General features: G+C 37.6%; 3 protein-coding genes, 2 non-coding genes and 1 pseudogene across 11 annotated transcripts; 1 reads left to right on the forward strand and 5 right to left on the reverse strand.

Moving 5' to 3' along the window:
- Positions 1-8,036: 8,036 nt before the first annotated feature.
- On the reverse strand, positions 8,037-12,184 carry LOC113352837. The gene is made up of 3 exons (XM_026596604.1): positions 11,849-12,184; positions 8,745-8,924; positions 8,037-8,639 (listed from the first exon to the last, which is right to left on the reverse strand). Exons 1-3 carry the CDS (start codon positions 12,182-12,184, stop codon positions 8,037-8,039), a joined length of 1,119 nt encoding a protein of 372 aa, XP_026452389.1.
- Positions 12,185-14,315: 2,131 nt separating this feature from the next.
- On the forward strand, positions 14,316-15,366 carry LOC113350488. The gene is made up of 2 exons (XM_026594632.1): positions 14,316-14,769; positions 15,054-15,366. The coding sequence occupies exons 1-2, from the start codon at positions 14,328-14,330 to the stop codon at positions 15,089-15,091; spliced, it is 480 nt and encodes a 159-aa protein (XP_026450417.1). The 5' UTR covers positions 14,316-14,327; the 3' UTR covers positions 15,092-15,366.
- Positions 15,367-17,918: 2,552 nt separating this feature from the next.
- LOC113350487 (alkylated DNA repair protein ALKBH8 homolog) lies at positions 17,919-52,359 on the reverse strand. Of its 7 annotated transcripts, XR_003360877.1 has the most exons (7): positions 51,855-52,359; positions 50,502-50,846; positions 50,241-50,320; positions 44,975-45,073; positions 42,222-43,101; positions 40,552-40,680; positions 39,203-40,368 (listed from the first exon to the last, which is right to left on the reverse strand). XR_003360877.1 is itself a non-coding variant. In XM_026594630.1 (3 exons), exons 1-2 carry the CDS (start codon positions 52,311-52,313, stop codon positions 50,508-50,510), a joined length of 798 nt encoding a protein of 265 aa, XP_026450415.1. In that variant the 5' UTR covers positions 52,314-52,359; the 3' UTR covers positions 50,126-50,320; positions 50,502-50,507. The 7 variants fall into 7 exon arrangements, 2 of the variants coding, with proteins under 2 accessions (XP_026450415.1, XP_026450416.1); XR_003360876.1 differs by having other exon boundaries at positions 50,241-50,846; XR_003360879.1 differs by lacking the exons at positions 39,203-40,368; positions 40,552-40,680; positions 42,222-43,101 and adding exons at positions 17,919-18,492; positions 20,536-20,646 and having other exon boundaries at positions 44,975-45,089; positions 50,241-50,846.
- On the reverse strand, positions 25,757-25,847 carry LOC113354793. Its single transcript, XR_003362009.1, has one exon. It is a non-coding gene; the product is annotated as a small nucleolar RNA Z221/R21b (small nucleolar RNA).
- Positions 26,615-26,783, reverse strand: LOC113354905. The gene has a single exon (XR_003362100.1). It is a non-coding gene; the product is annotated as a small nucleolar RNA snoR143 (small nucleolar RNA).
- LOC113354902 lies at positions 48,439-48,582 on the reverse strand (annotated as a pseudogene).
- Positions 52,360-72,089: the final 19,730 nt, after the last annotated feature.

Here is a 72,089-nt window from a genome sequence, read left to right on the forward strand (position 1 = left end):
ACAGTGATGATATGATGAGGTTGAGATAATTGGACAAAGGCCATTGTTGAAACTAGAGAAGGAGAAGATGAATCAATGACTGCAAAGGTTGTAAAAGCTTCAATAGACATGGTTTTCGGGGAAGAAAACTAATAAAAAATAGGGTTAAAAGCACCTAAACCTATCTGATACCAAGATAGAACTAACTAGGGTTTGGGTTTTAGGTTAAACTAGAATATAACAGACGAGGAAGAGATAGACTGAAAGACTGAATATTATTAACTTCTTGAGTTATTACAATTGAGTTGCGTACAGTTTATATACATGAGTTTGCTTGAATTGTAAGATACAATATTTCCTAAACTGAACTGATTTCCTATTATACAACTAAACAAGGTAACGTGTGTTATGGTACACACGTTCCTGATGATGTGTCAACATAAAGCTAGTAAGGGTTTTGATTTAATAATTTAACAAAGAAAAAAATAAGGAAAAGAAAAAACTAATTTATTGTATCCAATCAAGGAAAAAATATGTCCCTAACCTGGATGATAGCAGATGAAGTAGTGGACACGGACTGTGATGTTACCAAAATCATAGACTGCATCTTCTATATGGATGCCTTTGTCTTGTCCAATTTAACTTCTCCACTTCCCCTGTATTCCGAAGATTGAAACGTCTCATGCTCAGTATTTTCCCCTTGGAAAGCCCAAAAATCAAGCAACCTCTAAAACTAAAACCATTGACTCTAGCTTACACAAACCCTGAATTATACGAAATAAAATTAAGAAGTTCCAATGAATTCAATGTTCAATATCTTAGTGGTTCTCAATTTCGTGTCACAAACAAACAGTACAATCATACATACCTTAACTTCCTGGTATAGCTTCTTCTCCCAAGCCAAGAGTTGCTCCAATGTTGAGAAGTGACTCTTCGGACCTTTTTCCACGAGAGCATCGGTATCCAATCTATACTTAATCTCCAATGGAGGTTTCGACGTCCACTGTTAATTTTTGTTCAGCAAAATGTGAAACGTCCATCAATTCTAAAGCAAAAAAAACTTAATTTCAGTCACAGACAAACCCCATCTTTATATTCTTCTTCCCTGTAGCATTCAGAACCAAACATCTCCAACTGTATTTGCACCTGCAACTTCAGTGCCACCAATTCAGCTGAAACATTATCATCTTGGGTCGTAGATACACTGAAGAAGCAACCACTTCAATCACCATTCTAGCACATTCCTTGTAGCTTCCAACCATCACCTGAAAGTCACGTTCAATACCAGACTCAACTGCAGCTGCATAATTCCACCAGAACCCATGACCTGCAACTGCTACCAACACAAGCCTGCAGCACTGTCACAGAACCATCTAATCTGAAGCACCAGCTTTCCTTCACCTTATCCTCCAACCACAGCATAAGTCTCAACTGATTCTTCTTGCTAGCATCACCAGAATCACCACCAACTCAGTTCAAAACCACAAGCTCATTCATTTTGTGCATCTGTTCTACTGCCTTAGTTTTGTAAAAAAAACATGGCTCCTTCATCTAAATGAACAATCAATTATGGAAGAAAACAAATTTAACAGTTAACCCCAAAATGAACAATCTAAAACGAAGAATCGAATCAAATTAAGGGTTGATGAAACAGATTAAGGGTTTCATCAACACATACCCATAATTAACTCTTCAACCCATAGTTTGATAAAAATTGAAAGAAGATGTACATATTGTATGTCTTTTTTTACTAGTGACAACAATATTGTTCCTCCTGTAGTTGCAGGAAATTCTACAACCACACCCCAATGTATTAAGACAAGATTCTAAGTAATCATAATTAAATTATTTTATTATTCATCAAGATCTATAATTGGTTACAAGATAATACAACACAATGACTTTACTTGCTCTCCAAATAAACTTTCTCTCTCCTAGTTTCTTGTCTAATCACCTACTAAAGATTCCTCTCTCTATGTGATGACCTCTTCCCTTTATATAGGATTCTACATAGTGGATGACAGCTAAGAGATCCACTATTTTCGGAATCGCTGTGCGTTACATTCGCTCATGTACATTCACTCATTCTCGCTTAGTTTAAACTTCGCATAGATCTTCACACTTTACTCGTGACTTTGCTGACATCATCAAATACGTCATCTCAACTCTGTTATGTGCGATAGTTCTCGCTTACATAAGATAATCTTCACACTTCGCATGCTTATTGATATATGCGATATTCCACTCCTACATTTTGCCTCTTCTCATATCGTTCATTCTTTTAGAGTGTGCGATGTGAGAAATCTCCATCCTATAATATCGCATATACGTATTTTTTCGTATTCTATTCTGCCGACATACTTCCAGAATTCCTGATTTCCTTATTTACGCGTGTCTTTTGACCACTCATTTTCTGACACGTCTTCATAGCGACATATTTCTATCCATTCATTCTTCGCATTAATGAGGTAAAATCTCGAAAAACGAGGCTGACTTCTCCCTATATATCTCCTTCGTCTTCTACTTTCTTCTTTTTACTTCTTACTTTCTTATTTCCTCTTCTCTGCTACTGATTGAATTGCTCGAAATTGATCTAATCATAATATTTTTTTAATTTAATCTTGATTAAAGCTAATAACTTTCATTTTTTCTTCATTCCCATTCTACAATGGCTCCAGCTGGAAAAAAAATGTAAGCAGAATTCACTAAACTGTAGGAAGAATTCAATGTAAGAGGCTATTCACTTTCTCTTCCTTCATCATCTAATTATTCATCCAAACTCAATCTTAGTTTGATCAATTCTGAACAATGGAGCAATCAAAGAGTTATTGTTTCATTGGAACAACTTCTGAATGATCTTTCTATTCCCTTGCATAACCCAGAAATTCCTTTATTTTATGCAATTCTTGCTGATGATAGATTCGCACGGGGAATATTCCAACTAAGTGCTGATGCGATTAGGAAAGCATTGGAATATTCACGTCGCACAGCTGGATTAGAGACCTCTTACTCTTATGAGGTGCGAAACGAGTTGTATCGTGATAAGGTCATCGACTATTCCGAATATACTCTTGATAATTTCTTCAGTAACTACTATGTTGGAATTATGAAAAGTAACTCGACTAAATGGGCCGTTCCCTTGAGAAGAAAAGACGGTATTACTGAAGATAAGAATATCATGCGAGATGTCGATTGGAATGACAAATCCAATAGCACTGCTCGCAGATCTAATGACTCAAGTTGGATTAATTGCCCTGCCATTTTAGAAGGTCCTTATATTTTTGGTAAAGATGAGGATGGTTTTGATCCTCCTCTTCCTGCGGGATTTTCTTCTTATCAACCTTGGAAGTTTGTACTGTCCGAAACTGAGAAAAAGAAAGTGGTATGTGATCTTCGCATAAATATTCATAATCTCGCATAATTTTATCCTTTTTATTTCTTACTCCCTACTCCTTTCTTTTCAGGATGTTAAGAAAGCCAAAACCTCACATAATGCATCTTCTTCACAGAATAAGGAAGTAACAAAAACACTCTCATTTTAATTTTAACAACATTGTTGCCTCTGTTTCTTATCTTGATTATTCGTGTAGGTTAAATCGTTGGGGGCTAAGACTTCGGGTAAAGGTAAGAATCTTCCAAAGAAACCCGTGTATAAATCCTCGTCCAAAACGACTTCTTCAATGGATGACCTCTCTAAGAAGCGTAAAAGATATGATTCTTCTTCAAGTTCGGAGTCTAGTGATGACAACATTCTTTCTCCTGAAGATTCATCAGTTTCTTTTTCTCTGGAAGAGTTATCCAATCTTTTTGTTGGGGATCTTTTTGACTGTTGTTAATAATGAAGAATTAAATCGTGCTTTTGGAATGGTCTCAAAAGTCTGCGATGCTCCCACTTTGGATGATCCATCTCTTCGCGTAGCTCTTATGCGATTGATCCAAATCTCCAATATACAATTAGCTCCTTGGTAATATTTGCAACTTTGTTCTCTGTCTTTTCTTTAGTATTTCCTTACTCTTATCCATAATATTTCCCTTATGTTCTTGCAGGGTGCCCGCTTGTCTTATGTAATCTCTTCAGATTATCAAAGGAAAATTCTCAAGCTGGAAAAAAAAAATGCCAAACTTAAAGCCGAGAACTCGACCCGTTGTGGACTAATTCGCAAGGATCGAGAAAGCAATAATGAACTCATTGGTATGTAGTTTTTACTTGTTCTTCTATTTTAATGCGATAATTCGCACCTCTTATTCTATTATATTCGTAGACCTTTATAACCTTTCGAATGAGGCAGTTAATCTTCCTGATGATGAAATCCTTTTAGAACACCTTAACTCTTCTTTAAATAATTATCCTACCCAATGATTTGAGAATTTTATTTTGGAAGAGTTACAACTGAAATATGCTGCTCTTAGAAAAAGCCATAGAACCTCATTGTCTACACTTAATAACTTCAAACATCTTCTTCATGAGAGTAAAGAAATAATTCAGATTTTGGAGATGAAGAAGAATAAACTTATTGATGAGAAAGATGAGATTTCTCTTAAGGGTGCGAAAGCACTAGAAACATTCCAAGAATCTATTATTGAAGTTCAGAAAGAACATGATTCATCTTTGAGCGAAAAGAATGTACTTGTTGAAGAAAGAAATTTAATCCGCTCTCAACTTCTCATAGAAAGTGAAGCTGAATTTAGTTGGGTTGTTAGGGTTCTGAATGATGCTAGGAAAGGTTTAGCCGTAAACGTGATCCTTGAAGCTGAACATTCTGCACTAGTTAAAGATATTGTTTTCAATTATGAAGGTCATTTGTTAATCTTTAATACTTGTTCTTTCTTTGAGAATAACATTTTCTTTCATCCTAACCTGCTTGTTCATGTTTCGCGGAGAAGGAGAAGGATTATCTTCAAAAGATTGAAGAATTAGAAACTCGCTTAGCTTCTGAAGGAAAAGAGTTATCTGCCCGTAACTCCAAGTATCAGCATTTGAAGAAGAAATTCATCATTACGGTTTCAAATAATAGTAATGATGCTAATCGTGCTCGTGAAGCTGTTGTTAAGAAAGTCTGCCTTGAGAATAATATTCCTCTTTCAAAGTATAGATTTCTATAAGTTCCTGATAATGAACCTATTTCTGACATCTCGGACAGTGAGGGAGAAGATGAAGAATCTTAAGAAGAAATAAGCGGTTCTGAGGCTGAACGAGATGATGAAAATGAAGATTAATCACTTTCGCTTGCTGTAAATAATTTTTTGTCTCTTGTATATCTTCATGTAATCTTGAAATTTTCTTCTTTAATATACACCTTTTAAGTATTAATTTCACCCCTTTATTCAAAATATTATTCCTTCTCTCATGTATACGAGACTTATCAAATGGAGCAAATAACATTTCATTTGCATTCTCATTCTTGCCTCTGTTAATTGGCACATTTTGATAGACTGCTCGAGATCAATATATGCGAACAAATTCGCGCACATAAATTTTTATGCCTCATATTCGAAGTTTTGCTTGCGAACAAATTCGCAGTACTCTAATTTCTCTTTGAATCCCTGAAAAACAAAGTTAGCTTTTATATTTCTCGTGAGGTCTTATTTTTCCTTCATAATTAAAGGTCTTATTTTGCCTAAAATTTTCATTTCTCTTGTGCGACGAAATCGCAGGAAGTCTTTACCCTGTAATGTATTGACCCATTGATCTTGCCTTATCTTTTTTCTTGTATTATGACAAGTCTTAATACTCCCGTGAGTAAAAAGCCTCATGACATTTACGTCTTTTGACACAATTCAGCTCCCTAATGGAGGGTGCCGTCCTTATCTTCCCCCTGGTTTCCCCTTCAAGGAAGCTTACCTCTACCGGGTTAAGGTTGGATCCTCCCATCCGGTAATACAACAACCAGTTGATTTCGCGGTCTCTTATCCCACTAATGATAAGGTTTATGGTTAGGAGACCGCACCCTAAGTGGGGTATCTTCAGACCGAGTGCATCATAGTCGGGACTTGTCAAGAATGGTAAGGTAGGCTCCAATGCCCCCGCACTCTTGACTCAACCGTGTACCTCGGCACCCTGATCGAGTTTCTGCACTCCTTAGGAGAGACTTTCTCACCTTGATCTTCCAATCTAAGGTGATGAGCTTAGACTAAAAATTTAAGGCACCTATCCTGGATGGGCTTTTTCGTTTTTTCTCACCCCAAATATCCATGAATCAAGTTCTGGGGTCGGTGTAGCCTTCCCTTGAGTCATGTTTTCTAGGTTTTCTCCGAATATGACGTGCGATAGGTCTTACTTTTTGCCTCTTGCATCTGTGCGAACTAGGTTGCACGCCACATTCGGATTCCTAGTCTATCTGATTAAAATTTTCAATTATGGTGCCTTTTATTAAGGTCTTATTATAAAGATTTCTACCTTTCTTTTCTTGATATGGTATTACCATATGAAAATAGAACTTTTCATTCCATTCTGAATCTTTGAGTTTATACAACTCTAGTACATAGATTTCTTATTAATTTCTTTCTCATGAAGAAAAAACATGTTTATTCTCCATACTACTCATTTGTCCCTTTCACTTTCTGTATCTCTTTAAGCTCGCAGATGCTTTTCAGAATATTATTTCGCATAATTTCTGCAATCTCCTCTGCGCGAGAATCATTGCAACTATCACTTTTCTCTTGAGAACATAACTTCTGCCTCTGCATTCTTCCTCCTTCTGTAGAAGTGATTTTTCTGGCCCATTTAGCACTACTATTCTCAGAAGATTTTGCTTCAATATCTTGCTTATTTGTTTCTACAACTTTAAACACTACATCCACCATTAACCTTTCAGCTATTTGAATATCTGCAGCATGCGTTTTCCAATTTCTCCGTTTACCTTCTCTTTCTTCGCACTTATCAATATCTATTTCTTGACAACTTCTACTTTCAACTGTATCTCCTCTTATTATGCCAATACCTTAAGGTAAAGGAAACTTTATGCACTGGTGAAATGTCGAAGCCACACCCAAGATACTATGCAACCATGGCCTTCCAATAAGAGCATTATAAGGTGATTCGACATCCACAACACAGAATACAATTTCTGGTGGTAAATTCTGAAGAAGAATTCGCATTGTCACTTCTCCTTTTGGCTAGTTCGCAGTACCATTGAATCCATAAATTTATATGTTGAAGGAATTAATTCGTCATCTCTACCACCCATGGTCTTGTATGTATGATAAAAAATAATATCAACAGAGCTTCCAGTATCTATGAGTATTCTGTTTATAGCCCCAAGTATTTGCTTCATCCTATTCATCATCTTCTACTTTCGCTTTCGGATTAATTCCTAACTTCACTACCAATAGACATTCATGCGATTCTCCTCCTCCTGGTGTTTCTTCCTCGCTGAATGAGATAGTCTGTTTTTTCCAACCCTTTAATGGTAATATTTTCGCAAGGTTGAGGATTTCTCTTCCATCAGCATCCCTCGCAAACACCCGACTTAAGATAGTGTCATGGAAATCTTCTATGTTTTTGAATGAATGTATAATCGAATTACAATATAAGTTCTTCGGTTTCGTACCTACTTCAATTACATATGTATTATTTCCTTTCTCCGTTCCGTATGTATTCCCTCCTGGTGGTGGTGGTGGTAAATTCTTTGACTGTTGTACTAATAAATGATCCAACTTTCCTTGTTCATCATTCGCAATATGATTTTCCTCACATTTCTGCAATTACTTGTTGTGTGACCATGAAAGCGATAATATACACAAAATTCTTTACTCACATTTCTGCAATTACTTGTTGTGTGATCATGAAAGCGATTATATACACAAAATTCTTTACTCCTCCTCCCCGGTGGTGGATCATCTCCTACATTATGTGGCTCAGGGATTTCTTCCATTAGGATGGCAGCTTCCCACACTTTATCTACCGTCGTATTCAACTTTGGTAAGTTTATCTGTTCCCACACTATCCTTCCAGTTCCTTGTCTCTTATTATAATATGGTTGTTGACCTCCATAATTTTCTGGTGGATTGTCCATTCTTTGAATCTTATTATTACCTCCGCTATTTTGAAGTTGTTTTTATTTATATTCTCTTTCGAATTCTTGTTGATCTGCGCTACCCATGGCTATCAGCTTTTGTTCCATTTCTGTAACGTTCTTTCCTTGATTTCCCTGCGAGGTACTCGCAACAGAATTTGTCATTCTTGGAAGTAAACTTGCATTTTCACTCTTCGCATCAGGTACTGCAATTGGGTAGGACTCCATATGTCTTTGCTTCTCTTCGGGTGCTATATACTCCTCTTGAAATTCGCGCAACTCTGACATTGTTATTGTGTCATTTATCCTAAAGATTTGTGTATATAATAAATCTGTAGGGAAGAGAGCATTGAAAAAAGCTAGAATAAGGTATCGCTCATTCACTCGTCTTGTCATTTCACTACACATAGTCCTCCAACGTGTGGCTAAATGACGCAAACTCTCATTTATTCTTCTGCGAAGTCCAAATGCCATCTCAATTCCTGGTCTTGACATATTATTGCTGATATATTGTCCTAAAAAGACGTTATGTAAGTGGTGAAATGATCCAATGGTTTCTACCGGTATCCCTTCGAACCATTTCATAGCTTCCCCTGCCAAGCTCGCAGCAAAATAATTACACATCACTGCATCATTATTTTCCCACTGCAGTAGAGCTCGAGTGTAAGATTTTACATGTTATATTGCACATGCGCTTTCATCAAATATACTAGTGAACACTGGTGAATTGCATTTATGTGATATCATTGCCATTTGAATTTTCCTTGTAAAAGGTGTTTTCCCAGCCTCTTCCACTGCTTCTTCTAGTTGCCTCCTTCCTCCATTTCTTCGCCCAGTTATCATTTCTCTTAATTCCGCCATTTCTCTAAGAATTTCTTCACTTAAGGTTTGATCTAAATCTTCTCGTATTGGTCTTTTTAATCTTGCTTGCTGGTGTGCCCGGGAAGGCGTGAAAATTAAAGCGAAATGAAACGGGCCTACAGTAAGACCGCAAGTGCACGGTCGTCAGTTGTAGCTCGTGCAAGTACGGGTCGATCCACAGAGACTGGGTGTGTTTGGAGTTTCTAGCTATTTTGGGCTCTAAATGGCTATTGTTGGGCTTTGGGTACCAATGGACTTTGGGTACCAATGGGTTATGAGTACCAATGGGCTTTGATTAAGCTTCTGTTTTGGACTATGGGCTTGTGTGATAATGAAGTGCTTTGGGCCTTGGGCCTTTGAAGTGAACTGAGCCTTGGACTCAGTTGGTCGGGCTTTGGTTTAATGTACTGGACTGAGCCTTGGTAATGAAGTTACTGGGCTCAGTGGTCTTGAAATGAATTGAACTGGGCTTGATAATGAACTTGGGCTTGTTATTGAACTGGACCTATAGCCAAGCAATGAACTGGGCTTGTGGTCAAGCACTGAACTGGGCTCTTGATCCTTGAACAATTAATGGGCTCTTGGCCTTTTAACCTGGACTGGGCTTATGCTGTGAGCCAAGCTCAGTTGCAGCAGCAGCAGTGGAAACCAGGTTGCAGCAGCAGCAGCAAGGAAAAGAAAGCAGCAGTACTGCACAGCAGGGGAAAGAAAGCAGCAGCAGCAAGGAAAAGGCAGCAAGCCAAGGGGAAGAAAACAAGGCAGTAGCAAGTAGTAAAAGCAGTGAAGCAAAGGTAACAGTGACAGAACAATGAAACTAAACAAGAACAATGGAACCAAGGCCTAAGCCAAGGGCAGGGGTGTGAAGAAGACAGTGAAGTAAAAAAAAGGAAGGAAAAAAAAAGCAAAGCCAAGGCAATGGCTTTAGGCATTCATCTAGAGTGGGAAGACAACCAGCTTGCTCACAGTCACTAGTGAGCACTAGTTTCTCCCCACTGCTCAATCAACTCAATGCTCCAAAGGCTCTAACCTAGCATTGACACACAACAGTAAACTAATCCTAACATTTGAGAAGCTAACAGTTGACAAAACAAGAGAGCCTAGGCATACAACTAGAGTGGGAAGAGAACCAGTTTGCTCACAGTCACTAGTGAGCACTAGTTTCTCCCCACTGCTCAATCAATCCAATGCTTCAAAGCTCTAACCTAGCATTCCACTTCTTGACAGTGAATTAAACTTAACAGTTTGAGAAACTAAACATCACACACTAAACATCACACACTAAACATCACAGTATATCCAATTAACATTACATTAAACATGAAACTAGAAATTAAACTAAATATGCACAATGTATCAAAACAGGAAACAAAAATTAACAAAACAGGGAACAAAAATTAACAAAACAGGAATCATTGCTAAACAGGAAACAAAAATTGAGGCAAAAATTGAAACAATGAAACTGAAATTAAAACTAACCTAAGCATGGAACTAGAAATTACCAAACATTAAAATTAAACTAACATAAACCTAATTGCACTAACAGTTGAAAATTAAATCAAAATTAAACTTGCTAAACACAAAATTAAAACCTAAATTGAACTGTTGGAATTGAAATTGACATTAAAACAAACTTAATTGTAACTGAAATAGAAATTGGACTTGAAATTGAATTAAAATTAAACTAAAAATTGAAACCCTAATTTTGAATTTGATTTGAAATTGAAGAAACTAGAACTGAAATTAAACCTAATTGGAGACTTGGCTAGTCCAAGCACACCCTTCATCCTCTACACCATGAGCTATTTATACTTCAAAAGCCCCAATAATTTACAAACCCTAAAATTAAAATTAGGTATTTTCAATTCCGAAATTGCTCACCAAATCCACTGAATTGGTGGTGACCCATGCCTCTTCTCTTCTCTCTCGATCCTTCTCTGCCCTCAATTTCAATCTATAGCCTCATCTATTTCATCAACTCTTCACGCCTAGGGTTCCAGCGAGAAAGAGGGGTGATGGGCTGATGTAATAGATGGCTAGAGAGTAGGGGGATGTATAGGTGATTGAGACAGAGGAGTTGGTGGTAGAAATGGTGGTGACAGGAGCGATGGATGATGGAAGTAGCAGGTGGAGGTGATGGTGGCGGAATGGGTGTTTTTGCAGAGGAATGGGGGAGAAGAACGGAAGAGAAGAAGGGAATGAGAGAAAAAACTCTCGATGGTTTTTAGGGTATAGGAATTTTCACTGTGGAGCATGTACATCGGAGATGATGATCAGAAACGTTGAGCGTTGGATGCAAATATGGTTGGTAGATCTAACGGTAATATAAGAGATGAATCACTTCGACCGTCGGATTGTGAAATACAACGAAGTCAACGGTGTTAGATGATGTTAGGTACTGTAGTGTAAAGCGGGAGTATCTAATTTTGATGCACACGCATAGAAGCGATCGTTGGATTCAACTACAATCTAATCTGAAGGCTTGGAATTTATGCGCTGTGGCGTTTGGCAGAGACTTCAGATTTTGATGCTCTATGAATGAGCGACCGTAGGATGATGAGTTGGATCCAATCTGACGGATGAGAATGGAGGCGGTTTTGGTTATAGAAAATGGGTTTGGGTAAGGGTTTTGGGCCTTGGGTATGCCAAGCCCATATCTTCTTTAAGAGCAATTCTTCCTTCTTGAGCCCATTTCTAGTCTTTTGGGCTCATGCGCACCATTCTTCGCGGCTTCCTTGTGTAATTCCTCCCGGATTTTCACTACTTTTCTGCTCTTTTCGTTCCGCAATTCATCCAAACTTTATTTACAACCTAAAAATGCAAAATTAAGTAAGAAAAATATTTATTCTTGAAAACAATGAAAATACAGAATATGGGATAAAATGTAGAATTACTGCACAAAAGATGAGTTAAATGCCAACAAAAAGGGATAAATATATACAATATTTGGCACTCATCACTTGCCTCAAGCTATTCTCATGATTATTATGACATACTGCCTCTTGTATCTCACATTCTTCAGCTTCTTCCCTTCTTCTCCTACGTCTTTCTCTTTCAATGTTCACATCAATTTGTGCTCTATCATGTCTTTCCTCTTCATATGTGCGATCATGTTGATGTCTTAACATTTCTTTTTCTTGTAATGCAATCCTTCCTTGTTCTGTATCATCCACGCGATAACGTTCGCGCCGCCTTACTCGATTATCATGATTGTTTTGACGTAACGCTTCTTGTAATTCTCTCTCTTCAATTTCTTCCCTTCTTCTTTGCATGTCTCTTCCATCTCTCGCACGTGTAACTTCCCCTTCACGCTCATATTGTTCTCTCAACATTTATTTTCCATGCAATATCATCTGCCCTTGTCTTGGATCATCTTCTTCTCTTTCAAGATTGTGATTTGTGTGATGAAGAAGTTCACGCGAATGTTCATATCGATTAGTTCCCTGATCTTGAGTTACACGTCTTCTCTCACGTTGGTTTTGTAAAGTATCATCTACTTGCAGGTTCTCTTCAATGGTTTCCATGTGATGTCTTCGCCTAGTATCTCCTTGATTGGATTGACTTTGTCTTGATGAACTCCTGCTTGATCTCGACCTTGATCGTGTATCGCTTCTTGATCTATGCTCTTGCAATCTAAGATTCTCTTCTCTTAAATCATCATTATGTCGTATCAAATTCGCACGTTCTTCCTCGTCTCTCCTCCGTTTTGTTAGTAATCTTTGTCTGAGTTCTGCAATTGTCATATTCCCTTCGCTTTCTTCAATTAATCCTGCATTCCCAGTCCTTTGTTCTTCTTCTTCTTCAGCAGAATTTGTTCGTGCAGTATGGATACTTACTCTATCATAATCAATATTATTGTTCGCTCTTGTTCATGCTGAGTTTCAATTGGAAGTTCACTTCCTTGAATTTCTCGTTCTCTTTCTTCATGTTGTTCAGGGTTTGTACCTCGTCTTCTTTAGCAATTTTATATCCAATTCTTACCATCTTCAATTAAAAAATTTCCGGATTTCCAAGATTCTATAAATTCACTAACATGATTTATCACCCAAAGCTGTTTCTGGCGCCAAAAATGTAGTTGCAGGAAATCCTACAACCACACCCCAATGTATTAAGACAAGATTCTAAATAATCATAATTGAATTCTTTTATTATTCATCAAGATCTATAATTGGTTACAAGATAATACAACACAATGACTTTACTTGCTCTCCAAATAAACTTTCTCTCTCCTAGTTTCTTGTCTAATCACCTACTAAAGATTCATCTCTCTATGTGATAACCTCTTCCCTTTATATAGGATTCTACATAGTGGATGACAGCTAAGAGATCCACTATTTTCGGAATCACTGTGCGTTACATTCACTCACGTACATTCACTCATTCTCGCACAGTTTGCACTTCGCATAGATCTTCACATTTTATTTGTGACTTTGCTGACATCATCAAATACGTCATCTCAACTCTGCTATGTGCGATAGTTCTTGCTTACATAAGATAATCTTCACACTTCGCATGCTTATTGATATATGCGATATTACATTCCTACACCTCTTGTGCCCGAACTCTTTGATTTCCCTGACAAATGTTAACCCCATAGCCCATAGCATCTGAATCAACAAAGTCAGCATCCATTTTGCAACTCCAAAACATGACTGCGCTCCAAATATTATCACTGGTAGTTAATTCAGGATTCTTTGCAGATATATTGTGGCTCAAATTAGGATTATTCTTCTTTGCATGTAATTGTATATATTACTTAGAATAGTTAGCCAAATAGGATATACCATTAGTTCTATATTTTGTTGCTTGTTATAGGCTGTACAATGATCTTATTTATAGAGAATGAAATGAATAGAGAAGGCATTCAGCCATTTAGCATTTAGATTGTCATGGCATCAGAGCCAGCAATCAGTTTCTGATTTTTTTTCTTGGTTTTAGGTTGATTTTCAACAATTTTGGTTTTATTTTTTAGAGATGTCTATCGAACATTTTTCTGGCAAATCCTCGGAGACATTTGCAATCAGGCTTACAGGTAAGAACTATGTTGCCTGGGAGTTTCAGTTCAGAATGTTCTTGAAAGGGAAGACACTTTGGAATCATATCGACGGCAGTTCTTCAAAGCCTACAGACGTTGAGGAACTTGCGCAATGGGAAACCAAAGATGCTCGCATCATTTCTTGGATTTTAGCAACTATTGAGCCACGTATGGTCAATAATCTGCGTTCTTTTCATACAGCAAAACAAATGTGGGATTACCTGAGACGTATTTATCACCAAGAAAATACTGCACGGCGCTTTCAACTTGAACTTGAAATCAGTCAATTCAGTCAAGGTAATCTTTCCATTGAGCAATATTATTCTGATTTTATTAACCTCTGGAGCGAGTATTCTGGTATTATTTATTCTAAGGTCTCTCAAGAGACGTTGGAAGGTCCTCAGGCAGTGCATGAGGAAACCCAGCGGGATCAATTCTTGATGAAATTGAGACCAGAGTTTGAGACTGCGCGAGCTGGATTGTTGAACAGAAATCCGGTTCCCTCATTAGATATATGTGTTGGTGAATTATTGCGTGAGGAACAAAGGATGGCTACACAAGATGCTATAAGTGGGCAGAAAGAAACGGCTGATTTGGTCAATCTGGCCTATGCTGCTCAAGGGAGGAATCATGGGAAAGGGCAATCACAATGCTATAGTTGCAAAGAATTTGGGCATATTGCACGCAATTGCAATAAGAAATTCTGCAACTATTGCAAACAACAAGGCCACATTATCAAAGAGTGTCCTACACGTCCAGAAAATAGAAAAGCCCAAGCATTTCAAGCTGTTGCTTCATCCTCTACTGTTAGTCAGTCAACAATTACTCCAGAAATGATACAACAAATGATTCTTTCAGCTTTCTCTGCGCTTGGACTTCAAGGTAATAGTAAGTCAATTACCTTTCCTTGGATTGTTGATTCTGGAGCGTCCAATCATATGACTGGCTCATCTGATTTATTACACAATGTACGGGAATATACTGGTACACAAAATATTGAAATTGCTAATGGCAGTAAACTTCCAATTACAGCTGTTGGAGATATTACACCCTCTTTTCGTCATGTATTTATTTCCCCTGGATTATCTACTAGCCTTATTTCAGTTGGTCAAATGGTGGATAATAACTGTGATGTGCACTTTTCTCGTAATGGTTGTGTTGTACAGGATCAGGTGTCGGGGAAGGTGATCGCGAAGGGGCCTAAAGTGGGCAGAATTTTTCCGCTGCAATTTTCGATTCCTAGAACTTTGTCTTTAGCTTCTATTTTAGTTGAGAATAAGGCTTCCATTTGGCATAAACGCTTAGGTCATCCGAATAATGAGATTTTATCAACATTAATGAATCGTGGTTTTCTTGGTAACAAAGATAAAAGTTTCAATTTTGATTGTTCTACCTGTAAGTTGGGGAAGAGTAAAGTTTTACCTTTTCCTACATCTGGTAGTCATGCTACTACATGTTTTGAGATTATACATTCTGATGTTTGGGGTATTACTCATGTTATCTCACATGCTCAATATAAATATTTTGTTACGTTTATTGATGACTACAACCGTTTTACATGGATTTATTTCCTGCGCACCAAGGCTGAAGTATTCACTGTGTTTCAAGCTTTTCTAGCCTATATTGAAACACAGTTCTCTACATGTATTAAAATTTTGCGATCTGATAATGGAGGTGAATACATGTCACATGAATTTCAGGGATTCTTGCAACAGAAAGGTATTATATCTCAGAGATCTTGTCCTAATACACCTCAACAAAACGGGGTGGCTGAACGTAAGAACCGTCACTTGTTGGATATGGTTCGAACATTGCTTTTGGAGTCCTCTGTTCCAGCAAAGTTTTGGGTGGAAGCTTTATCTACGGCTGTATATTTGATCAATCGCTTACCCTCTCAACAATTGAGGTTTGACTCTCCTTATTATCGCCTCTTCAGCACATATCCTCAGTACGACAGGTTGCACACTTTTGGGTGTGTTTGTTTCGTTCATCTGCCTTCTCATGAGCGTCACAAACTTATGGCTCAATCAGTAAAATGTGCTTTTATGGGGTATCGTACTACTCAGAAAGGAAATTTGTGCTATGATAGTGTTGCTAATCGCATGCGTATTTCTAGAAATGTGATTTTCTTTGAAAATAAGTATTTTTTTCAGCAGCATGTCTCTCATCTTGATAATGTTTGTATTCCTACTTTTGAGCATATCGATGATCCGTCACCACTCATTGAGCATTTTAAACGCAATCATGTTTATCAGCGAAGACGGCCCCTTTCTTCACAAATCCTTCCCGACCCTGATCCGGTGATTGCTCCAGTGGTTCTCCGCAGGTCACATCGTACCACTCAGCCCCCCACTCGGTATGGTTTCTCTGCCACTTTAGCTAACACTGAAATTCCCACATGTAATTCTAAAGCAGCTAAACTTGCATGTTGGACGAAAGCCAGGCAAGAAGAGCTTCTTGCTCTTCAGGAGAATCATACTTGGGATATTGTCCCATGTCCTGCGGGTGTAAAACCCATTGGATGTAAATGGGTATATTCCATTAAGCTACGCTCTGATGGGTCTCTTGACAGATATAAAGCAAGGTTGGTGGCACTTGGTAATCGGCAACAGCATGGAGTTGACTACGAAGAAACATTTGCACCTGTCGCAAAAATGACTACTGTAAGACTTATTCTTGCTATTGCAGCCTCTCAAGGTTGGCCATTGAGTCAAATGGACGTTAAGAATGCTTTCTTACATGGGGATCTTAAGGAAGAAATCTATATGACTCCACCACCTGGATTCTTCTCCACTCCATCGACAGATGTTTGTAAGCTCAAACGATCACTTTATGGCTTGAAACAGGCACCACGAGCCTGGTTTGACAAGTTTCGCACTACACTTATCAACTTCTCCTTTGTCCAGAGTCAGTATGATTCTTCTCTGTTCCTTTGCAAAACTTTAAATGGCATTGTTTTACTCTTGATTTATGTTGATGATATCGTTATTACGGGTACAGACTCTACTTTGATTTCCAAACTTAAAGAGCATCTTTGTCAGTCCTTTCATATGAAGGATTTAGGTCCTTTGCAATATTTTTTGGGTCTTGAAGTTCAGTCGACAGACACTGGTCTTTTTTTACACCAACATAAATATACTCGAGATCTTATTTTTTTGGCTGGACTACAAGATGGTCGCTCAGTTGACACTCCTTTAGAGGTAAATGTCAAATATCGTCGGGATGATGGTGATTTTCTTTCTGATCCTTCTTTGTATCGTAGATTGGTGGGAAGCCTCAATTATTTGACGATTACAAGGCCAGATATTTCATTTGCTGTTCAACAAGTTAGTCAATTTATGCAAGCACCTACACACATCCATCTAGCTGCTGTTCGTCGCATTATTCGCTATTTGCAAGGCACTTCTGATAAAGGTCTCTTCTTTCCTGTGGGTACTTTCATTCGTTTAGATGCATATAGTGATGCAGACTGGGCTGGTTGTTCAGATACTCGACGTTCTATTACCGGCTGGTGTATGTTTCTTGGTGACTCTCTTGTATCATGGAAGAGCAAAAAGCAGCAACGAATATCTAAATCTTCAACTGAGTCTGAGTATCGTGCTATGTCCTCTGCATGCTCAGAAATTATTTGGCTTCGTGGTCTCTTGGGTGAACTTGGCTTCTCTCAAGCCGAGCCTACTCAACTTCATGCAGATAATACCAGTGCCATCCAAATTGTCGCAAATACAGTATTTCATGAACGTACAAAACACATTGAAGTGGATTGTCATTCTATTCGTGATGCATATGATAGTCGTGTTATTTCACTTCCTCATATCAATACTTCTCTTCAAACAGCTGATGTTTTCACGAAGGCTCTTTCAAGAAAACGTCATCAGTTCTTGGTTGACAAATTGATGCTTCACAATCATCCAGCATCAATTTGAGGGGGGATATCACTGGTAGTTAATTCAGGATTCTTTGCAGATATATTGTGGCTCAAATTAGGATTATTCTTCTTTGCATGTAATTGTATATATTACTTAGAATAGTTAGCCAAATATGATATACCATTAGTTCTATATTTTGTTGCCTGTTATAGGCTGTACAATGATCTTATTTATAGAGAATGAAATGAATAGAGAAGGCATTCAGCCATTTAGCATTTAGATTGTCAAATATATCTTCTCCCCTGCTAGTTGCAAGAAAAATACAATGCCTACTTGCACTTTGTGCATCATGGCAAAAGCGATGACTTGACCACAGAAGCTAAAAAGTTGGGAAAGTATCTGCTGTGATCCTCCAAGCATTCTTCAAAAAGGGAATTTTCTGGAGCCACTCCCGTAATACACCATAACCCGGAGCTACCTCGTCTTTGAACTGCGATAAAATGCCACTGTGCAAGGACTTGGGCTTTACATGAGCAATGATTTCAAATGATTCCTTGAATAAGAGGGACCTGTCAATGAGATAATTTACTGCAAGAGGGAGCTCTCAAAAAGCCGCCGAAAGATGTTCTTCTCCATCCCCATAAAGTTTAGATATGTTGTGCAACTCCTTGAGAACAAAGAGAAAGACCACCCTGTATTGAATTTCAACTTTACCTCCTGCATCCCAAATAACTTCCTGCAAACAAAGCAAACCACGCTCTAGGTTACTCTACAAACAAGAAAGATCACAGTGAAACATAAAGATTTCAACCAAATAACATGGATCGTCCCCCTCCTCCAAGTCGTTCGTATTCACCGGAAGCGACAGACCCTTCTCTCTTAGATGATCCTCAAATGCTCCGAGGAGACGGAGTGAAAACAATGCAAATTCTTGAAAATCCCTCTTAAGACTCCTAAAATTGTAAGTTGAGAGGAACGATGGTGACTCGTAAATGGATTCCAACGGGGGGCGCAACTTCGTATCCACTATATCACTTACAATCACTTACAAACTTGTATAGGCTTACAATTAAGAATGCGATACCAAAGTAACAAGGATACAAGAATCCGAATATGGATACAAGAATTTGATGACTAGATTCGTATAACTGTATGCTGGTGGTCATCAGTAGCATGCTGAAACAATCCGTAAAAGGTCAGCACACTGGTTTTGTATGGACCAAGGAAAGAAGAAGCCAGAACTAGTTTTAGGGTTGATCAGAAAGAATACAACACATTCCTTAGCTCTCTTTATTCTCTTGTAGTGAGGTATGGAGCAATTCGGCTAGTAACAATGTTAAACCACTGTTGTCGAGGATTTGAAGATGCTCCACAGATATCATCAAATTGTGTCCAGGAATTGTCCTCAATATTATGAATTGCACTTTTTCATGATGTGTATGAAAAACGACTATGACACCACTAGGTCACGCGGACAACGGGTCTAGCATTTTGCAAACAGAAATTTTAAACAAACCAAAGGATGATCCAAGGCTTGCCCCGCAAGAGAGACATCATGCCCCCAGTCAGTCTAGATTTTTCTTTCTGCAAACTAATAACCCAAAACTCTTTTATCCATCAAACTAAAGCAAATTGGAAGTTAAATGAGGAAACATGTAAAATTTGAAATCAGAGATTTGCTTCTTATCCTAAAGAAGAAGTAGTTTCTGAAACCCTAACTAGTGATTCCTCTCCAACTGCCAATTTCGAATTATGTTGATATAGCCTCTTCGCTGTCCTTGGGTGTTCTTGGATCATCTCCGCCAATAAATATTTGGACATGAAATTGAGAAGACGGCACCTATATTCTCAAAGAGTGATTCTAGACAAACAACACCAAAAACAACCCCTCTCACATTGGAAGGAGGCCGCCCTCACAGGATTAGCAGGGGACCGATGTGAGAGAGGTTGTTTGTAGTTTTGGTTGTTTAGAATTTTTAATTCTAAAAGTCAAGAAAACTAAGAGATTAACTATATGGTAGAACCCTCACACGCTTTTAATCACTGTGAAGACCACACATAGAAAGATGAAAGAACAACAAGGTTGGATCACTGTAATTTTCAAGGAAGAGAGAAGCCGTAGAACTACTATGTTAGGAATGGAGGGACTAGTGAAAGGCTTTATAATTATATTGGTGACAATCTCTGAATAGTCACTTAGCCATTAACTCAATGAATAGCCAATCCTTTAGCCTTTTAGGTTTCTAGGGATGACCATGAAAGGAGTAATAGAGGAACTCAATCTCTACATTATCTACGACACAAGTAATAATTGTGCAAATCATTCTCCTAGACTGATGCATGATTTCCACCTATAAAATGTCCCTCCAAGCCAATACCGAACCCCCAGAAAGTCCTACAGGAGGGACTATGGAAGAATTGGCAAAGCCACAAGCAGAGAAAGTAGCTTCTAGCTTAGCTTTCTAGCCTCTAGATTCAGAAATGGAAACAATGTCAGGTTTATGTACTAGCACAACTTGTTCAGGTGAGGTTCGGTTGGTCTAGAACCAATGCACTCACAGTTCCAAGAGAGTATAATCATGGTGCTAAATGAAGTAAGATGACAATCTTGTCCTAAAAGCAAATCAGCAAGCATTTTATCACCAACAGGGAATACTAATTTAAAATTATGAGAGTATGAGCACTCTTACAAGCTAACCAACAAGCATGTGATGAGTGTCGAGCAATTGATCACAAAGGGGAAAACAGGTTGTTTAAGCTTAAGAGAGTAAAAGCATACCTCCTACACACGCAAGCAGAGTAACGTCTGTTGTTGAATGACAGCGTCGACATGTAGAAGGTTGGAAGGAAGCTGGGAGAATGAAGTGACCATTCACCCCTGAAGCTGAGACTACAAAGTGCAAACAACCAAACAAGCATGTTATCAAATCAAGCTTCTAAATATCAAGAATAGTAAGGGTGTAAAGCGAACCCTTCCATGTTACAAGTACTACCTAAAGCATAAATTAACACCACGGATAATGCCAAACAGCGGATTCCAAGAGAACTAACTAATCAGACAACCATATAGTCATACATAAACAAATTAATCAGACAAGTAGACAACCATATAGTCATGCATGTACTAATTAATAAGACAAGTAGACAACCATATAGTCATGCTTGAAGTTCAGAGTTCAGAGAAAATATGAGATATAGCAGAGGGCTGGGATTTCTGACCGTGAGCTTGAGTCCCACCCATATCGTAATAACGAGAGATCCAACCCCTGGTCAGTCTAGCAAGATTGGCAGAATTAATAATCCAAACAACAATGCTAAACCTACTGTAGGTTGGATATTGCGAGTTGTCCTGCAACTGGGTCACCCAGACGTTGAGTCTAACATGTTGCAAACAGAGATTCTAGACTGACCATGGGCTGGTCCTGCAAGAGAAAGCCCCTGGACAGTCTAAAGTTTCTCTTTTGCATATTAGTAACCCAGAAGGACAAAACTCTCTTATATTGATGGAAAAACTAAAACAAAACATACGAAAAAAGATTAAAGGAGTAAAAGCTGATAAAAATGAGTCTAACATCATAAAATCTGAGATGGAGATAGTAGACATGTCAGGATTGAATTAAACCCGTTATGTGTGGATACCACATCCCTAAGGTTGTCTGGCCGCTACCAATTGAAACTAATCAACTTATTTTCAATTTCTACATCGTTGGTATATACAACTGCAAAGGATGTACATAGCCTTCACATACAAGAATCCCAATACATGAAACATTCTAGTAACAGAAATTAGTACAATCCCTATAGTTATATCAATAAAGGCTCATATCGAGTGTAATTTTGACTCATCACTGAAAAAACAAAATCAAACTGAAAAGACATTCAAAGGAGACCTAATACTTTGCAGAAAAGAAATGAGTACAGTCCCTATAGTTAAGCAGATGACTTCTAATGGAGTACCAAATTGCTTTTGGAGGGTTTACTACTATGATTCAAAAAATGGCACCTAATTCATATCATCTACATCTATTAATCAAGAAATCAAAGAGATCCAATTCTATGGTGTCCCACTAGAGTTCTTTCTCTTACTAATAACTGTCAAGAATCAGAAAAAAAAATAAAAAAATAAATTAGAAAAATGTAATAAAAGGTTTCACTAAATATTAATTTGGAAACAAGATTCTGGCAATTAAAATAGAGAGTGAGAGCTTGCTAGAACTACCTAATCAGGTTCTGGCAAGTGGTGATACAATCATGAAGAATTAGTGAGAATTAGTGAAACTGTACATAGTATTAACCAACGTAATTCGAAGAGCATTTAACTTATAATAAAATGATCATACCCTCACAGTTTCTAATCACTATGAAGATAACACTGAAAAATGAAAGATGCAAATTTTGAAGGTAGACATAACTAAAAAGTTAGGAATGGAGAGACTAGTGACGTAATACAATTACGCTAATTGCATGTCAAAATGTCAATTCACATGGAAATCTGACATGCAATTTCTCATGAAATTTCATATTCATGTGTATGCAAAATGATGAAGACTCATTATACTGTTGTAGTGGTAACAGTCTTTTAATGACCAAGTGAACCATGAATTCAAAATGCTAGTTGCACCTTTACCATAGAAGATAAAAAAACTATCTCAGGCATTCAGAATTGAATCTTCTATTTTCCAGTGAAACTAATCCGTTAATTCAAAATACTAGACTCAAAGTAGGTTGGTTGGGTGCCGCAAGTTGTTCCGTTGACCTAGAAATGAGATCCACAAGTCCAACATTGACTCGTACTAATCCTAGGGCGTGACTCATTGGTGGAACCACTGACCAAAAAATCCGCTCCCTGCAAATTCTAGGATGAAATTTCCCATCCTAGGTTTGTTTGGAAATTGCGGAATTTTGAGCCGGTGAATCCAACCACTTGATCAGACAGGATAACCTGCGAGTCTCGTATGGCTGTTCCCAAATATCGTATCAATTTTTGCATTTCTCATGGGAAAACCGAAAGCATAACACGATAATCCAAAATTAAAGATAGTACTGCCACACACACATAATACGATAAGAATTCTAAACTGACCACGGTCCCGCGAAAAAACTAATAAGGAGATCCAGCGGTGGTTTGGGAAGCCTTTCTAGCATTGGGATAGGTAATGGGCATTAGTAGTCCCAGAACTTTCATAGGGGATTTCTTCCGGAAAAAATCTCGGTCAATCTAGCATTTTTCAATACGAAATATGAAATCTATACCGAGATAAAATCCCAGATATTATCCAAAGTACAGGATCCACTTTAACCCATTACCAATCCCAATGTTAGAAATGCTTTCCTAACAACCATCTCAATACTAGCCAGAATTTCGCACAATATGTAATATCACCCCCACATAATATACTAACAAGGTCTAGATTTTTGGACCGTGGGTGATGAATTTACAGGTGGCTGATCTTTGGGACCATAAGTTCAACTCATTTCAATTGGAAGAACGTGAAGAGAGTAGCATTTTGGGAACAGGAATTCTAGACTCAAAACTCTTTATCCATCAAAATGCCATTACAATGGAAAAACTAAAAACAAAACATACAAAAAAGACTAGAAGTTGATAAAAATAAGTTTGATATCATAAATGTGAGACGGAGTTAGTAGACAAACAGGGACTGGATTGAACCTGTTTGTTATAATTGAATGCCAAATCTCTACGGTTGTCTGGCCGCTACCATTAGAAACTAATCTCGACTGGCTTTCAATTTCTTCATCATTGGTATACACATCTGCAAATATCCACAACTGTGAAGGATGATACATAGCCTTCAAATTCAATGAAATGAATAAATGTAATATTATTATAGTGACTCAATCAACGGACCCCAGAAGATATGAATTCAAAATGCTAGACTCACATCGGTAGGGTCCCGCTTGGCATAAAGGTGTTACCTGCAGACCCAAAAACACACCCCCTGCTAATCCTAGGAACTTACTCCCTTGGATTAGCAAGGTCCGCTTTTTTGTAGACATGGGTCCAACCTCTAGATCACGTGGGAAAACCGGTCAGTTTAACACAGCTGTTTCCAAACATCATATTGATCTGTTGCATAATTTCTAATAGGAGAAAGCTGACATTCAACTAAACAAAGGGGAAGCTAAGCTCCCAGTTTGCAGCATTTGAATTCATATGTTTTAGTTCTATTTACAAGTTAAAGCACAAGAGACAATACAGAAATACTAACTTAAAGACCAGACATGGTTCAAATCTGCAATAATTAGCATCTGGAAATACCAGTCACTAAGACACTTTCCAGAGCCGCTAGACCCACCGTGGATTGGATACAACAGAATGTACCATTGAAAAACCCAGCGGACCTTCCAGGTTTAGTAGAGAGCCAAGGTTTTGGGTGGGAAACTCCCCTGGATAGTCTCACACATGACAGCTGGTTGAGCCATCCCACAATGGTCTTAACTCTTTAATATTTTTTGTTGTTCTTAAACTTGAATATCTATAACACTGACAAAGGCCATAACAAACAGTCTTGGAACTAATTTAAACTCTTAATACCATAGAATATTACTCCAAAAGCTCAAACAGTTTATTCTATTAATTTAGTGATTTCCATGTCAAGCTTATATCAATCAATTTATCCATTCCCTTTTAATAAAATCCCACAGAAGATGTAAACAGTCTCCTTCACTGCAACACACATACCAACAGCAAAACTAACAATCAAAAAACTCAACATTGCTAATATGGGGTACCAGTTTACTAGGGGGTACCAAATTCCATATAAGACAGAGGACTTTCTTGTTTATCTTATATGAAACTCGGTACCCTCCCCAGTAAACTGGTACCCCCTATTAGCAGCCTTGAAAAACCTGTCTACCTATCAAAACACCATAACAATGGAAGCATAAAATAACACAAAAATAAGACTAATGGTCGATAAAAAGAGTTCATATGGTAGAATATGACATGGAGACTAGAGTTAGCAGACAAATCATGACTACGGTTATCTGGCAACTACCAATTGATAAAACTAATCACAACTGGTTTTAAATTTCTGCATCATTGGTATACACAACTGCAAAGAAATCATACATAGCCTTCACTCAATAAACCCAGTAAATGCAATATTATAATAGCAACACAAAATTTGTATAGTTACAGCAGCAATATAAATAGGCTCATCACAAGTGTAATTTCGCCTCGATCACTGTGGGAAGACAAACTTAATCCGAAAACAGATATTCAAATGATACCTAAGAGACTTGGAAAGTACATTCACATAAAAGTATTTTGTTTCTTTTAAGTTTCTTTTCCCTTGAACGTAAATATCCATAAAACAGAAAAGGCCAAAATAAACCGTCTTAGAATTATTTTTAAACTCATTTAATAGCAAAAATAATCCTTCAGAACCGTTTATTTTAGTCAGTTCCATGACAAATTTATATCAACGAATATCCAACAGAATAACACCCTAATCCAAAAAGCACACACAGTACACTAACAGGGAGAAATAATAATCAATGCTAGCCAAATTACTAAAAAAGAAAAGGCACCAATAGAAGGGATATAGGGTGCACATCAGAAACAAAGTTTGAGCTACACCACGACCACAACATGAATGATGAATTCAAGAGCAAAGACGCTTGGCAAAGCATTCTCATTTAGTCATCTTCCAACACCAAGTTGATACCAAGAGAACCTATTTGCTCTATGAATGACAGGGAACAAAATCAAATTATTATAACAATCAAGTTTTTTACTTCTTAAAAAACTGATGAGATGACCACCTCAATCCTGAGGGAAACAGATTGGAAGCAAAATAGCACATTAGAAGAGAATAAAGAAAGAACCATCAGAGACCAAATTGTATCCCCACCAGCGATGATATTACTGTACGGTCCGCATCATGGTTGGCCCTAAAGGACCCATCATTTGGATCTTTCTTATCTATCTCAATCAAAATCCTAATACAATTCTTTTTTCTTTCAAGTTGATTTGAAGGCTCAGAATAGTTAATGGTGAGTCGTTTATCAGCAACTGATTTAAAAAATCACTCTGAGTGGTGCATGACTTATACATCATCATAGCCTCTAAACAAATCTACTTTACCGATTCGATTTCAGAAACAAAAGTAAAAGCAAAACTAGAAAGATTCAAAAATCATCAAAAGAGATTTGATCTGAAGTCTAAGAACAAACTTCGCATACTTAAGAAGTAAACATTACTAACATACAACAGATACAAACAATGTACCACTGCACATTCGGTGGCAGTAGATGAAAAAGACACAAAAACGGTATGCAGTTTGTAAGAAGGAATGTGGCTACCCGGGGAGTTTACATACATGACATCAAGGCATCATGAGCTAAATAGCAGCTTGGAGAAGCATAATTCCATGTAGTCTTCTTCCAACACAAAGTTGGTACTCAAGTTGACCTATTTTGCTTTGTAGATGACATACAGATGGAATTGTGCTTCAATTATAAAATAAGGTAACATACAGGTAGCATGGTGCTGGGTTTATGGACCATGGGTGCCACCCATCTCACTTCGAACACTGTAAGAACCAGATCAGTCAGCTTAGCAAGAGTCTCGCAGGTTATCCCAGATGACCCAAGGGAGTGGCCTATGAATACACCCCAAGGTCAGGCGGACAGTGAGCCTAGCATTTTGCAAAAGGAGATGCTAAACTGACCGAGGGCTACCCCGCGGGTAGTCCCACAAGAGACGAGCTCTTGATAAGTCATAAAGTTTTCCATTTGCAAATTAATAACCCAAAACTCTTATCCATCAGAACACTATAATAATGGAAAAACAGAAAGAGACTAAAAAATAACGTAAACGATTATGATATTGTAAATGTGAGATGGAGTTAGTAGACAAATCGGGACTGAATTAAACCCGTTATCTGTGGATACCGCATCCCTACGGTTGTCTGGCCGCTACCAGTTGAAACAGAAATCTCAACTGGTCTTCAATTTCAGCATCATTGGTATACACAACTGCAAAGGATTCATATATAGCCTTCACAGTAAATATACCCAATAAATGCAATATTCTAGCAACAAAATTTAGCATATAGATATATAAAGACTCACTATGGGGAAATGAAATCAATCTGAAAACCATCATCACAGAGAAGAACAGATATTCAAAAGATACCTGATACTTTTGAATCATAGATTTACATACATGATTGCTAATAGGGGGTACCAATTTACATTGGAGGGTGTACTACTGTGATTCAAGAGATGGCACCTAATTCATATTATCTTCATCTCTTAATCAGGAAACCAAAGAGATTCATTTCTATGGTGCCCCGCTAGAGCCATAGAATTTGATATATCTAAATTTCTTGAAATTGAAAAAATGAAAGAAAAAAAGCAGAAAAATGTTATAAAATCAAGGTTTTCACTAAAATCAATTTGAAAAAAAAAATCTTGAAATTGGAGGCTAGAGAGTGAGAGGAAGAACTACTGAAAATTTGACATAAAATTAATATATCTATATTTCTTGAATCGATATATCATAGTAGAACGGTATAAGTCAAACACTTTCTACTCATTATGAAAAGATCACACAGAGTAAAATGACATAACCACAGTACCAATACTATTAATAGAGAGAAGCAGCAGAAATACTTCAGTTTGGATCTGAGGGACTAGTGAAGTCCGTAATGTGGTTAAGTTGGTGACATAAACCATGAAAAACTAGGGTTTGAGCAAGTTTACAATTTTACCCTTCTTTTTTTCTCACATTTAGTGGACTTTCCAGATGGGTTAAAGGACTCAGTATTTAGGAGGCCCATGATGTATTTACCAGATATTTTAGAACGATTTTTTGGGACCATGATTTTTCTCGGGAACCATGGTTTTATTTTGGATAAAGACATTATAAGTAAATCTAGGTCACCCCTTATCTAGATATTTATATTAATACCTAAATTACCCTCCTGATTAATTTTGGGTGATGATTAGCTAGTGTTAATAATAGTTAGTGTAATGATTAGTGAGATGATTAAGTTAAAGATAATTAGTGAGATTAAAAAATCAGATGAGTTTTTTTTTAAGAAATAGAATTATTGAGAGAGTAAAGTTAGAGAAGATGAAGAAGGAAAACATGAAAAACGATGGATTTTACCAACCACAACCGAAGGAAGGGTATTTGGGTACCCAGCTATGCTTCAAACTTAGATAATGTTGGTTGAATTGCTCCAAACTTTCAAAAAAATGAAATTTTTTATATAAATTTGGGCCAGTTCGGTTAACCATATGTCAACAACATGTAACCGAACACATCTGAAAGTGTAGTTCGGTTACCATATGTCAAGAACATGTAACCGAACACACCTGAAAGTGTAGTTCGGTTACGTTTTCCAAACACGCAGGTTACCGAACTCGCTCGTTAATGGAGGTTTTGGTCGTGCGGTGCAATGTTCGGTTACCTAGGATAAAATGGTAGGTAACCGAACTTTGAACTTGACAATTTATTTGAGTACATCTTGTGTGTTCGGTTAGTTGGCAAACTTCAACGCAACCAAGTTCCCAACCGAACTTCAGGTTAAAAGTAACCTAGTGTTAGAAGTTCGGTTGGTTCGCAAACTTCAACATATTTTGTTAATCAATCGAACTGGGCTTATAGGTAGAGTTGGGTTACAAAGAAAACTTAATAATTTTGCGAACGAACCGAACTTATGGACTTGTATTGTTCTAATACAAGGAGTTCGGTTAAAAGTATTTTTTTGCGAATCAACCGAATTTTGAGTTCGGTTAAGAAAAAAATAATTTGTGATAACCGAACTTTTTACTGAAAAAAAAACTCCATTAAACCTCTCTGCAACTTCCATTTTCAACTCATTTTGATGATTAGTTCTCATTTATTCAACCAAAAACGAATGACAAGTAATGGGTTTGTGAGAATATCTTTATTAATGTTTTAAATTAAGTTATATATATAGTGGTGATGGTGGTAATCGGAGGTGGTGGTAGTAATCGGTGGTTGTTGGTGGTGATAATTGGAGGTGGTGGTGGTGGTAATCGGCGGTGGTGGGCGGTGGTGGTAATCGGTGGTTGGTGGTGGTGGTGGTGGTAATCGGCGGTGGTGGGAGGTGGTGGTGAGAGGAGGCGGTGGTTATATATATATATATATATATTTATATATAGAGAGAGAGAGAGACGTGGTTATTGTGTTGGTTTTAAATTAAATTAGTTTAAGGGTAGGTTAGTCATTTCAATGTTCTAGGACACCCCTTATAACTATAGGGAAGGTGGCCTAATAAGACCATGGTCCCCCAAAAAAAACCATGGTCCCCAAAAAAATCATTCATATTTTAGCAATATGGTCTGTGACAAAATTTTCCAGGAATTTTCAAACTCAGAAAATAAGTTCAAATTCAGAGTTCTCTGAAAATAAACAAGGCTTAACTGGGGGCCCTGAAAAATAATTGGGAGCCCCTAGCTACAGGACAAAAAAAGATCATGAAATAGTAATTGGGGTTATCCCTTATCCCCATTTTTTTAAATGACTAAACTACCCCTAATCATTAGTGTTAATTAGTGATTAAGTTAAGTTAATAAATTGGTAATGATTTAGTTGGATTAAAATCAGATTTAGGGATTAAATTTTGTTATATGAAAAATTGTGTTTTTTGTGTTGGAGAGAGGAAGAAAGTGAGTTTTGGAGGAAAATTTAGGGTTATTTGAAATGAGTGATTCTAGTGGAGGAAATGATGTAGGTGAAGATTCAAACAACATACATGATTGTGTTGATGGTGAGATTGTATCAACTAATCCTATGGATTGGATGTTTGATGAAGAGATGTTAATAGAGGAAGCTTTGATAAATGATGCAAATGAAGATCCTATTGCTCAAAATGGAGGAACCAATCCTCAAAATGAAGAACCCGGAGCTCAAAACAATCAGGTAAACTTCCTATACTCTTCAAATTGCATGAATGGTGCTCCAAGTGATCGATTCATGGTCGATATGGAACTGCTCAGAGTGAGGGTCGTTAGGCCAGGAAGGTAATAAACCAACGACCCTGATGAGTCGTCAATGATTTGTCACAACAGTTAACGACTCCAACCTGCAACTTTTACAAGTTATGAAAAATCGTCAACCAAGTGTGATAGCATTGACGACTCCAACTAGTTAGGTCATCTAGAGTCGTTAACTTAATATGTTTAGAACCCGACAAAAAAAAAAAAAGTTGAAGGGTCGTTAGAAAAAAAAAATCTAAAACGACCATTAGAAATAATTGACGACTTTGATTATTCATTGACGATTCGCAAAGTAAAAATGACGATTCGATTGCTTTCTACTGACGATCCTTACACTTTTGTTGACATAGGAGTTGTATATGTAGGATACTGAGTCGTTAATTTCATAAATTGGTCGTCAACATAGGATCGTTAACACATTATTAATTAATTGACGACCCTTTCATTTTTTTCAAACAGAGAGGTGGTTTGGCATAAACACAGAGTCGTTGAGAAAAAAACTTCGTAACCAACGACTCAAAACTAGGACAAAAATTATTGGTAGGGTCGTTTTCACCTCCACCCTAATGGTTAACAATTTTTCATAAATTCCACATGTATATCAAAAATCATTAAGCAACAAAACTTCGATGTTAACGACCTTTTTTCTGAAACTGCAATTATAAATCGGATGAAAAAAAGTTTCTCCACAGTCGTTAATGGAGAAAATGGGGGCGATATGGATAGGGAGGGGAGGAGAAGAAGAAGAAGAGTTTTGGGTTGGAATGAAAATTGGGGGCCTATCTTAAGTGTTAATAGGATTTTAGGGTTAGTTTTTAGAGAAGGGTAAAATGGTATTTTCATCATCATTTTGGGAGCCCCCTAACTTTTATGGTGTGGGTATAAATTTGGTGAGACCCCCAATTATTTTCCAGGACCCCCAATTAATCTTTCAAAATAAAGTACACTTGCAATTTTCAAACGTAGAAAGTAAGTGCAAATCCTGAATTCGTTTTCTTTAAACCCATACCACTGATTTGCGATCTGCCTTAGCTTCATCCTGCTCACAGTTTATCGTCTTTGCAGGATATTCTCTACTTTTATTGCTTTCACCTGCATGATTACATACTATTAGACCCAAATCAGAAGCCTTAGAGCTTTTCCAATGGAATGTATGTGAAGATAAATGTCTAAGTCTACATAGGATATTCATTGATTTTGTCTATAATTCTTCTCCAGCCCCAACTTCTTAAATCAATGTGAAGATGACATGGCTCAATTTTTGTTAGACATTGTTAAGGTGAATGTCTGATTTTAGACATTCACCTTGACAATGTCAAGCTATCCTATAGTAAGCTTTTGCTTACCTAAATTAACCTGGCTAAATTGGGACCTACACCACTTAATTGGGGATCATAGATTACTTCATCTACCTAATACACAATGATAAGGGGTGTTTAATATTTATGTAAACTACCAAAGTTACCCTCCACAAAATATTAATATTACTAAATTACCCCCATCAATCCTTAATAAACCTAACTAACAAAAATTAGTTTTCATTTCTAACCTAAAAACTGATTCTTCATCTCCTCTACTCCCTCCTTTTTTATTTTTTTTGAAACCAAAAATCGTCGGTGATCGACGATTCAAAAATGATTAATCGTTTTCTTTCTTCTATAAAATGTTGAAACCAAGAACTAAGTATGCCACTAACAAGAATCATTCTAGTGCCGACAATCCCGGACTTGTTGAAGCGATTCGAAATAGAACGAAGGAAGTGCAAGAACAATCTGAAGCCTCTCGTATCGCACAAGAGAAAGAAATTGGTCGAACCAGGTACTTTTCTATCAACCCAATCCTCTAAACTAGGTTTTAGTAACATGCATTAGGTTAGAAATCGAGAATTTTGAAATCAAAAAATTTCAGTGTTCACAGAATCGGGTTACGTTAATGTCGAAGTAACCCGATGCTTGTTAGAAACGGATTATGTTCTTAAACTTATAAACCGATTGTTCTGCATGTGAAAAGGAATCGGGGAACGTTAATGTATAAATAGACCAATTGTTATAGCCAATATTTGTGGATCTTTATTTTGTTGGAATCGGATTACATATGTCTTCACAAAAACCGATTGTGTAGTTTAGAATCAGACTTTATATTTATATCGAGTAAACCGATTTCTGGAATTGGTTTACATTAGCACTTAACAAAATCCGATTGTTTGATTTATTATGTTAGGAATCATACTTTATATATGTACCGTGTAAACCGATTGTGTACCCTGACTTAGAAAAAATGATTCGATTTCATTGTTGTTTGTCGCTTAACTCCGTATTCTACAGGCAAAAAAATCAAGCTGAAAAGAAATATAAGAAAAAACATGACCATGCTACTCCTGAGCCTTTGGAACCTCGTCGAAAAGGCGGTCAAAATTTGAATGCTTTCCACCGAAGGGCCACAGGGAGTAAAGCCAAAGGAATCAGCATCAATGACCCACCACCTCAAGCGGAGCAACCAACACATGAAGAATCTGATTCTGATACTACTGAACAAGAAGGTGGTGAGGAGGAGATGAATATGGAAGAAACTGGTGGCAAGGAAGGTGATGAAGAAGAAAGTCGTGGCAAGAAAGGTGTTGAAGAAGAAAGTCGTGTAAAGAAAGGTGTTGAAGAAGAAAGTGATGAGAGTGAAAGTGATGAAGAATGAGGTGAGGATGATAGTGATGAAGAAGAAGGTGAAGATGAAAGTGATGAAGAAGAAAGTGAGGAGCAAGTTGATGAAGAAATAGGAGAAGTTCAAGAACAAGTGCAAGAACAAGTCTAAGGAGGAGACGCTCAAAATCAAGTCCAAGGAGGAAATGCTCAAGAAAAAGGTAAGAAAGATGGTAAGAAGAAGAAGGAGAAGGAGAACGGGGACCACATACCCGACGAGCTGAAGATGTATCCTCGCGGCCCTAATGATCGCGTTTACGGGTTACCAGGTGATAAAGGACAGATGTTATGGGGGTATAAAGACAGTTGGGCCACCGTCGTTGTCATACCACAATAAGTACCTTAACCTTATGTTATGTGACATAAAAATTATTATCCGTGTATTGTTTTGATTGTTGTCGATCGGGTTTGTTTTGTTCTATAGGATCACAAGGATGTCGTTCATCTTATGAAACCAGGAACGTCAAGGAGTATGATGAAGAAATGGGAACTACAAGGAATGGGATCAACCGCTGGAGAAGTTCAGGAAGTAATCGATCTAGTCAATTCTACGTGGTTGATAGCTGCGGTTGAGAATTTGGAGCTTGGTTACGACAAACCTCTTTGTTCCGCCTTTGCCGAGAGATATCACATGGAAACGGATACTTTGCATCTTCCGTTTGGCGAAATGACGATAACTCCAAATGATGCGAAATTGATTACCGGGCTAAGCATAGAAGGTAAAGCCGTGAAGCACAAAGGGTACTCGCAAGAGCTTGAGTGGGACAAGATTTACGCGTTCACCAAAGAAGTGTTCCAATGGGATGACGCGATGACCAAGTCACAAATGCTAATAGGAAAATCAAAGCAGAGGATATTCCATCTCTCGAAGTTGAGGGACCTCTTTAGTGGAACAAAGAAGCTTCGTGCCGAGGGAAAAGAGGTGACCATGGAATGTATCATCGCCACAGCCAATGCGTATGTCCTCTACATCCTGGGAGTTGTTATCTTCTCTGACGTTTCCGGCACCCGTGTGAACGCCAACTTTATCCAGCTATTGCAACCATTTGACAAGGTTCATGAATACTCTTGGGGCACTGCCATCCTTGCACATTCGTTGAACGAGTTGAGAAAGGCTTCTAGGGCTCAAAGGAACCAAATCGAAGGGAATATGGCTCTTCTGCAGGCGTGGATATATTTTCACTTCCCAATACTTGTTGAAAGGGCTTTTAAGAACAAGGAATGGGATGGCCAGTTTTAGAGCATAGCTCGGTCAACCTCGCATGCACTGCTATATCAAGCATGTTTGTCAATGTTAGTGATCAAAACTATAAAGTCTTGATTTCTATCCTATTAGCTAAGTCTCAGACTAGGATAACAAAAGTGTAGTTGAGCTCAAGGACTTCGTGGTGATTCAACGACAACGACGAAGTTCTACACCAAGGAACCGTTGAACTTCATCAACAAAAAGGTATGTAAAGACTTGAACTTATCTATCACTCGAAAGTCTATCTATTCTTCTCCTACTTCTTATGAGACAAAATTCGTATGCTATATATACTAGATCATATATACTTGATATTTCGAGCTGAGTATTCATTGCTTATCTTTTACTCGAAATCATGTGTTGGTAAAGCGTTTCTCTTTGATCAGGTTTATCTTCACCTAGTGACGAAAGTCATGAAAGTTTCAATCACTTTGGAAATTGCTCTGACGAGAAAGGTATGTTATTCTTCACGACTGCATATCTCCATCTGAGAATGTTTCAATGATTGAAATGAGAGTTTAGATCATATAACCATGTATTCTTTGAACCGAAGTTTTCGAACTTTGTTGATCAAGAGAAATCGGTAGGATTATGGAATTGGCTTGCCAAGTCCGCGAACCCAGTCCGCAAACTGACGGAAGTTTTCATCCCGAGAATTTCTGCTGGATTTTCCTTTAACTCGTTTGCGTGTTTAGTCTGCGAACTCAGTCCGCGAACTGGCAGAACTTCTCTTCCCGAGATTTTCTGCTGAGTTTGGAAAACTCAACCGATTAACTTAAGTCCGCGAACTTGTTTGTGAGCTTAAGAGGTTATGATCTAAAGATGTGCTCTGAACATGAAACATTAATTATTAAGGAATGCTTTATGCAAACCGTGGCTATAATGTTCATGAGCCGATTCTAATCGAATCGAATCATCTTTGTTTCAATTGTGTCTTGTGTAGTTACATAAGATCTGATAGCAATTCAACAACTTTTAACTAGTTCATTTGAGTCAATTGAACTAGTTATGGTGAAGAAGAACAAGGTTAATATGAAATGCTCATATGGTTGACCTTTTTGGGTTATCATGTTGAACCAACATACGTGTACTTGTTTGGGCATGGTTTTCTCAAACCCAGTAAACGTCTACCCAAGTGTGTGTGACGAGCTATGTCTTTCGATCTAACGGCTGAGAGATATTGGATTGAATCTAAATCAGGTTTTCATCTAACGGTGAATAGAGTTTGCTTTGTACCTAAGGCAAAACCCTGATTTGAAGGCTATATATAGGAGACATCTAGCATTGAGCAAACCTAATCCCCACACGTCCGTGTGCTACTAGTGCTCTCGCTAGAGTCGATCTCCATTAACTCTTGAGTTTCTTCTCTAAACTCGAGTTAACGACTTAAAGACTTCATTGGGATTGTGAAGCCAGACCGATACTACTTTTATCGTAGTTGTGTGATATGATCTTGCATCTTCTATCGTACGAGTACAATCGATTGATTGGCTTGAGATCGTGAGAGTTCTCCGATAGGCAAGATAAAGAAGTCACAAACATCTTCGTCTCACTGTTTGTGATTCCTCGACAATCCTCTTGTGTAGTCAGGAAGGATTGTAGAGAGGTGATTGATTAATCTAGGCTGTTCTTCGGGAATATAAGTCCGGATTATCAATTGGTTCCTATTACCTTGATTTTATATCTAAAGACGGAACAAAACCTAGGGTTTATCTGTGGGAGACAGATTTATCCTTTCGATAGACTTTTATGTGTGAGACAGATTCGTTTATTATCAAGTCTGTGATTTTGGGTTGCAGCAATTCTTTATTGTGGGTGAGATCAGCAAAGGGAATCAAGTGCGCAGTATCCTGCTGGTATCAGAGGCATAGGAGTACAACTGTACCTTGTATCAGTGGGATATTGGTAGGGGTTCAACTATAGATCAGTCTGAAGTTAGCTTGGAGTAGGCTAGTGTATGTAGCGGCTTAATACAATGTGTATTCAATCTGGACTAGGTCCCGGGGTTTTTCTGCATTTGCGGTTTCCTCGTTAACAAAACTTCTGGTGTATGTGTTATTTCTTTTCCGCATTATATTTTATATAATAGAAATAATACAGATTGTGCGTTGGTGATCATCAACTTCTCTAATCCAACTTTTGGTTGTTGATTGTAGTTGATTGATCCTTGGACATTGGTCTTTGGTACCGTCCAAGTTATCTCTATTTGATAAAGACTCGCTATTGATTTTAGCTTGAGTAAAGATCAAATCGAGAGATTGAGATAATAACTTCTTGAGATACTTTTTATCTAGATTGAGTCTGACTGTCTAGTTGATTCTCTAGCAAAGTATTTCGGAGTTTGCCCATACAGATTGCTAAGCGAAATATTGGGTAGTGTTGTTAGACCCCCGCTTTTTCAGCCAGTGTTATGAAGACATGTACACCTACCACAGTAAGCTGAAGAACCAAGAAAATGATTATCTGAAGTTGAGACGCTAGTTGGACAACTTGACGACGAAAGATGTTGTATTTGATCCTTACAAGCAATATTTGGCTAAAGGAAAAGGAAAGATGGTTGGATGCACAGAGAAAGTGAATATTTTGGACCATTGTTTCACCCAAGAGGATATATAATGTTCAACCCGTCGAGAGTCGCAAGACAATGCGGATACGTACAAAAAATCCCAAAGGAGCACAAGATGTTCGAAATCAATGAGACAAAAACCAAAGCACACGATAATGATATTGTCATTGTTCTCAAGCCTTTGCCATCATGTAATTATTGGCAAGACAGAGCGTTTCACAGATATCCTCTGCATGGTCCATCTCGAACAGATGATGAAGCAATTCCGGGTTACATGCCGTGGTACCTCAATGTTTCGCATACTCGAGTGATACGAGTAGATGAGAGGCCCAAGATAGAGGACAAAGATACGGCTCTCGAATGCATGGTGCGTATTGTTACTCAATTATGGTTTTGTTAATGTTATTAGCGTTTTTTGTTGAATGTTTGTTCTTTAAAATGGAAACATAGAAGCCGGGTCGGGTACTTGATAACCCAATTAAGCAAATCTACAAATCAGGGAAGGGAAAAATGTTAAGGCCAATGAAAAGCTAAATGATGAATTGAACAGTCTCGAAGATGTCGAAGCTGGTGCAAAATTTGGGGAGCTGGTGGAGGAGGAGGAGCCAAAGAAAAAAAGGAAGATAGCACCCCCAAAAAGGATGTCTGAAGGTGCATCGAGAAGTGCCCAACCTCCTAAACGAGGACGCGGTGGACGTGGTCGTGGTGGGGATGTTGATGAATGAATGGTTACATTCATGTTTATGTTTTTAACTATGGATAATTATGGAGTCAAAACTTATGTGTCGTCTTAAACTTATTGTCGAATTATGTTTGGTTATATTCCTAGTTCATGAATGACTTAATCTGGTCTCTTTAAAAAATTGTTTGTGTTTGTCCAAGACGCGATAAAATAACCAACTACAATATGTGCAAAAATTGTAGGATTCTGGCATTTTTTCAGTCAGAACCGATTCTGACAGTTTCCAGAGGTTCAGTTTCAGAATCGGTTTACATGTACCTTTATAAAATCCGATTGTCATGAAGAAAACTCCTGTAACTTTTGAAGACAAGAATCGGTTTACATGTACCTTTATAAAATTCGATTGTCATGAAGAAAACTCCTGTAACTTTTGAAGCCAAGAATCAGTTTCATGTACATAAATGTAATCCGATTGTTATGAAGAAAAGTTTTGTAACTTTTTTTTGCCAAGAATCGGATTACATGTGCATTACAAAAGCCTGATTGTTGAGAGGCACGATTTTTATGATTTTGCAAGGACATAATCGGACTATGTGGACATACATAAACTCCGATTGTTTGATTTGAATTTGAAAAAAATAGTCGTCGAGTCCTTATCTATATAAGGACAACCACTCCCATAGCACACACTTAGCCTAGAAAATGGAATGGGAACCGTATGAAGATTTGTGTGTCGTTAAATCGTTTGCTAATACGTTCCGTGAACGTCCGAATGAAATCTATTCAATGTTTTGGAAGAGAGTTAAAGAGTTCTTTTACGGGCGTACCGGGAATCCCAACAACCACAAATGGAGAGACTTGGCATTTCGATTCCAATACATTAAAGGGGCAATGCGAGAGTACGTAAAAGTTAGAAATATGGTGTACGACTATCATCCACGAGCTCCTCTTAGGGAAAAAGTGAGTAATGCGATCGTTTTTATACCTATGTCAAAAGTTCACATACTAACATTTAAGAATCCATTGAATTTCAGCTGGAACGTTTCAACGGGCTATGGAGAATTCGTAATGGGGAAACTAAGTTCATTCACCACAAAGAATATACGACGTTGTACCGACGTGCTCGGAGGTTCATTGACGAGCATTTGATGTGTCAAATTCTAGAATTCCCATACTGAATCCTATATATGTAGTGCGCTAATTTCCTAAACTATGTAATCAATATTTTGTTTCTGAAAGTAAGGCATAATCGGATTATAAGGACTTATGTAAACACCGATTCCCGAAATCGGTTTATGTGTGTATTCATTAAACTTCGATTCTGGGTTTACATGGTCATTCTACATAAACTCAACCCAGAATCGGTTTACAAATGCACTAACATCAACCGATTCTGGTTAGAGTGTTTTGAAAAAAAAAAAAATCAGCAAGTGTTGATTATGCATTAATGAAAGTTAATTTCAACATTAACTTGATTAAACATGATTTAATTATCCGAATTAGCACTAAATTAACAAGGGCATATTAGGCATTGACATAAATAGTGGATAAGGGGTTTCTATAAATTTTTTGTTAATGACCATATTTTGTCATGTAGTTATAGGCCCCAATTTAGCCAGGTAAATTAATTCTAATATATTAAATAACCATTTTTAGCTCTAATAAAATCTAAAAATTACTAAAAATGTCTTATTTGTATTGCCACCTAGGAAACACATACAATCACCATTGGAGAAGCTCTTACCGGCAGTTATAAATGAGGCAGCAAAGTTCAGTTTCACATATGGAACTACAGTGTTGATTACATCTGTTACACTGGATTTTGTAGTGCCTTAGTCCTCACCCCCAACAAATTACAGCACAAACAAGATATGCTTACTTCGTCTCGCAAAGCTTCATCAGTGTAACAGAAATTCTCTTTTGTTGACGGATCTCTTGTCCTCCCCACAACTGAAAACCTGGCTTTCGGTTAGTTTCATGTTTCCATCGGTATCGTGCATCTCCACTCATAACAATTAGAGACCCTGGTGTCAAGAACAGGGATCTTTGTAATAAAAGGCTGACGATCTTCATTTTCCTCTCCCTTCTCAATGCAATCGGATGCGTACATTTCCGTTTCAAGTCGAGTGAAGTGCATCACACATTCAGATTCTAAAGAGACGATGGCAATTCCGTCCTCAAACCTCATCAAGTCTATATGAGCACATATTCCCTACACACGAAGAAAGATCAAGCGTTAACCAACCTAATGACTCCTCCTTCAAAAATTTCGATCACCTTGAACTAAGAAATAAACATAGTTACAAGTACATGGAAATTAAGGAGACATGTAATATACTTCAAGATGACAATGCCTCGTACAAATACAACATCCTTGAAGAAAAGCACACAAAAGTTAACGAAAGAGAATGTCTTTACAAGTGTTTGACATTTATAAAGGAATCAGTAATACACTGTAGCTAACATTTGTTTCTGCAGATCCTTCTATAACCAAACCTTTCGTTCTGGATGCTCCAGAGCAGTCTATTTTTACAAGGAGGACAGACCACTTGAAAACCATCAAGATGGCTATAATTAGGCAACCTTTGCGGAGATTGATTTGACGAAGATATGCTGAATAAGAAGATGTACATATTATTCTTTGTTCTTATTAGTGACAACAATGTCGTTCCCTCCAGAGCATAACTCCATGGTTTACCTACGTCCGTTTTCCCTGACAAATGTTAACTCCATAGCATCTGAATAAACAAAGTCAGCATCCATCTCCAGAATCTTTTTGCAACTCCTATACATGATTGGATCTGCGCATTGTATGTCTTCCAACTATATCTCCTCTCCTGCTAATTGCAAGAAAAATACACAATCGAATGCAATGCCTGCTTGCACCTTATGCATCACGGCTAAAGCGATAACACCATGACCCGTACCTGTAGCCTATGTTGTAAAAGGCGCTAGGCAAGGCGAGGCGCGCCTAGGCGCCGCAGAAAAATTGGAAAACTCACCTTGCAGGCTTACTTTGGCGCCTGGGCGCCTTTTTTTGCCAGGCGCTCGCCTTTTACAACACAGCCTTTAGCTACCTCGTCTTTGAACTCCGCGAAAATGCCATTGTGCAAGGACTTGGGTTTTACATGAGCAATGAGTTCAAATGATTCCCTGAATTCCTGTCAACGAGAAGTCAACTTGCCATTGTCATCATCGACCTCACAGGAATAATCATCGCCACCAAATGTGTTCTTGATTCGAAATCTATTGCGCTGTCATATTTGAGAAGTCATAGATGATCATCGCCCTAATAAGCTAATTTATTGCAAGAGGGAGCTCTGGAAAAGCCGCCGAAAGACGTTCTTCTCCATCCCATAAAGTTTAGATAAGAGAGACCACCCTGTATTGAGTTTCAACTTACCTCCTGCATCCCGAATAGCTTCCTGCAAACAATGCAAACCACGCTCGAGGTTACTCCACAAACAAGAAAAATCACAAATGAAACATAAAGATTTCAACCAAATAACATGGATAGACGTACGTGCAACTTCCTATCCTCTATATCTCTTACAAAGTTGTATAGGCTTACAATCAAGTGATCAGACATACTTGCAACAACAAACTACCTTGTTCTATTAAAGAATGCGATTGATTTCAGTATGGATACAAGAGTTCCACGACAAGAGTCGTATAACTGTCCCTGGTGGTCATCAGTAGCATGCTGAAACAATCCGTAAAAGGTCAGCACTCTGGTTCTGTATGGAATTAGGAAAGAAGAAGCCAGAATTAGTTTTAGGGTCGATCAGAAAGAGTCCAACATATACCTTAGCTATTTCTTTATTCTCTTGTAGTGAGGTATCGAGCAATTCGGCTAGTAACAATGTTAGACAAATTTATCAAATTGTGTCTAGGAATAGTTCTCAATATTATGAATTGCACTTTTTCATGATGTGTTTGAAAAACGACTATCACAGCCCCTGCTCCAGAATTAGGATAGGTTTTTGGCTTATGAGTCCACCACTAGGTCAGGCAGACAATGGGTCTAGCATTTTGCAAACAGAAATTGTAAACTGACCAAAGGATGGGGTTCCCCCGCAAGAGACATGCCCCGGGGCAGCCTACACTTTTCCTTTAGCAAATTAACAACACTAACAACACAAAACTCTCTTATCCATCAAAACTAACATAATCATGGAAAAGTTAAAGCGAAATTATACTAAAAGTTGATAATTGAAATTGGGAGTCAAATGAGGAATCACTAGTAAAGGTTTCGGAAATTCTTCTTCTTCGTAAAATTTGAAATCAGAGATTTGCTTCTTATCCCGAAGAAGAAGAAATTTAGGAAACCCTAACTAGTGATTCCTCTCCAACTCCCAATTTCGAATTCTGTTGATATAGCCTCTTCGCCACCCTTAGGTGTTCTTGGATCATCTCCGCCAAGAAATATTCGGACATGAAATTCAGAAGACGGCACCTATATTCTAAATTTCAAGAAAAATCTAAGAGATTAAACCCTCACACTTTTAATCACTGTAAAGACCACACAGAAAGATGAAAGAAAAACAAGGTTGGATCACTTTAATTTTCAAGGAAGAGAGAAGCCGTAAAACTACTGAGTTAGGAATGGAGGGACTAGTGAAGGCTTTATAGTTTACCCTGGTGACAATTTATGGAACAGTCACTTGGCCATTAACTTAAAGAATAGCCAATCCTTTAGCCTTTTAGGTTTCTAGGGATGACCATAAAGGGAGTAATCTCTACACTATCTACGGCACAAGTAATAATTGTACAAATCATTCTCTTAGACAGATGCATGATTTCCACCTTTAAATTGTCCGTCCAAGCCAATACCAAACCCCCTGAAAGTCCTACAGGTGGGACTATGCAAGAATTGGCAAAGCCACAAGCAGAGAAAGTAGCGTCTAGCTTAGCTTTCTAGGCTCTAGATTCAGAAATGAAGACAATGTCAGGTTTATGTGCTAGCAGAACTTGTTTGGTGAGGTTCAGTTGGTTTAGAACCAATGCACTGACAGTTCCAAGAGTGTATAATCATGTTGCTAAATGAAGTACGAAGACAATCCAAATAACACAGAACAGTTCAAAAAGTTTGATGATACTAACAAGCTTGTCCTAAAAGCAAATCAGCAAGCATTTTATCACCAAGAGGGAATACGAATCTAAAATTATGAGAGCATGAGCACACTTACAAGCTAACCAACAAGCATGTGATGAAAGTCAAGCAATTTATCACAAAGGGGAAAACAGATTATCTAAGTTTCAGAGAGTAAAAGCATACCTCCTGCACACGCAGGCAGAGTGACGTCTGTTGTTGAACAACATCGTCGACATGCAGCAAACGAAGGTTGGAAAGAACCTGGGAGAACGAAGTGGCCATTCACCCCTGAAGCTGAGACTACAAACAACCTAACAAGCATGTCATCAAAATCAAGCTTCTAAATATCAAGAATAGCAAGGGTGTAAAGCGAACCCTTCCATATTACAATTATCACCTAAAGCATAAACTAACACCATGGATAATGCCAAACAGTGGATTCCAAGAGAACTAACTAATCAGACAACCATATAATCATACATGAACTAATTAATCAGACAACCATATAGTCATGCATGAACTAATTAATCAGACAACCATATAGACATGCATGAACTTCAGAGTTAAGAGAAATACGAGAAAAAACAGTGAAAATTAGCACTGATTGAATTGACCAGAAAAGAAGGTTGGTTCTGTGTTGTTCCATGACTGGCGTATATCATTATATTTTCCCATTCCCCTTGTGTACTGCAACAGACAAAATCCTAACGGCAAATTTACGAAAATTACAGATAGCAGAGGGCGGGGATTTTTACCGTGAGCTTGAGTCCCACCCATATCGTAATACCAAGTGATCCAACTCCTGGTCGGTCTAGCAAGATTGGCAGAATTAATAATCCAAACAACAATGCTAAACCTACCGTGGGTTGGATATTGCGGGCAGTCCCGCAACTAGGTCACCCCGACGTTGAGTCTAGCATTTTGCAAACAGAGATTCTAGACTGATCGAGAGCTGGTCCTGCAAGAGAAATCCCCTGGACAGTCTAGACTTTCTCTTTTGCAAATTAATAACCCAAAAGGCCAAAACTCTCTTCTCCATCGAAACACCATAATGATGGAAAAACTAAAACAAAACACACAAAAAAGACTAAATGAGTAAAAGCAGATAAAAATGAGTCCCATACCATAAAATGTGAGATGGAGATAGTAGGCACGTCCAGATTGAATAAAACCCGGTATGTGTGGATACCACATCCCTAAGGTTGTCTGGCCGCTACCAGTTGGAACTAATCAACTGATTTTCAATTTCTACACCATTGGTACCTACAACTACAAAGGATGTACATAGCCTTCTCCATCAACTGATTTTCAATTTCTAGTAACAGAAATTAGTACAACCCCTATAGCTATATCAATAAAGGCTCATATCGAGTGTAATTTTGACTCATCACCGAGAAAATAAAATCTAACTGAAAAGATATTCAAAGGATACCTAATACTTTGCAGAAAAGAAATTAGAACAATCCCTGCAGTTAATCACTATAGGCTCATATCTATCGTAATCATAAAAGAGAAGAAAGGATATTCAGAAGATACCTAATACTTTGCAGAGAAGAAATTAATACAATTCCTATAGTTATATACATGAATGCTAATGGAGTACCAAATTGCTTTGGGGGGTTTACCACTATGATTCAGAAGTACCAACTTATAATCAAATGATCAAGCCTATAATTTGTGGCCGGATTTAATCCACGACCATATAATGGCCTCTTCTCCGCCATTAGGTGTTCGTGGATCATTTCCTTCAAGAGATATTCGGGCATGACATTTAAAAGATGGCACCTCACAGTTTCTAATCACTATGAAGATAACACTGAAAAATCAAAGATGCAAATTTTGAAGGTAGACATAACTAAAAAGTTAGGAATGGAGAGACTAGTGACGTAATGCAATTTCTCATGAAATTTTATATTCATGTGTATGAAAAATGATGAAGACTCATTATACTGTGGTAGTGGTAACAATCTTTCAATGACCAAGTGAACCATGAATTGAAAATGCTAGCTGCACCTTTACCATAGAAAATAAAAAACAATCTCAGGCATTCAATTGAATCTTCCATTTTCCAGTGAAACTAATCCGTTAATTCAAAATACTAGACTCAAAGTAGGTTGGTTGGGTGCCGCAAGTTGTCCCGTTGACCCAGAAATGAGATCCACAAGTCCAACACTCACTCGTACTAATCCTGGGGAGTGACTCATTGGTGGAACCACTGACCAAAAAACCCGCTCCCTGCAAATTCTAGGATGAGATTTCCCATCCTAGGTTTGTTTAGCAATGGCGGAATTTTGAGCCGGTGAATCTAACCACTGGATCCGACAGGATAACCTGCGAGTCTCGCCTGGCTGTTTCCAAACATCATATCAATCCATTCTTCCATTTCTCGTGGGAATACCGAAAGCATTACACTATAATCCAAAATTAAAGATGGTACTGCCACACACACACATAATACGATAACAATTCTAGACTGACCACTGTCCCGCGACAAATCTAATAAGGAGATCTAATGGTGGTTTGGGAAGCCATTCTAACATTGGGATAGGTAATGGGCATTAGTGGTCCCACAACTTTCATAGGGGATTTCTTCCGGAATAAATCTCGGTCTAGGATTGTTGAATATGAAAAATGAAATCTATACCGAGATAAAATCCCAGACATTATCCAAAGTACAAGATCCACTTCAACCCATTACCAATCCCAATGTTAGAATTGCTTTCCTAACAACCATCTCCTTGTGAGATATCACCCCACATAATATACTAACAAGGTCTAGGTTTTTGGACCGTGGGTGATGAATTTATCCATCAAAACACCATAACGATGGAAAAAATAAAAACAAAACATACAAAAAAGACTAGAAGTGAATAAAAATGAGCTTGATATCATAAATGTGAGACGGAGTTAGTAGACAAACAGGGACTGAGTTGAACCTGTTATATGTGAATGCCATATCTCTACAGTTGTCTGGCCGCTACCATTAGAAACTAATCTCGACTGCTTTTCAATTTCTGCATCATTGGTATACACATCTGCAAATATCCACAACTGCAAAGGATGATACATAGCCTTCAAATTCAATGAACCGAATAAATGTAATATTATTATAGTTAAAAAAATATACTGTAGGCTCATATCAAGTGTAACTATGACTCAATCAACTGACCTCAGTGAAAATATGAACCCAAAATGCTAGACTCACATGGGTAGGGTCGCGCTTGGCCGAAAGGTGTGTTACCTACAGACCCCAAAACACACCCCCTGCTAATCCTCGGAACTCACTCCCTTGGATTAGCAAGGTCTGGGTTTTTGGAAACATGGGTCCAACCCCTAGATCACGTGGGCAAACCGGTGAGTTTAGCACGGCTGTTTCCAAACATCATACTGATCTCTTGTGTTAAAATGTTAATTTTTAATAGGAGAAAACTGACAGTCAACCAAACAGCATTTGAATTCATATGTTTTAGTTCAATTTACAAGTAAAGCACAGGAGACAATATAGAAAGACTAACTTAGGGACAAGACATGGTTCAAATGGCAATAATTAGCATTTGGAAATACCAGTCACTAAGACACTTTCCAGAGCCGCTAGACCCACCGTGGATTGGATACAACAGAATGTACCACTGAAAAATCCAGTGGACCCTCCAGGTTTAGCAGAGAGCTATGGTTATGGGAGGGGAATTCCACAGGGTAGTCTCACACAGGACAGCTAGTTGAGCCATCCACAATGGTTTCAACATTTTTTGTTGTTCTTAAATTTGAATATCTATAACATTGAGAAAGGCAATAATAAACAGTCTTGGAACTAATTTAAACTCTTAATACAAGAGAATATTACTCCAAAAGTTCAAACAGTTTAATTCAGCGATTTCCATAACAAGCTTATATCAATCAATTTATCCATTCCCTTTTAATAAAATCCCACAGAAGACATAAACTTCTTCACTGCAACACACATACCAACAGTAAAACTAACAATCAAAAACCTCAACATTGCTAATAGGGGGTACCAGTTTACTGGGGAGGGTACCAAATTCCATATAAGACAGAGGACTTTCTTGTTTGTCTTATATGAGACTCGGTACCCTCCCCAGTGAACTGGTACCTCCTATTAGCAGCCTTGAAAAACCTATCTACCCATCGAAACACCATAACAATGATGGAAGCATAAAAGAACAGAAAATTAAGACTAATGGTCGATAAAAAGAATTCATATGATAGAATATGAGATGGAGACTAGAGTTAGTAGACAAATCATGCCTGAATGAAACCCGTTATCTGTAGATACCACATCCCTTCGGTTGTCTGGCCACTACCAATTGATAAAACTAATCACAACCGGTTTTAAATTTCTGTATCATTGGCATACACAACTACAAAGAAATCATACATAGTCTTCACTCAATAAACCCAGTAAATGCAATATTATCATAGCAACACAAAATTTAGTTGGTACAATCTGTATAGCTAGCTACAGCAGCAATATAAATAGGGTCATCTCAAGTGTAATTTTGACTCGATCACTGTGGGAAGATAAAATCAATTCGAAATCATCATAAAAGAAAAGAATAGATATTCAAATGATACCTAATACTCTTGAACCACATACATGATTGCTAAAGGGGTTACCAAAATTACTTGGGGGAATTTACTACTATGATTCAAAAGATGGCACCTAATTTCATATTATCTTCGCCTCTTAATCAAGAAATCAAAGAGATTCAATTTTATGTTGCCCCACTAGAGCCCTCTCTCTTTCTAATGACAAAGATAAATGAGGTACTATGCAAGGCACCCAGAATTGAATTTTCCGTTTTCCAAACTAAAAAGCTAGACTTACCAGGAATTCCAAAGGCCTCAAAACTCACACTACTCTTAGGGTGTGACTCGGAGATGAGACCCATGGACCCAAAAACCCACCCCGCTAATACTAGGATGGGACTAGCCAACCCTGGAATAGCATGGGGTCTTTGGAACCTAAATCCAACCACCGGATCACGAGGGATAACTGGTGAGTCTAGCACTACTCCCATTTTGAAGTATTTGATTTTATAAGATCTCGAATAACAAGTATACAGAGAGACAACATAGATAAACCAACTTAAAGACCAGGCAGGGTTCCAATGTGAAATCATTAGTTTTTGACAATGCCTGATCATTAAGATTGTATCTCTATTATCTGACTAAGAGACTTGGGAAGTATATTCACATAAATGTATTTTGGTCCTTTAAGTTGTTTTTTTTTTCCTTAAACATAAATAAATGGGAAAGGCCAAAATGAACAGTCTTAGAATTATTTTTAAACTTGTTTAATAACAAAAATAATCCATCAGAACAGTTTATTTTTAGTCAGTTCCATGACAAGCTTATATCAATTAATATTTCCATTCCCCTGAAAAATCCGACAGAATAACACCCTAACCCAAAAAGCAAGCACACATAGAAAAGTTACAGAGAGAAATAATAATCAAAGCTAGCCCAAATACTAAAAAAAAGGCACCAATACAAGGGATACACGGAGCACATGAGAAACAAAGTTTGAGCACACCAAGACCACAACATGAATGATGATTATTCAAGAGCAAAGATGCTTGGCAAAGCATTCTTATTTAGTCATCTTCTGACACCAAATTGATACCAAGAGAACCTTAGATGACACCGAACAAGATCAAAATCTTATAACATTGGATGTCTAGTAACAAACTTTGCATACTTAAAGTAAACATTACTAACAGCTAAAAACAATGTAACAGTAAACAAACTGTGGCAGTAGATGAAAAAGATACAAATATGCAGTCCCTAGGAAGGAATGTGGCTACACAAGTTTACAAACATGACATCAAGGCATCATCAGCTAAATAGCTTGGAGAAGCATCCATGTAGTCTTCTTCCGACACAAAGTTGGTATCAAGTTGACCTATTTGCTTTATAGATGACATGCAGATGGAATTGCGCTTCAATTATAAAATAAGGTAACACACAGGTAGCAAGGGGCTAGGTTTACAAACCGCAGGTGCCACCCATATTACCTGGAACACTGTAAGAACCAGCCAATGGGCATCTTAGCAAGAGTCTCGCAGGTTGTCTCAAATGACCCAAGGGAATGGCCACACCCCAAGATTCAAAGATTAGCAGGTAGTTGTAAACACCATATCCATCAAAACACCATATTAATGTAGACACCGCTGCTAACCTAACCGAGGGTTGTATCCCACGGTTTGTCCCGTGTGACACAGCCCCTGGGACCCCCAATCGTACGCTAGCAGAGGTGGGCTTAAGGGTTTGATCACACGATACAAATCCCAGGACACAGCTCAAGGTAAAGCTAGCCTTTTGGTGATGGAAAAACTCAACCAACACATAGAAAGAACTATAATAGTGAAATGCATCCGAAAAATGTGAGATGTAGTTAGTAGATAAATCGGGACTCAATTAAACCCCTTATCTGTGGATACCACATCCCTACGGTTGTCTGGCCGCTACCAATTGAAACTAATCTCAACTGATTTTCAATTTCTGCATCATTGGTATACAAAAGCGCAAAGGTGTACATAGCCTTTGCACTCAATAAACCCAATAGATGCAATATTACTAAACACTACAGGTTCATATCAACTGTACTGTAAACTCAACCACTGCGGGAAAATAAAATCAATTAAAATTAGAAATCACAAAAGAGAAGATTAGATATTCAAAAAGAACAACACTAATGATTATCTAGCAACGTTAAACACTATAGGCTCATATCAAGCTTTTTGAGATGTTTTTCTCTTGTTGTTATCTAGCTAGCATAGTTGTATCACATACCTTATGTAACCTCAAATACAACTGCATTAATTCCATGTCAAATTGCGGATTCAAATGAAAATCAAACTTGCACTTATCACTTTCTCATGCAATTTAACCGACGTGTATGAAAAATGAATATGACACTATACCGATGTAGTGGTTCTATGTGTTCTTTTTTAAGTGTAGGTTGGATACACCCCGAGACCAGGCAGACAGTGAGCCTAGCATGTTGCAAAGAGAGATTCTAGACTGACCGAGGGCTAATCCCGCGGGTTGCCCCGCAAGAGACAAGCCATTGGCAAGTCTAGAGTTTTCCATTTGAAAATTAATAACCAAAACTCTTACCCATCAGAACACCATAGTAATGGAAAAATAACAAGAAACCATATAAAACGGGACTAAAAGTTAATGAAAATGTGAGATGGAGTTAGTAGACAAATCGGGACTGAATTAAACCCGTTATCTGTGGATACCACATCCTTACGGTTGTCTGGCTGCTACCGATTGAAACACAAATCTCAACTGGTTTTCAATTTCTGCATCATTGGTATACATAACTGCAAAGGAATCAGCCTTCACACTCAATACACCCAATACATGCAATATTCTAGCAACAAAATTTAGCATATAGACATACAAAGACTCATTTTAAGTGTAATTTTGACTCAATCACTGTGGAGAAATGAAATCAATCTGAAAAGAGAAGAATAAATCACTGTGGCACCTAATTCATATTATCTTCATCTCTTAATCAAGAAATCAAAGAGATTCAATTCAATGGTGCCCCACTATTGCCCTCTCTCTTTCTAATCACTGCCAATGATCACAAACATACAGAAAAAAGCAGAAAAAGCAGAAAAATGTAAGAAAATCAAGGTTTTCACTAGAAATCAATTTGAAAAAGAAAAAAAGATTCTTGCAATTGAAGGCTAGAGAGAGGAAGAACTACTGAAATGCCTAACACTTTCTACTCACAATGGAGATCACACAGTAAAATAAAATGACATAAACACAATATTAAAACATTGAAATTTTGAAGGTAGAGAGAGCAGCAGAAATACTGAGTTTGGCTGGGAGGAACAAGTGAAGTCCTTAATGTAGTTAAGTTGGTGACACAAACTATTGGGGACTAGGGTTTGTGCAAGTTTACAATTTTACCCTCCTTTGTTTCTCACATTAGTGGACTTTCCAGATGGGTTAAAGGACTCAGTATTTAGAGGCCCATGATGTATTTACCAGATATTTTAGGAATATGGCCTGTGAGATTGAACTGTAACAAAATTTTCCAGGAATTTTCAAACTCAGGAAATAAGTGCAAATTCTGAATTCTGAAAATAAAGTACACTTGCAAGTTTCAAACTCAGAAAGTAAGTGCAAATTCCAAATTCGTTTTCTTTAAACCCATACCGGTTCGAGAACTGCCTTAGCTTCATCCTGCTTACAGTTTAGTGCCGATGTAGGACATGCTCTAATTCCATTGCTTTCACCTGCGTGATTACATACTATTAGACCCCAAACAAAGTTCAGTTTCACATATGGAACTACAGTGTTGATTACATCTGTTACACTGGATTTTGTAGTGCCTTAGTCCTCGCCCCCAACAAATTACATCACAAACAAGAAGCATACTGCAGATAGCGAAACAACCAGCAGGGATAAACAACATACATATGCTTACTTCGTCTCACAAAGCTTCCTTAATGTGACGGAAATTCTCTTTTGTTGACGGATCTCTTGTCCTCCCCACAACTGAAAACCTGGCTTTCGGTTAATTTCATGTTTCCATTGGTATCTTGCTTCTCCACTCATAACAATTAGAGACCCTGGTGTCAAAAGAACAGGGATCTTTGTAACAAAAGGCTGACGATCTTCATTTTCCTCTCCCTTCTCAATGCAATCGGATGCGTACATTTCCGTTTCAAGTCGAGTGAAGTGCATCACACATTCAGATTCTAAAGAGACGATGGCAATTCCGTCCTCAAACCTCATCAAGTCTATATGAGCACATATTCCCTACACACGAAGAAAGATCAAGCGTTAACCAACCTAATGACTCCTTCTTCAAAAATTTCGATCACCTTGAACTAAGAAATAAACATAGTTACAAGTACATGGAAATTAAGGAGACATGTAATATACTTCAAGATGACAATGCCTCGTACAAATACAACATCCTTAAAGAAAAGCACACAAAAGTTAATGAAAGAGAATGTCTTTACAAGTGTTTGACATTTATAAAGGAATCAGTAATACACTGTAGCTAACATTTGTTTCTGCTTATCCTTCTATAACCAAACCTTTCATTCCAGATGCTCTAGCAGCAGTCTATTTTCCCAAGTAGGACAGACCACTAAAAAACCATCAGCACCCAAGTTGAAGCAAGACCATCAAGATGGCAATGACTCGTACAGATACAGCATCCTTACAGAAAACTCACAGAAGTTAAAGAAAGAAAATGTCTGCAGAAATGTTTGACATCCTAATTGGCTTGCATTTGTTGCTGAAGATCCTTCGATAACCATTCCTATCATTCCAGATGCTTCAGCAGCAAAGGCCAGACTATCAGAGACTATCATTCCTATCCTACTAGAGAACCATCAGTGCCTAAGTTAGAAGCAAGACCATCTACAGTTACGGGCGAGACAACTAATAGACCACATGAATGTCAAGTAGCTGCAATGTATAAATTGGACTAGAAGGATGGACATTCTCATCAGCTTTACAAAGGCAGTACATGTTGCGGATAGGATAACCAAACAATTAGGATAACCAAACAATTTCGGCTATGCTTAAAAAAATTGTTACAAGGAAGTCAGCCAAGCCACATAAAAGATTGCAATTCTAAATAGCATATGTAGGTTCCAATGAATGTTACGGATAAACGGATTTAGATAACATGATTCACAAGCTTCGTTATAAATCCAGTCAAATTAAATCAGTTCAACAGTGTTTATCTATGAAAATGCTGCAACCTAAGCTGAAAATTAATAAGATTATTGAAAATTGAAGGCTGTTTCGCACCTCACCTGGTTGGTAAGCATTAGCTATGAGTTGATCAAAGAGTGGCTCTCTCCACAGCAAATTAGCCGGCAAAACATCATCCCCATCACCATCACCATTGAAACAAATTGTTTCGCGAATAGAGTTAGAAAGTTGAATAGCCCATGATGGAAGATCACCAAATCTCATTGCCTGATTTTGAGAGGAGGGTTCTTCTTCTTTTTCTTCAGAAAACCATCCCTCATTTTTGATTGCTGAAAGCAGTGAAGCTTGTTGTTGTAAAGGGAGAAAATCTTTGAATAACCATAAACCCTTAATTTCTTTGATTTTGATCCATTCAGATGGAGGATTAATAGAATTAGGGGTCTTGATATCATCGTCGTCTTCTTCTGATTCTGGTTCTGATACTAATTCTGATGAAGAATCCCCAAATACTTCTTTCAGAATACGATTACACTCCTCCTGGTTCTGTACTTCCATTTTGGGACAGCCCAAGATGAGAAAGCCGGAGGAGTTTTGTATTGGCAGCCGCACACAAGCCCACGAGGATATACAGCACAGCCGTAATCTTTTTATCAGAATTGGGACATGTTGGGTCCCACGAAAAAATCATGAGATCGATTAGAAAAATTCTCATACGAAGGTGAGTTGCTAGAGTTCTCAAATTAGCATTTAGGACAAAAATATTTTCTGTTAGGTCACTTCAGGCCGGATATTGGGTCACGAGGCATATTGATAGATAATCGAGTAGATTTTTGATCTTTTTTCTATCGATAAAGAATTCAGTGTTGAACCCAAGTCACTGGTATCATCATCCAATAACCTTATCACTACACTACAGCGATATTGACCCACTAGATTTTAGTTGAAAAGGTGAATGTTGATTTTAGAGCGGAATTTGGTGGATTTTGAGGAAACTTTTGGTCGCCTCGAAGAAACAATATTCGGCGGTAGCGGGAGATTTTGGGTTACGATGCATCTTTTGAGCCATGATACAAATTTTATGTTTTAGTGGCCATTTTGAGATTATAGTGCCAGATTTTGGATTAAAGAAAAATTTGTTATGTGGCCATATTTTGGTCAATGGAAAGTTATGGGCAACAAGATATAAAGGGTTTCAAAGTTTGGGTCATCCAAAAATTATAATTTGGGACACTTGGCGATATACGACCATGATGTATATTTTGGTTCATATAAAGCAATTTACGATTTTGTAATCGCATTACAAAATAAAATAAATAAAATGTAAATGAAGTCGTTAACTTTGAGATTGCAGGTAAAATGAAGATTCCGATGAGAAATTCGTCGGGAAAATCACATTCACAAACGACGAGGTAGAGGATTACACATTGCACACACCATAAACATAGAAAAAATCATCTTACAAGTATGTGAATGCTCGGCAAGAATCGCATATTAACGACGACAATGCAATAGGGACTCCTATCCAAGTTGATGTTCTTTAGTAATGTTATCAATGTGGAAATTGATTCTAAAGGCGGGTAAATCAAACTCACCATCACCTTGAAGGCAAGCACCTACACAGTATGGATAACATACAGATTTTGCTTCATTACAGCTATCCATACAACCATCAAAACACAAACCTTTCGTGGACACCCCGCTTGTTAATAATATTAATGCTATTAAAGAAAACATAGCCAACGCCACCATTTTGACCACCCTAAAACCATCATCATGCAACACCTTCATCGTATTGCAATGGTGATGGTTTTGAATTCTCTTCCCCCCTGTCTCAATCAGTTTTCGATTCTCACGACGGTAGGATTTGGAATGGATGCATCCTAAAATTAGATATCTATTTATATCCAAGCACTGAATTTGGTGCTTTAGAAAATTGGTTTTAGAATTTACAGTGATTTGTACGGCAATACATATATGGGAGTTCCTAACTTGTAGGTCGAGATGTGAGGGTGAGGTCATCTTAAGGTCAGCTTAATTCTAATAAACTCATTGATGGGATAGAGAGCATTTTATGTACGCTTACTGTTTATGATATTGTCCGGTGTCACTGCAGTACAATGGTAAAGTTATTGGGTGATGATATCAGTGACCTGAGTTCGATTCTCACCAGCACCAAATTCTTTAGCGATCGGAAAAAAGAATTATGATATTGCTTAAACTCATGGACAACCAGGATGCTCAGCAGGGGCGATATTGAAAATCCCTTGATCCGAAAGCGAATATTTTTTCTGCTAGTAATTTATCTTGGTTTCACAGGCTTTGACAATTATAATTTAAGAAAACTATGTTTTTATCCGTATAATAAATTTTAAATTTTTCTTTTACATACTAAAATTTTTTTTATTTAATATTTATTTACATTTTAGAAAACATAACTTATAGTAACGATTTTTAATCTAGTATTTGCAAAAACCAAAATTTATGTACATTTGTCATTTTGGAGCGCTTGAAGAGAAGTAATGAGCTTAAATATTAGTCTAGGTATGCAAATTTTATTTATTAATTTTTTTTCACATATGAGTATATTTTAAAAAATAACATATCTTTTTGTATATAAGTATTTGATTAAAAACGTGATATCATAAAAGTATTCATTCTTAGGAAAACTCAATAACTAGTTTGGTCACTAGAGGTGATGAGGAAGTACATACAATACGGTGCTAGGTCGGATTTTGAATGAATGCGAAATTGGGGATAAAAAAAGGAATTGGGGGATAAAAAAAGGAATTGGTGTGTGTTAAGGGGTGATTTTTGAGTATGGAAATACTAAAATACCCTTTGATTAATTAAAAAATATTATGAAAAGACCATTATATCCTTTCTACTAAAACTTAAAATCAAAAACCAAACCATTTATACCCATTCTCAAATCAGTTCCAGCACTGAGGGTTAGGTTTTTGAAAAAAAAAAATTCTTCATCGTTCTTCGTCGATTAACCTACCCGAATCATAAACAATGCCTCCATGAAAGAAAACAAATGCCCAATCGAACTCAAAATCGATTGCTCAACAAAAACAGGAACAAAGAATTGCTAAGATTGCTCAAGAGCAAGAAGAAGAAGATTCGGACAATCAACCTCTCACAACCATGACTTCTGTGAGAAGGTAAGTGATTTTAAACTACTTTATGAGTGTTTAAATCGATTTATAGCAATGGGTTTAGGTTAGAATCGCGAACCCTAACTGTTTCAATTGAGTTTTAGTTAGTACCGGCACTGCAATATGTATGAATACAGTGCCGGTTTTTGTTATCCGGCATTCAATCCTAGATGAAGGCAATGCCGTTTCCAACCCCAGATTCACCTGAAACTGAATTTTTTCTACCGGCAATCTATGTCGGTTTTTCGGTACCGGCAGTCTTTAATAATAATTTGTGTATGACGGTAGTAAACTAAAAACATACATGAGAGTTATGAAATTGTCACCAGTACCGTCATAGAATTTGGGTTGCATTACATGCCGGTTTTGGGTACCGGCATTCGATTGTAATAATTCGAGCATGCCGGTAGTGGACTTAAAACATACATGAGAGTTTATGAAACTGTCACCTATACCGGAATAGATTTTAGATTGATTTGTTTGCCGGTACAAAGTTACGGCATGGAATTTATTTATTTCGATAGTGCCGATAGTAGTCTTTTGATATCCAGGAGAATTACATACGACTACCGGCATTTTCGATAGCCAATGTTCACTGACGGAACACTTAACCAACGTGGTTTGTTTAAGTATGTCAATGCCGGTACAAAAACTGAAAGTGATTTGTCTCATATTCATTTCGTGTACTTATGATATAGGTCAAAATCCAAGGAAGCTAACAAAAGAAAAACTAAAGATGCGGTCACTAAGAGAAGAAGGAAGGACGGTCTTGATACTCCTCAATCTCTCCCTCCTCGAGGGAAAGATGAAGGTAGCAAAAAGCGTTCGGAGGCTGAGACAAGAGGGATAATTTGGGAGAGTGGTGGTGACCGTAGCCGAGTTGTAATCCGTGAGCACGATGATCAAGATGAGCAAGATGAAGAGGAAAGTGAGGATGAAGATAATGTGGTTCCTCCAAGTCAATTAGAAAGCCAAAGCGAAGTTGGTGGGCCAAGTAAACAACCAACACAAGGCAATGGCAACAAGGGCAAAGGCAAAGTGAAAGTTAAAGGTTCTCACCTTCCTCATATTAATGACATGATACCTGACCTTGAACGTGGTAGAATTTGGGGTGAAGCTCCGGAACCGAAAACACTATTTGGATACAAGCACTCGTGGGCTCGTACTATTTATCAAACCTATGTAAGCATTTTTTATCTTGTGCATATGTATTGTTGTGTATTTATGTAAAATATCTTAATTGTATTGTCTCCTAATTGTAGGATCATAAGAAGGATGTGCGTGTTTGCCGAAACCAAGCCGCGGATTGTTGGAAATTGTCCGAGGAATGTGAAGAGGTCCAACAAATAGTAATGGATTCTGGTCTATATGCTTTGGTTGAAAATTATGTGAAGCCTGGTTCCATGACTGTCAATTGCTTCGTCGAAAGGTATCATGGTGAAACCGATACCATGCACTTCCCTTTTGGGGAGATGACCTTCATCCCTGATGATGCTCAGAACATTCTAGGCTTGAATGTTACCGGCAAATCAATTGCAGAAGGAGTTGAGTCTCTGGACCTAGAATGGTCGAAGTTTCACGCTCTGACTAACAAGCTGTTTGGTTGGGACTACAAAACTTCCGTGGAGAGCTTTTATGAATCCGCGTCTGGTAAGACAAAGACAATCAAGTTGACGCTGCTTAAGAAGAAGTTTGAAAACACAAAGAAAAGAAGTTTGGAGGATGGATGGGACCCTAAAAAAATTCGTTATGCTGCCGCTGCATACCTGTTATACATCTTGGGCATTAGGGTATTCCCTGACACTAATGGCAACATGGTTAGTGCGAACTACCTTCAGTACTTGGATCCGTTGGAAGATGTCTATGGGTATTCTTGGGGCACCGCGGTAATGGAACATTTTATGACGGAGATGAAAAGGGCTTCTAAGGCTAAAACCAACCAATTTGTCGGGAATTTCACTCTACTGCAGGTAATTTTGTTTTTAAATTTATATGATTATGTATATTGTTCACATGTACCCTTATCGTGAACTTAGAAAATAAACTTATTGCTTCACCTTGGAATAGGTGTGGGCTTATGAACACTTCCCCATCTTGTTCAAGGAATGGACCTCCTTGAAGATCAAAGACCTTCCCGAACACGATACGCCTATAGCTAGGAGATACGAGTTCAACAATACTCCGAAGCCCGGTAACATAGGTCGACTTATCGATATGAGATTGGCTTTGGACGCGATGAGTACCAAAGATGTTGTGTTCGACCCTTATAAGGAGGTTAGAGGAAACCACCAAGTTTTGAGGTATGCTAACGTTGCATTCTACCATGGGCCGTTGTTCCACCTAAAAGGATACGTTATGGCCAATCCTACACGTGTGATGCGCCAACTTGGATATAAGTAATTATCACATATCAAGACGGACTCTTTTCAATGTTTTGTTATTGACCTTTCTCGGTGCTTTTCAACTCCTAATCGGTGATAATGGACAATTGTCCTTGAGTTTTGGAATAACGAAATGATTACCGTTCACGAACGCCAAAACAACTCTTCTCTTCTTAAGGGATCCTTCGCATTTTTGCCACTTTGGGGTAAATCTTACTTCTACGGTGGGGGTAAAATAATGAACAACAGATCTAAATGTATCCGCCACTAGATGCCCACAAAGCGGCATTCTCATCCAATATTGAGAAGAAAGAAAGTTCATCTCTTGCTCGGGCTCTAATACTTGGGCATGCATATCATCAAACCCCTCGCCTACACCGAGCAATTCCTCATAAGATATCCTCTTGTTCACAAGTTGTTCGACCATCCTCGTTCTAGCATATCGGCATGGTGTCATACCTCTACTAACCGCCGGGTCAAAGATTCCTAATTGTTCTGTCACAGCATGATAGCCACAATTTCCATCTCCATCGACATCATCCGTATATACAATACACTCGCGAATAACCTCAAGAAGTTGGTCTATGTAAGACTGTATCTTGGTATGATAACTTCTAATTGTCCTACCTTTTCTGGGATCCTTATACATTTTCATATTACCCTTTTCTAACTTGATTATATCCAACCCATACTCTGCAATCTCTATACTTGCACTGTCTTTGATATGTGATGGGAGTCCGTACTTCCTAGGCCTACCCCTTCGACTTGGAACTAAAACTACATCAACTTTGTTATCACTTGGGTTTTTCACCACCTTTTCCTCGTCACCTTGTTGTTCTATGTCACTTGATGTTGATACCTTTGGAGGCTTACCCATTTTCCTTGGAACCTCCGCTAGATCGACTATGGGTATGGCTTCAAAATGTTCACCTTGTTGTTCTATATCACTTGATGTTGATACCTTTGGAGGCCTACCCCTTTTCCTTGGAACCTCCGCTAGATCGACTATGGGTATGGCTTCGGAATGCTCACCTTGTTGTTCTATGTCACTTTATGTTGATACCTTTGGAGGCCTACCCCTTTTCCTTGGAACCTCCGCTAGATCGACTATGGGTGTGGCTTCGGAATGATCACCTTGTTGTTCTATGTCACTTGATGTTGATACCTTTGGAGGCCTACCCCTTTTTCTTGGAACCTCCGCTACATCGACTATGGGTATGGCTTCGGAATGCTCACCTTATTGTTCTTTGTAACTTGATGTTGATACCTTTGGCGGCCTACCCCTCTTCATTGGAACCTCCGATGAGTTGGATTTTGGTGTGGATACGGAATCCTTCGTTTGTTGTTGACTTGATAGCGGTTACTTCCTCGGCCTACCTCTTTTGTTTGGAACCTGCGCTTCCACGAACCTTTGTTCCGAAATCTCACATGCGGTTAGATCTCGTTTCTTAATTGCGGCGCGTTCTTCTTCACGTTGATTCATTTCTTTCAATTCTACCCTTTGTTTTCTCCTTGACGTTTTAGTTTGTGGTCTACCTATTGGATCTCCCTTTCTTGGCTCTTCGCTTTGTGCGATCCATGGACGAGTAATTAGCCTTAGTTGGCTCAACAAGACTTTCCGGCTTACCGATGTACCACGTGAGTAAGCTTCGAAGAATTCCTTTGCTTCGTTCGTATCCCATGGAGATTGCCCGGGATCTCCCAAAGGGGGAGGGTCGAAATATAGTTGCTTGCAAAAAGGATCAATAACCTCAATAGGTATCACTTCTTCATACTTCACAAGCATATGACGACATGGAAGCCCCAATAAGACATGCGGGACAAATACACACATCACCCGGTTTTTCGTAATTTTTCTCATATTCCATTTGTCTCATCATATGTTTTATTGCCCAATGAGAGACGTTGAATTCTATTCCTTGGAGCAACTTACCATAACGAAGAAATTGAGTCATCCTTTTCATTGAGCTTTTATCAAAAGCCTCCTTGATCCTATTGATATCAACCTTCAAGTATTTCTCCATTGCCTCGGTGACCGTAACCACATTGCCTTGACCAGACTGGATGAGATCTTTAAATTCCCATGAGAGGACTCCGCTGCAGTAGTTGCTTCATTCTTGAAGTTTCTATACCGGTTTGTCCATGCACGCACAAATTTTTCCTTGAACTTATCCAACCATTGAGTCCGACAATACCAGACGGCAGTCGGATAAACTTCATTCCAATCAGCAATAAACTTCTCCAATCTCTTTTCGTACATAACCTCGGTAAGAAACCAATAAACTTTGTCCCAATCTCTTAGAAACTCCAACCACTTTTTATGATTTTCCGCATGTTCTTTGTCCACTCGCTCCTTTATCTTGCCTCTCTGATCTTCTTCTTCTTCGGGGGATAGTTTGTTCTTTCGAACATCTTCCTCTAGTTGAACAATCATTCTCTTCTTAATATCCGCCTTAGTGGGTTCAAACAAGGCATGACAAGTTTTTATGATAATTTGACGTATATGATATGTACATAGGAAATTTTTTGCGTCCGGGAAGACGTCGGATATTGCTTTCATTAATGCGTCATCTTGATCGGTTACGATGACCCTCGGAAGTTGATTTTCCCGGAAGAATAATTTCAATTGTCGTAATGCTCAATGATAATTATAGTCCCTCTCGTTTTCCATTAAACACCAAGCCAATGTGAATGTTACCTTGTCCGAAGTTTGCCCCACGATGTTGAACAACGACATATTGTACTTGTTTGTCTTGTAGGTACAATCCATCAAAAGAACACCACAACATGTATTTTCCAATTGTGAAAGCAAAGGATGCGAAATGAATATTTGAAGGGGCTTCTCGTCCGGCCCTCTTTTAATGATACGCGTGTAGTTGTAATCCCAAGCTATCTTCTCAAATTCTTGCATAACGGACCTCCCTTCCCATTCCACCCTTCTAATAGTTGCTTGTGCGCTATAAATTGTACGTAGAGAAGACACGTTAGACGCATCCTTTTCCTTGAAGCCTCTAAGAATTTGTATCGGTTTGATAAGTGCTTTGGTCAATCTCTTTACATCCTCGAACTCATGAGGTTTTAGCTTCACAACTAGGGAGTGACCAACAAAATCTTTCGGATCCCGGTGGTTATGACAGCCACACAAAACCTCACAATCCCAATTGTTCATGTCATTTAAACGGAATACAAGATTAAACGGGAAATTATTCTTCCTCGTACGAGTCTTGTATACCCTATTAGTCTTCTTTGGATATACATAATCCTTTCTCTTGTGGCTATTCTTCTCCTTGTATTTCCCACTTCTCTCGCAAGCCATCTCAAAACGCCTCTTTGAACCTTCTGTATTCCTCACCAACACACACATGTTCTTAAGAGCCGTCTCTTTAGCCCAAGCGATTGCTTCATTTCGATCTATTATTCCCTACATAAGATCAATTTCACGTTCATTAGAAGGTTCATTACTAGCAATCCACTAGTGAAGTTCAAGATACTAGGTGAAAAGTATTCTTTGGTCACATACCAGAGGTATTTTATAGTATTCCGACGTATTCCGATGAAGCGGCTTTGCATTTGTTGGATCAATATATGTCACCACCTAAAGATCGAATGAAAATTAGTTCCAAATGAAATTAAAACACTATGCTGGAAACCCGTACCGACATGCTCGACCAATGTTCCGGCATTGTCGAACTTAACCAAAACTGAAGACCAAATTTGAAACATATTCCGGCATAAAAGATTCATTAGACAGTAACGCCGGAAGCCAAGGTGCCGGCATTCTCGTAATTTATTGTCCCAAGCCGGTACATGCTTCCGGCATTAAAAATAATTGATATGTAATGCCGGTATTTAGCTTTGGAAAACATTTATTCCTGTGTGTTTTTTGGTAGGTACCAGCATTGTAAAATTGAAACTTAACAACGCCGGTTGCACTGCGGCATTCTCGATATTGATTGTACCACGCCGGTACGGAGTTCCGGCGTTGATGTTTATTAATTTCCCATGCCGGTGTTTGGTTTTAGATGGAAATGTTTCCTGTATGTTTTTCATGCAGTTCCGGCATAAAAACCTATCAATGAAACCATGCCGGTTGAATATTCAGTAGTATATTCCTTGGTAGGTAAAAAACTTAACTGTGTACCGGCATAGTTTTTTGGTAGAATACTATGCCGGATCAATATGGGGGATATCACTCTACCGGCATGGTCGTAGTATGAATACCATGCCGGTATTGAGTCTGCTGGCATGGTATTCATACCATTTCCATGACGGCACCGAGGTTTTACAGTTGAAAAAATGGCGGGTCTAAAGAAAAAAAATCGATTTTTCAGCATCCTAGCAGCTTTACCTGTGTATTGGGGATGCTTGCATGTTGTGCAAGTTTACTTTCTTGTGTAGCTTCTTCTAAAAACTCTCTTGACTCGTCAAAATCATCATTCAAGGGTGTTGGCTCAACAAAGAGTTGCAATTGCCAGTTGTTGTCGTTAGCTCCTTGTTGTAGTTGATCTAAAGATTCAGCAGCTGCAATTCTCTCCTCAAAATCATCTTCCATTTTCACAAAAAAATTTCCACTCAAAATATTTTTCCGTCCTTCTACTCTCACCTCACTCACCCAAATTCAAATAAAACACACACTAATCATTTATCAAAAATCTTATGATTTTACTAATTATTATTAATCACTAATCCTGATTAGTGAGGGGTAGATTAGGTAATACGTAAAATACTTAGATAAGGGGTAACCCCGAATTGATATCTGGATCCAGTTTTTGTCCTTTTCTTATATCCCCCAATTATTTTTTTATCCCCCAATTTCGCATTCTTTTGAATCCTTAGAGACAACTTTGATATTGGTATGATTCAAGAAACTAGCAACCTTAAAATATTTTTCAGTGAAAATAAAAACACTGACCTACTTTATCAAAAACAACTTTGATTTTCGATACATCTCAAACTGCCGTATAATTGTGATGGTCTCTTTATCCATGTTCAGGACGGCCTGTTAATGGTTCTGGATTCGGAAGTTCCATAAAATGAATAATTTCTAAACCTAACAGGGACGGAGCTATGTGCATCCTAAGGGTGGCCCCCGCCCCCCTGTTTTTTGTTAATTCATTAGACATCCCTTGATGTTTTTGTTATTTGGTGAAAAAATCCTTCAATAAGTCCTCCCAAAAATATATGTTTTATACATTAGCCTCCCCTGTGAAAGATTTCTGGCTCCGTCCCTGAAACCTACCTAGAACCAAACACCTTTGTAGGGAATGAGTTTGTCATTTGTCCTTGCTTCATTTATCTTAAGACCTGCGCTAATGTGAAAGAAAGAAGATCTTTAATTTCAAGAAGAGATAAATCGTTTCAGTAAACAAACTTACTCTTATCGTATTTACTATCAGTAGTAAACTATACCAAAGAACCAATTTTTTCGATTGATTTTGATCTAGAATTAAAAGAAAACAAAAAAAAAATGTTTCTTATTCCAAAAAAATCTATCAAAAAAATGCGAACGTGATTGGTTGGGAGAAGTTACTGGTCGGACAAGCACCATATTATTCTTCAAACTTCATTATAATTATTATGAATTAAAGCCATATCACAAAGACGGGTTTAAGCTCAGTCAAACAATAAACATGAACTGTGTTTCTGATATTCACTGTAAGCTAGAAAAAGCTTACTCCGATGCAAATTAGTTGTATCAAAATTTGTGCACTCTCATCCTCTTCAGTGCTCTTATTCATGGATGGGAGAGGCACAATAAAACTGGAGCACATGTGTTTGTGTAGTTGATTATCAGAAAAGTTGTGACACTTTATGGATAGTTGCGGATCCATGGTTTCCTGAAAAAATGTTCATGTTTAACATGATCTTCCAGAAATAGGTTTTATTTGGAATTTTCGAATCTTAATAAACCTTCCAACTTGAAAAGTTCGGACAAAAGGAAAGGAAAACTCTATTTGAAACACAATTAAATTCAATTGATTATCTTTAATGATTGATTGATCATCATAATTGATCTAGAAGTGTTAGATGAATGTGGTTAAGACAAAAGTGTTCATATGGATAACTTCGGTTAACTATTATTGAGCCAATTCAATATACACGTTTAGGTACGGTTACCCATATCTAAACGAAAGTATATTTCATTTGTGTGTAACAAGCTAAGACCATCTAACGATGGAGAGATATTTCTTTGGTTTTAAGCAGTCTTAGCTTGAATCTTAAATTGGGTTTTCATCTAACGGTGAATATTGAATGTTTTGTTACTAAGCTATCTTAGATTTGATTGAAAGCAAACCCTGATTTGAAAGACTATACAAGGGAGAACTCTAGCAACTGGAAAACCTAATACCAACACTTTCCAATGTCCTAGTTGCGACTAGAGTAGATTCTCCTTTAACCTAGGTTTTTCCAAAACCATTATAGGTTAACGACTTGAAGAGTTCATTTGGAATTCGTGAAGCCAGACCCAACTATTTTCTCTGTAGTTGCGTGATCTGATCTTACTTGTTCTATCGTATTGAGTTTTATCTTCTCTAAAATTTGCTCAAGATTTATATCCGATAGGTAAGATATAAAAAGTAATCACAAAGCTCTTCGTCTCATTCTTTGTGATTCCATAATAACTTCTTCTACTACCATATAGTTAAGTTATTGTAAGGTGATTGATATTTCTAGGATGCTCTTCGGGAATATAAGACCGGATTATCAATTGGTTCCTGTTCACCTTGATTTATCAAAAGACGAAATAAAACTTCATAGGTACTTCTGTGGGAGATAGATTTATCTATCAGAATAGACTTATCTGAGGAAGACAGATTTGTTTATAAGTCTTCGAATTTGGGTCTTAGCGACTCTTAGTTGTGGATGAGATCATCTAAGGGAATCAAGTGCGCAAAATCCGGCGTGGTTCTAGAGGCGTGTGGAACGCGATTGTACCTTAATTGGTGTGAGACTTGGTTAGGGCTCAACTACATTTCAGTCCGAAGTTAACTTGTATTAGGCTAGCGTCTGTAGCGGCTTAATACAGTGTGGTGTTCAAATATGGAATAGGTCTCGGGGTTATTATGCATTTTCGGTTTCCTCGTTAACAAAACTTCTGGTGTCTCTGTTATTTATTTTTCGCATTATATTTTTTTATATAATTGAAATATCACATGTTGTGTTAGAGCATTGCTTGGTCGAACTCGCATGCGTTGCTATCTCAAGCATTTTGTCAATGTTAGTGATCAAAACTATAAGTCTTGATTTCTAGTCTACTATAACTAAGTCTCGGACTAGGATAGAAAGTGTAGTTGAGCTCAAGAACTCCATGGCAATCATCATACAAGACGAAGGACTACTCGAGGAACTGGTGGAACTTCATCGGCTAAAAGGTATGTGGAGACTTGAACTTATCTATCACTCAAAAGTCTATCTACTCTATCTCCTATCTTCAGACAAAAGTCGTTTTGCTATATAGACTTTGATTATACACATTTGCTATTTCGAGCCGAGTTTATCTCGCCTATCTATATCTCGAAATATGTGTTGGTAAGCTTTCTCTTTGGCCAAGTTCATCTTTACCTAGTGACGAAATTCATGATATGTTTCAATCATTTTGAAAATTGCTTTGACGAAAAATGGTTTGTGAATAACAACTATATAACGTCCTCTAAGAATGTTTCAATGATTGAAATGAGAGTTTAGATTATATAACCAATGTTGGATATAAGCATTGTGTGGAAACACATATATGTATAAGTCATTTTTCCTTGAACGGAAGTTTGCGAACTTTGTTGATCAAGAAAACCAGAACAAGAGCCGTGAACTCAGTCCGCGAACCCAGTCCGCGAACTGGCGGAAGTTCTCGACCCGAGAATATCTGTTGGAGTTTGAGAACTCCTTCCGGGAACTTAAGTCCGCGAACTAAGTCTGCGAACTAAAGTTGGTTATATCTAAAGACGATTGTTTGTGAACTTATTTATATTAACTAAGGAATGCTAAATGCAAACCGTGACTATAAAGTTCATGAACCGATTCGAGTGAATCAAATCGTTTTTGCTTCTATTGTGTCTTGTGTAGTTACATAAGATTTCCTTGCAATTGAACGACTCTCTAACTAGTTCATTTGAGTCATTTGAACTAGTTATGGTGAAGAAGAATATGGTTGATATGAAAGTGCTCATATGGCTAACCATTTGGTTAACTATTGTTGAACCAACAAATGTACATGTTTGGGTACGGTTACACAAACCTAAAATCGTGCATTTCAATTGTTTGTAACAAGCTAAGTTTTTGATCCAACGGTTGAAAGATATTAGCTTGAATCTAATCAAGTTTTCATCTAACGGTGAATATTGAATGCTTTGTTACCAAGTTAACATTGATTGCAAACCCTGATTTGAAAGACTATATAAGGGAGAACTCTAGCAACTAGGAAACCTAATCCCCACACCTCCTGTGTGATACTAGTTGTATTATCTAGAGTCGATTCTCCTTTAACCTTAGGTTTCTTCTTGTAAACCAGGTTAACGACTTAAAGACTTCACTGGGATTGTGAAGCCAGACCGATACTAATTTCTCGTAGTTGTGTGATCTGATCTTGCATCTTCTATCATTTTGAGTACAATCGTAATGATTGGCTTGAGATTTATATCTCCGATAGGCAAGATATAAAAGTAACCACAAACATCTTCGTCTCATCGTTTGTGATTCCACAATATTTTCTTTCGCCGCGTCGATTAAGATTATTGGGAGTTGATTGATAATACTAGGCTGTTTTTCGGGAATATAAGTCCGGTTTATCAATTGGTTCCTGTTCACCTTGATTTACCAAAAGACGGAACAAAAACTTGTAGGTATTTCTTTGGGAGACAAATTTATCTATTCCTGTAGACTTTTCTGTGTGATACAAATTTGTTTATTAAAGTCTTCGACTTTGGGTCGTAGCAACTCTTAGTTGTGGGTTAGATCATCTAAGGGAATCAAGTGCGTAGTATCTTGCTGGGATCAGAGACTTAGGAGCATAATTGTATCTTGGATCAGTGTGAGATTGATTGGGGTTCAACTACAGTCCATACCGAAGTTAGTTTGTAGTAGGATAGTGTCTGTAGCGGCTTAATATACTGTATGTTTAATATGGACTAGGTCCCGAGGTTTTTCCGCATTTGCGGTTTCCTCGTTAACAAAATTCTGGTGTCTGTGTTATTTCTATTACGCATTATATTTTGTTATATAATTGAAATATCACAAGTTGTGCTTTTGAATCAATCAATTGAAAATCCGACCTTTGGTTGTTGATTGAAATTGATTGATACTTGAATATTGGTCTTTGGTACCGTTCAAGTGATTTCTCTTGTATTCAATTAGACTCGCAGATTTCTATTTGCTTGAGAAAGAATTGAATCAAGAAAGAGAGATATAACTCTTTGATATACTTTATTAAGATTGAGTCTAGTTGACTCTCTTGAAAGCATATTGGAGTTTGTCCATACAGATTGCTAAGCGAAATCTTGGGTGTGGTTGTTGTACCCCCACTTTTTCAATTGGTATCAGAGCAGGCAAACACGTTAAAGACCTTATCAGTCTGTGTTTGTAAGCGATCTGAATCTATGGACAAGAGTACTATCTCTGATAAACGGGTCACCAGAAATAAAAGTTCTGTCTCGTCTACTTCTATTAAAGAGAAACATTCTTCAATCTCAAATATAGAAGAACCCTGTGTTCAAACTAGACAGACAGGCTCCGACATGCGTTATCCCGATTACCCTTCAAAAGAGTCTATCTTTCTAAATGAACGGGAAACAGCTGAACAGACTGATTTGATTCTAAATCTTGTTAGAATCCAAGCTGATAGATTTAATCGGTTAAAACATCATGTCGATGTTCTCCTTGGTATTGTAAGGGACTGCAAGTTCAAAGAAAATACTAAAGATCATTCTTCATGTATATCTCATAAGGCAAGCCTCAAAAAGGATGCTTTGGAAATTGAACATCGCTTGAGTAAAATCTCTATTCAAGGATGCTCTAAGCAGTCCAACATATCAAGTACTTATGCTACGACTGAAAATGTTCCAGATCCAGAAGTAAAATTGGGATCCCTTCCTATCAGTAAAGATGTGTTAGTCTCCTCTAATCAAGGATGTTCTACATCACATGGAAAGAAGAAATTTCCTAACGAGACTACTAAGACTGTACTATCTAATCATTCTTGTGATCAGAAAGTATGTCTCTTCTGTCAGACAAAGAGTTCTGTTAAACAAAAGGGAAACTCTGGGTTGAATAAAAACTCTGTGGTTCAACTTCAACACAACTTAGACTTAATTCTCAAAGGTGTAACTAACATTCGTATGTTGAAACCAATTAGTTTTCGTACTTTCCCTGTGTATACTACCAGGAAGGTCAGTTCAATGAGTTCCTCAAATGCTCAAAAGCAGAACAAATGTCTTAATAAACTTCGTCTAAGGAAAGATCAAGTCTTGCCTACTGATAACAGAAAAGGTGATGTTACCTTAAGTGAGAATAAAATTCCAGAAGAAAGGGATGATGTTAACGATAATCTGAAGAAAATAATTAAAGCTTATAAATAAACCATCAACAGGTTGTCTACCCTCTCAAGGAAAAAATCCTATGGTAAGGACTCAAACTATGTCTCGTATTTTGATGACAGTAAGTTTTATGATAATTTCTCACATCAAAAAGGTTTCCTTCCTAGATATGAAAGTAAAAAGAGACTTGATCACAAACACCATTCATTTGGTGAGACAAAAGCTCATACTTGTGCCAATTGATCACAAGGTTGAAACCTCTCACACAAAATCCTGGTTGAGAGATATGCTCAGGTATATTTGTGTCAATAGTATTCTCAGATCCTCAAGCTATCTTCTTCTCGTCTTTAACATGAGTATCGATACAAAATACTTACAAAATTATTTGTTCTTGCTGTGATAATTTTTCTTTTTGATTGTTTGATTAAAAAAGGGTTCCACTCATGCATTATGTATTTGCTTCTCTTTTGATTATTTTTTTAGAGTCGTTATGCTTTATTCACATTACTGTGAGTTTTTCTGCAAAGTCGTGTGCGTACAACTCTTGTTTTTATTTTGGGACAAGATTGATTTCGTACAGGTTACCCGTGTGACTGACACGAATTAATTAAAGAAACCATAGAATTCCTTCCCTAAGAAATCCTTTAAGTATCCAACCTATTGAGTTATGTAAGTCATGTACGCATACTCTAGGTTGTTTTCTGGGTTATCAAGAATGTCTTCTTCTTCATCTCGCTATGGTGATTTTGCAAGAGGATTTCTTGAGAAAGGTTTGGGTTCCAAGTCCAAGGGAAGGAAGAAAAGAACCCTTTTAGATGAAGATCATCCTAATGCCTCATGTTACTATGCCTATACTCATGAGGATGTTGAGAAGGAAGATATGATCTCTGCTGAAGTGGTTCATGATTTTCTTAAATATTTTAAGGAGTCAAAACTGCAGCTCGTTGATACTCTGAAAAGTCTTGATGTGTTAAAGACTAAGTTTAAAAAGGTTGCCTCTAACCTTGGTCTCATAAAATCTCACATCAATGATCTTCTCATAGAATCTCTTCTCAAAAGATGCAATGGATGCTGTGAATCGCAAGCTCAAAAACCCCAAGATTCGTGATGTTCCTGAACCGTCTAATTGACCTTAGTTCATGTACGGGCATAGCACTGGAGTCTACTTTTTGTTTCTTAACTTGTGATTTTTTTTAGTTGTACCTGGTAAATCTTCTATTTTTTCTTGTTTTGATTAGAAGAATATCTAGAGTTTGGAATATCCATTATTGTGATTACACATAACTATGTCCAACGTTTTCATCTTCATGTTTTTAGATTTATTGGTTTGAATTCTAAAATTGTTTGGAAGATGATTTTTGCAGTATTAATCTTTATGGTTTTATATATTGCAATTTTTATGGGATATGGATGTTTACGTCCGTGAACTGTGTTTGTCCCATACGTTGTCAAAAGTTAAGTCCTTTATATGTCGATATGCATGTGTTGATAAAAGAAGGAATGAAATTTTGACAAATACAAAATTTAAGCCTATTATGTCAATTACTGATGGAATATAGGTTAAAATATTTTGTTTACAAGGATTATGTCTATTGTATGTCATTGTGCAAATGTTGAAGGAAAATAGAATGAATCCTTGATTATTCCACAGTATTTGGTCGACCTCCGGTCTACAATTTTTGTGCATATACTGTGTTGTTCCATAAAGTGTCTTATGTTGAGCACAATCGACTGAGTTATTCTTAGTTGTTGCTCCATGAGGTATTTTATGTCGAGCATGTTCAACTAAATTAATCATTCTCGTTTGGTTATTTAGTTGTTGCTCCGTAAGTTTTCTTATGTCTAGCATGACCAATTAAATTGATTACTTTTTGTGGTTAATTTGGTTGTGTATTACGATTAGATTAATTATGGGTTCTCTTGTGATTAATCTAATTGAGTATTTTTGAGTCTCCATAAGTTCACTTATGTTGAGCATTTCCGATTAAATTAATCATGGGTTCACTTGTGGATAATTTAATTGAGTACTTTGGATTCAAATTCATACTTGTATGTGATTTGATATGTCCAAATAAATCCTTCTTTTCTTTTGAAATTAAGGTCGCTCTTGTTGTTCCTTCGGGAATGACATAATATGGGGGAGAGTTTTTAATTGAACTTGTGCTTAATTTCCAAATCTTCGTGGGGAGTGCGGCTGTGGAATATTATAGGGGTTATCTTGTATCTTTATAAGCTCCTTGATGAATGCATTTAACTTCGACTTTATGATTGCATCTAAACAAGTTGATATATGCTTTATTTTGGTCATGAAATGTCTCTTTTGGAAATTTCATTAGGATCCCGTTTTCGTACCTTTGCCAATTTTATTGAGGGGGAGTGGTTTCCATGTGAGATGGAGTATTGACTAAGGGGGAGTGATACATATCACCATAGTATTATTGTCGGAGTTGTGATACAATTGAACTTTGATACTATATAATGATATTATGACACTGTATAACAATGATTGAGAACGTTTGTTTTCTCGTTGTTATAGCTACAGATTTTCAACAACGATGATGCTGAACTTACAACCTTTGGGATCATTGGAGTACTTTAAAGTGACGAAGATTTCGAGTAATGTTGAAGATTAGGCATGTGGAATAGGAGCTACAAAAGTTAATTCGTTTATTTTTTTTATTCCATATGTATTGATAGTTCTGTCACTAAAATTGACAAAGGGGGAGATTGTTAGAGAATTTCTCGGTCGAACTAGCATGCGTTGCTATCTCAAGCATGTTTTTCAATGTTAGTGATCAAAAATATAAGTCTTGATTTCTAGTCTACTATAGCTAAGTCTCGGACTAGGATAGAAAGTGTAGTTGAGCTCAAGAACTCCATGGAAATCATCATATAATACGAAGGACTACTCAAGGAACTGGTGGAACTTCATCGACTAAAAGGTATGTGGAGACTTGAACTTATGTATCACTCAAAAGTCTATCTACTCTATCTCCTATCTTGAGACAAAAGTCGTTTTGCTATATAGACTTTGATTATACACATTTGCTATTTCGAGCCGAGTTTATCTCGCCTATTTATTTCTCGAAATATGTGTTGGTAAGCTTTCTCTTTGGCCAAGTTCATATTTACCTAGTGAGGAAAGTCATGATATTTTTCAATCACTTTGAAAATTTCTTTGACGAAAAATGGTTTGTGAATAACAACTATGTAACGTCCTCTAAGAATGTTTCAATGATTGAAATGAGAGTTTAGATTATATAACCAATGTTGGATATAAGCATTGTGTGGCAACACATATATGTATAAGTCCTTTTTCCTTGAACCGAAGTTTGCGAACTTTGTTGATCAAGAAAACCAGAACAAGAGCCGTGAACTCAGTCCGCGAACTGGCGGAAGTTCTCGACCCGAGAATATCTGCTGGAGTTTGAGAACTCCTTCCGGGAACTTAAGTCCGCGAACTAAGTCTGCGAACTTAAGCTAGTTATATCTAAAGACGATTGTTTGTGAACTTATTTATACTAACTAAGGAATGCTAAATGCAAACCGTGGCTATGAAGTTCATGAACCGATTCGAGTGAATCAAATCGTTTTTGCTTCGATTGTGTCTTATGTAGTTACATAAGATTTCCTTACAATTAAAAAACTCTCTAACTAGTTCATTTGAGTCATTTGAACTAGTTATGGTTAAGAAAAATATGGTTGATATGAAAGTGCTCATATGGCTAACCATTTGGTTAACTATTATTGAACCAACAAATGCACATGTTTGGGTACGGTTACACAAACCTAAAATCGTGCATTTCAATTGTGTGTAACAAGCTAAGTTTTCGATCCAACGGTTGAAAGATATTAGCTTGAATCTAATCAGGTTTTCATCTAACGGTGAATATTGAATGCTTTGTTACCAAGCTAATATTGATTGCAAACACTGATTTGAAAGGCTATATAAGGGAGAACTCTAGCAACTGGGAAACCTAATCCCCACACCTCCTCTGTGATACTAGTTATATTAGCTAGAGTCGATTCTCGTTTAACCTTAGGTTTCTTCTTGTAAACCAGGTTAACGACTTAAAGACTTCATTGGGATTGTGAAGCCAGACCGATACTACTTTCTCGTTATTATGTGATCTGATCTTGCATCTTCTATCGTTTTGAGTACAATCGTAACGATTGGCTTGAGATTTATATCTCTGATAGGCAAGATATAAAAGTAATCACAAACATCTTCGTCTCATCGTTTGTGATTCCACAAATATCTTCTTT

This window comes from Papaver somniferum, chromosome 2 (genome assembly GCF_003573695.1).
Source record: "Papaver somniferum cultivar HN1 chromosome 2, ASM357369v1, whole genome shotgun sequence".
In the NCBI taxonomy this organism is placed as follows: Eukaryota; Viridiplantae; Streptophyta; class Magnoliopsida; order Ranunculales; family Papaveraceae; genus Papaver; species Papaver somniferum.

Coding starts and splice junctions, on each gene's coding strand:
- LOC113350487 (XM_026594630.1), bottom strand. CDS start 52,313: ATGGAAGTACAGAACCAGGAGGAGTGTAATCGTATTCTGAAAGAAGTA. Junction 50,847..51,854: donor ATGCTTACCAACCAGGTGAG/GTGCGAAACAGC, acceptor CTTCGTGTGTAG/GGAATATGTGCTCATATAGA.
- LOC113350488 (XM_026594632.1), top strand. CDS start 14,328: ATGAAATTGAGACCAGAGTTTGAGACTGCGCGAGCTGGATTGTTGAAC. Junction 14,770..15,053: donor CTCTGCGCTTGGACTTCAAG/GTAATAGTAAGT, acceptor TGTGTTGTACAG/GATCAGGTGTCGGGGAAGGT.
- LOC113352837 (XM_026596604.1), bottom strand. CDS start 12,184: ATGTTGAGAGAACAATATGAGCGTGAAGGGGAAGTTACACGTGCGAGA. Junction 8,925..11,848: donor AATGTGAGATACAAGAGGCA/GTATGTCATAAT, acceptor CGGGCACACCAG/CAAGCAAGATTAAAAAGACC. Junction 8,640..8,744: donor TTACAAGGAAAATTCAAATG/GCAATGATATCA, acceptor GCTCTACTGCAG/TGGGAAAATAATGATGCAGT.